Source organism: Gallinula chloropus (genome assembly GCF_964237585.1).
Source record: "Gallinula chloropus genome assembly, chromosome: 3".
Taxonomy (NCBI): domain Eukaryota; kingdom Metazoa; phylum Chordata; class Aves; order Gruiformes; family Rallidae; genus Gallinula; species Gallinula chloropus.
In genome coordinates, this window is record NC_140087.1 from 58,743,755 (window position 1) to 58,815,843 (window position 72,089).

The window sequence follows — 72,089 nt, forward strand, 5'->3', positions numbered from 1 at the left end:
AGTAATAACTCTTGTAATGAGTACCATTGTCTACAGAATTGATGTATCAAAGCTGTATTATAGATTACCTAGAATAATAAACTTGTACGTTACTGGGCTTCACTTTTCATCTGGATTCTTCTATTTGCAAAGGTAAAATGAGTAATACACACACACACAAGCCTATATGGATTCAAATATATATTGCACCCCTACTAATTTAGACAAAAATTAAGCAGTATGAGAGAATGTGAATAACCAGCCCTGTTTATTTTTCTGAATTTTCAAACTATGTATCAGTATACCTCAACTGGCTGACAAGAAACCCAAAACCAAACACAGCAAAGTTACCCACCATGCACCAGGCTGCAGAGCACATGCATTGGGAGAATAAAAAAGGCTAGATGCTGTGTGTTTAAGTATCTCCACTAGAAAAAGGGAAAAATATGACTTGGAAACAAGGTAACTGCATCTTGGGAAGTTGCTTTAATTCTATTTAAAAAAATAAATATATATATCTCACAAACACAAAACCACAAAAAGAATTCTAACAACAACACTAGGCAAATAAGATTATCCCATTTTCTTCTTAAAGCCATGAGGTTAAAAAAGAAAAAAAGAAAGGCTAGCGGTCATATACATTTCCCTATCTGCAGCAGAGACTTGAGGCAAAAGCAGTGATCACTTTTTTATTGACTTTGACTTCTAAGAGCAGGGAGAGAAGAGTAAAACTCAGAACGGAAAACTTCACAGAAGGCTGTCTGGTTCTGACAGCTATACCAAGAAGAGAGTTCCTACTCCTACTTCTGAGAAATCCTTGGCTTTGCAGATGTATGCAGCACAAGATTTACCGGGGCTTCAGATCCACATATCTTTCCATAGTAGCACTTCCTCTTGTCCATTTCTGAATTAAAACGTCACAAGTAAACATCTAAATTGCCAGGGGGGTAGCATAATGCTCTTCTGCTTGTCAGAGAATATATTCTTTAAGGTATACACAGAGGGGTTTTGTTGCAAGTTAGGTTTTTTTGTTTCCAGGGTGGTGGGTTGTGGGGGGTTTTTTTGTGTGGTTGGGGTTTTTTTCCCCAGTTGTGAAAAAGGGTGAAACGGGTGCTATCCCAAGCAGCTATCAGATGGCAAGGGCTTAAAATTTCACATACATGAAAAATGAATACAGCCATGGATTAGAGACAGTTGAAAGTAGTACAATTAGAACAAAGCTCTCTATACAGTTTATTCTGATGCAAGTTGGGGGGGAGGGGGAGGGAAGAGAGAGATAAAAAGGGAAAATAAAATAGCCAGAGTAGTATCTAATATAAATTCACCATCCCGATTTACAATTCCACTGTTAAGATAAGCTTTTAAGTTCCCATATCCTGCAAAGATAACAGTGTGGGCATAACCTCATATTTCTACAGAGTCCTAATGATAAGGGTTTCAGATTGCCTGAATTCAGATATGAGACACGTGGCTTTATTAAGATTTTAAAACAAATAGTCTAGATATTAAAAACACCACATTAAAATACAGGGCTAAACATATTCCAGAGCAATACACTTTAAACACATGCTTCTTGCTTTCATGCTGCACAACTGAGACTGCAGAGTGCTCCACGTTCTCACTGAAAAGCTGATTCTTTGCCATAAAGATGCTTTCCTGCTGGTAAGTGAGATGTTTCAGAAGACAGCAGCAGTCATCCAAGCACAACTTAAAAAAAAATAAAAACCTGTCTTTCTAGAATGGTATTATTTTTGTTATTCTTATTCCCACTGCAAGTTTTATGCACAACTGCAGGCTCCAGCATAAAAAAAAAATTGAAATTTGTAAAAATTGTAAGAAGAAAATAACTCTGCATTGAAGTAAATACCATATTTTAAAATGCTTGTTCTGTTCTTTTCCAGAAAAGTTTAATATGCTAAATATCAAGCTTCAAGAAAGAGAAGATCCCTTTGCACTTTTTTCCTGCCTATCAGCAAGAAGTGAAAAAAAAAAAAGTCTTTCTTTTGAAAGGATGCTGTAAGATAAATATTTCTGGGATGTTACAGCAGTGAGCTAACAGAGCCAACACATAGAAAACGTCTGCAAATAAGATGAGGACCACAGAAACAGGCCTGACCTACTGCTTTAGCTGCAAGCTAAACACTTAAAGTTGATCCTCTCCATGTGGTTATCCCTTTTCCCATTTGAAAAATGAAACACTCCTATATTTCTTCTCTCATTCAGAGTGAAACAGAGACCTTTTCTGTACACAATGCTAGTCCCAACCAGACCCTTCCACTAGAGATTATTATTATAGTTTGCTTCCTGCAGATGAAAAAGGCTAAGTAATTTCCTTGGTTCCACCAAACCTGACTGGAATATAGATGTTTCAGAAATCCTTCAGATTTCCTCATTTTATAATACATAAATAAAACTGGTTCATATATTATATTACATCATGACTTCATGCTCTTACACTTAACAGTAATCCTGGAAAGTGAAAGTCACAGCTGCACTGGACACTACACCTCCCACTCGATAAAGGTGTGCCGTGTCTCCTCAGCTTTCCCGCATACAGCTTCTCCCCATGCCCAAACAGAAACCCTACACCTTTTCATGTGTCAGAACCCTTTCCCACACCGAAACAGCTACCTCCTCATTACCGCCCCTCTGTCTCAAGCGTCACCTCAGCTCCAGACATCGGAGAGGGCCTCTCTCGGAGATGATCTAACCCAGCCTCGAGTACCTGGAAGCTCGGCTGCTGTTGCCAGCTGGACCAGTCCAATTACCTCTGTCTATAAACCTCGTCTTTCCTCTTCGTGTCCTTAAACAGTTTTTGCCAAACCACAACCAAAAAAAAAAAAAAAAAAAAGAAAAAAAGAATCCCATAACGCTATCATTTACTCTCTCTGGAAAGATAAAACAAATTTTTGAGTTTTGGGAATATATTTGTCCAATTTCAGCATGTTAAACATATATAAAATTACCAGCCCAGTTCACGGTTTTAGCAACTGTAAGTATCACTGCTTTTTCCAAACGCTAGAGAGTCTTCCTAGCAGGCTTTTAAATCTTAATCTGAAGAAGTGTTGGCTATACAGGTCGGCAAATCATTTCTCTAGGCGAGCTCCAAAGTACACCAGGACTGAGGTGCTTTGTAAACCCGTCTGCCAGCAGACTTTGTTCTGCTTTGAAAACAACAGCAACTCTTTAGAAAGCACTTTCTTCAAGCTGTTAATCCTTTAAAAAGAAACAATTCTTAAATTATCTGCCGTATAAAAGCAAACAACAGAGCCCAAGGGAGTCTTTCTGAATGGCTTACAAACTATTTGAATAGGTTCCCTCTAAAATGTACACAATATGCAAATAACTATTACGGAGTTGTAACACATGAAAAAACATCTTTTATCCTGTTTTCTTGAACATGTAAATGACGAACATTTACTCTGTATTCAGGAAATGTAGGCAACAGTGACATATAATCGACTAAGAAAGAGGATACTTAACAAACAAAGATCAAACTCATTGCCTTGAAAATTGCAGGTTTATTTGCTATGGAAAAAATCCCTACAAATTAATTCATTAGGAGTGTTAAAGAGGCAACTGATGGCATCTGCTGTCATCCTGAGAGTACATAACCCCCTAAACGCTAAACTAACAATATTGTTCATGCAGTTACACACTCAGAAACACACACACGTTATGATAAGATGCATCTAAAGTAATCTTGATTGGCCCTTAATTTCCTACATCAACGACGTCAACTGACGGGAGTTGGAGAACTGATAGATATCCACACATTCCACTCATTTTCACAGTAAATGTTGCCCCATATCTCAAAGATAAATCAGATGATTTAAGGCGTTTATAATATCTTCTGGAAGACCAGCTTCACAAAATCCAGAACTTCATTAAAATATGAAAACAGTCATTCAAGCAGGCCAGGAGCAAGTGTGTCATTCGATCCTAAAAAAGCGCAAATAAGCGTAGACTGGAAGGACAAGTCTCTCAAAGTGAGACCTGACTTCCGTGGTTGGTGGGGGTTTAGGTTTGGTTTTTGTTTTTTTTAATTGTTTGGGGCTTTTTTGTGGGGTTTTGGTTAAGTGTGTCTTTTTAAAAAAAAAAAAAAAGTATTTTTTTCACCACTCTGAAACGATCAGTAAATTCTGTTTTAGAAAAAGAGACTTATCTCACAAACATAATACCCTAAAAGACATGGGAGATGGATTGTCTGATTTAATTCCAAGACCAAAAACCTCCTGACCTTTACTTGGCTTTCTGCAAGTTCTTTGGGGGAGCAGATAAAGTTAAGAGCTCCCTTCCCTCCTCCCATCCTAGGCTGGGGGATGGGGATGTTACTACACCAGAGAAACAATATTGACTACATAGCACACTTTGTTCTCTTGAACGAAAAACAGCAATATTATATCTTTAGCTGCAGAGAACAGAAATTAAAGGATAACTCTACCCAAATTACCCAGTCTTCATGCCAAAGCTTTAAAATGTGTCTAAGATGAAAGATAATGAATACCACCCTTTCATGATATATGCACACAAGGAAGTGAATCCCAGTCTCGCAATGTAACTTTGAAGGATAAAAACAGTGCATTTACTAATCTTCTCAAAGTACTTCCTCCTGCAACATTAACTGAGCTTTTGTTTGTTTTGTTTTTGCTTTTTGTTTTAAATAGGCTTATGCAAGCTCCATTCAACTGTGGATGAAGACAGGAAATTAATTCCAATTCTTATTAGTCTGCTCAAGTTACAATGGAAGTCCAGGTAGGCCAAAAAGTCCATTGCCACAGATTTCTACTACATAACACACCACTTCTGTTCCCTAAAGCCTTCAGGCAGTTTGAGGAGGGAAGAAAAAGCAAGTGTTCATTAGGCTGCTCTGACCACCAGACCATGTTCTGAGGACGTGATTAGTATAAGGAGCCCTCTCAATTCACACTACCAACCTCTGTGCTGCTGATCTACCCAAAATTCTCTCATTCAAGCAAAATTTGCATCTACTTAATTTGTTTCGGTATACTGAGATGGTCACATCCTGACAGCACACAGCTGAAGAACTACTTCTGTGTCTTGGCAGATCAGTCTGGTACCTGAAATATTCTACTTTGATGGCAAAACCCAGAATAATTCCATATTTTCAGGGCATAATCTGCAGAGAAGTATGGATTTTAACTTCTTTCTGAATGGTCAAACTGGTTGACTTACCTTGTGTTTTGTGTTGCCATTTACATCAGCTCTAGCTGGTGGTGGTGCAGTGCTCTCAAAGCGCACCTTGTGCCAAACCTAAAAATAGCCTCATATTCTTCCGAATACACAAAAAAGGAAGTCTCTTAGACAGTTTAGAATTAGGCATATAGTACTACATCACAGACATGTCTATCTGGAACTAGAAGGGGTTTTTTTCTGAAGAGGACTCTTAAATCAGCCCTTTACTAGCAGGAACAGCTTTCATTTCTTCCACTGCTTTACTGTAACTCCCATGAATCAAAGGGCAGGACCTCTCCCATTATACCATAATTGCTATAAAGTGACCAGATTGAACGTACAATCAAGCATGTGCTTTGCATACAGTGCAATATTCTTGAGTTCTCACAGAAAAAGAAAATTAACTACTGCATCTGAACATTTTAACGCTGTATAGCAGCTGGTAACTTCTAATGAGGGTATGTCCACTTGTCTATCTGCCTAGTTACAGGCTCTGATGACCCGCTGCACGTTGTTTAGAAGGTATAGTACAAAGAGGACTAAGAAGGCCAGCACGTTTATTTTCTAAGGAAGGAGCACTGTAGACTTAAAGACATAATATTCAGGAAGTCACATCTCTACTCACATGGTTCCAGTGTGAACTCTTGCATCTTTAGGTGATTTGCTAATATTTTTACAAATAAGAACACTTATCAAACAGCCTTCCTCTGATTAAAAGCAATTACCTAGAGAGTTAACATTAAAAAATTGTATGTGTACTCGCATTGCTTTTTACGTATATTTTCTTATGCAGCACAATGGTGTTTTCCGTATGAAAGCCCCGAGTCTGAAACAATACCCAATTATCATAATCTACTAAAACCTGTATTTCAAAACATTTTAGAAGTGGTTTGGAATTACTTCTTTTCCCTGGCAGCCTCCTACCAGCCGAAGGAGCGAAGAGTTGCAAAACCACTGCTGCAAACAAGAAGTTACAGAGTGCAATGCTGCCATCTGCTGAGATTTTCTGGTCTTGATGGTCTAGGTTCTCTATCCAAAGAGTCAGTCAGAGCTTTTTTTCAACATTCAAAGCTATTTAATCTAATCAATTTGAGGATGAGTAACAACTATTTTTAGACCAAGCACTTGGGCATACAGACACAAGGTCAACTGTAGTCAAGTACAGTAGCTTTGTATATATATATTCACTCTAATGGGATGGACACCCCAGCACTTGGTAATAACCCACATTTCCACACGTTCAGTACAGCGTAGCACAGGAGCTTTGCAGAAGGTTCCCCTGGTACGCCCCAAAAATACAGTTTCATGCATAGAGACAACTCTGGAATGGGACATCCAAGCATGTAGTTTCCTCTAGCTATGCACAAAGGAAACCCAAGGGTTGTAGGCTTCTTAGAAAACTCAGGAGTCCATATTTTTAGTTGGCTTTTATCTCCCCACATCGAGTCATGGAACAATGAGCTGTCCTCTCTAAGCAATGGATACAGTGTGTTCTAATTGCCAAAATTCATATCCAGATTGCCACAAGACAACATTTTTCATCTGTGAGCCAAACCAAAACTGCTCGCCTAGCACAAGCCACCAAAGAGGAAAAAAGGAACTCGTGAAAGTACCACAACATCATTTTCACTATGACCTAGATGAGCTGTGGTAACTAAATTTAGGTAAGTATACAGAGCTCTCACTTAGTATGGTCTGCCTTGCACAAATGTTACCCAATGAAGCAGTCTGACATTTATGCCCCATCCTCTACTGCTTGATTTGCCTTTCTCAGGTAAGTGAGACTAAAGAGTTTATCCTAGTACAACATGAAGTGCACACCAGGTATTTCTGTTCCCACACCAGACATTTTTGCTCCCATTTCACCAGTATCAATCCAAAAAAAAAAAAAAAAAAAAAAACAAACAACCCAACTCAGCTTTGCCAAGTGAGCATGGTCCTCAGTTTTGATCAGTGTAAACAAGTCACGGATGTGAGCCACGGCATGAAGTTTAGTCATGCTTGGCTTTACCAGATACAGATGCTCAACAGTACAAGCCTGATTCATCTATGCCTTGCACTGAAGTAAACCAGAATTATAAGGCACCACTACTGTATTAGAATATGAATCGATAATCACTTTTAACAGACTGTAAGCATTCTGGACAGAAGAAATAGGTATCTTCTATATACAGGAGGACCAACGCATCAAATGATCAAAGTCACAGCTTGCCTCTTCGTTACCATCTCTCATTTCTTGAAAAAAATCCATTGGAAATATTCCGCTTCAATCATATCATCTAATTTGGTGCATCTCCACAGTAATTATGATGTATTCAGGCTGCATCACTTACACTGATAAAAAGAAATTACCAGAAGATTACAGAAGCATTTTACTGGGCTTAATTCCAAGCGTAAACTCCCAAGTGCTCCACTGATGTCTGTCAGTTTGATTATGGTATAAATCACATACATAGTTGATAGTATTTCTTGGTATTTCAAGGAAGTTTTAGTTCTAGCATTAGCACAAAGAAAAAGGGAAAAAAACAGCCTTTTCTCAGAGATTAAAACATTCATCCTTGGTTTCATTTTCTTATAGGAAGAAGCCAAATTTTAGAAAAAAAAATTCTCAAAAAAACCCCCTCAACATGTCCTAAACTGATATCAACACTTCAGTTGCTAATTTGTGAACGTTACATTGTGTAACACAGACACTAGATGAAAAGAGTTTATTAGGAAAACAAGACACAAACAGATTGCGTGGGAAACAGCAGCCACACCACCAGTAAACTACAGCAAAGACTCATTTACTCCAAGTAGCTCATAAATACCCACTCAGTAAAGAATGAGCAAGAAGCATTTTTGCCAGCTCACCACTCATGTTTACAATTCCAAGCCAAGGACACAGTAAAGACAGTAGATCTGATTACACAAGAGACAGGAATGGCTTTTTTTTTTTTTTTTTTTTTGTCCACAGTGCAATGGGCAACGTAAGCTTGAAGTTGCAGCCACCAATGGTACAGGACAAAAGTTTGTAGGTCTGAACCTCAATCAAGGTTTCTTGCAAGCCATCAGCATAGCTAGACTGATGCATGGTAACCTGAGCTGACCACTAACTAGGACTTCACACACCACTGGTGGTCCGTGAACACGAAGAAAACATCTATCCTATCACATCAAATGATCACAAGATCCACATGCAGGATGTACAGCACACAAGGAACTGAAAGACTTAAAAGCAGGGGCAAGTTATCCTATGATTTCAATGGATGCAGTTCCACTAACAGTGGTATTTTTCATTATTTTTAAGCTTCTCACAGAAGCCAAGCCAGATGGCTAAATGCTGCTGCTACTAATGCTGCTAATACCCCCGCAGGATTAGTTACTGAGTGGGACAGCTAAGACCAGCATTTTCATAGCTTCTAATCACTACCAGGTTTTTTGCCCATTTTGTCTGATGGGTTATAATTTTCTTTCAGGATATGGCTTGTTAGTCTCCAACATGTATTGTTCACATCTACTCTGAGATTATTACTTAGCCAATGCAAGTACAATTGAATTTAGATGCACTGTTCTTATTTCAACTGTATCCAGACCACAATTGTTATTGGAAACTTCTGGTCTAAGTTACTTTCCAAATTGACCCTTAAACCCACTTTCTTATATTGTCCAGCAGGCATTTAATGGAGGAATTTTCACCCCATTATCCCATGGATTATCTTCCAGAGAAAACAGGCAACTTAATAAGTAGAAATATTCCATGTAAAAGCCAAATACAGTCCAATTTGTATTTCAAACCAGCATTCACTGAGAACATCAAGGAATTGTAGTTTTCCAAATGTCACACTGCACAAGGAAGCAATCTTGAAGCAACAGCTCTCCATGGGTCACACTAGATCAATGCTGCTAGCCATCCTCAACTTCAGACTTCACAGGCATCGCACACCAGTAATACCCCTCCCTGTTGTAAAAAGCCTGGCACACATTAAGCCAGGCAATCAAAGCTCCAAGAGCAACTAAAACATACCCAAGCTAGAGAATCCACAGAGCTAACGGTTCATTCTGCTATGTGCCTTAATTTGTGCCTCACTTGTGGAAAGAGCCTGTTGATTTCTGAAGGACCTCCTTATTCATAATAAAGCAAATGGGAGCCAAAAAACCACCCAAAAACTCAGCAACAGTGCTACCCAAACACATCTGTTGGGACTACCTTGGCTCTGTTTTTTGACAGAAGGTAAAAATGTTATCACATCAAATGACATACAAGAACATTGCTTAGGTGGCTCTCTGCATATAGAGTAGGAGACACTGCTTTGTATCAGTAGCCAGAGCTATCTAAGTACTAAATAAAATGCAAAGTCAAAGACAAGAAAAACAATTTAGAACAAAGTTCTGTTCTTCCAGTGCATGATGCATCTACCCCAATGACCAAAAAAAGAAAGAAGGGTTAAAAGTCAAGTCACAGATGTTTATTAGATCATCTACCAAAGGAGCACTATGCTGATTATATCTTCCAATCCAGCGGCAGCAGAACAAAAAGTCCTCTCCAAAATCATGCTTGCCAAGCTCAGCAGTCTTCACAAGATTTACTGGTCAATGCACACAAATAAATACAAAGGAAATGATTATGCCCTTCTGATCTCAGGTGTCATCCAGGAGGTCTGTTTCCACAGTTTTAGCAGTGAATGTTCCAAATAGCTGCTGTTCTTCCCAGCAATTGTACTTTGTGGTTCTACCTCCATTTCCTTTACTATGTATGCGCAAGCAGGAGGCCTCTCTTTGGCCTGAATTATTTACCCTATAATTTGTGCTTCTGTTTTCAACTAGTATTTACTGCTGAATCATGCCAAAAATCACACATACTGAATATTGCAGCAGGTCATACTTTAAAGCCCTGTGAATTTCCTGGTTTCTTTGCAGCCAGACATAAGCTTCCCATTACTTTGGGCCAATCTTTATCCTCTTATGGAATATGAAGCAAATTCACTGACATCAGTGAAAGCGCACCCATTTGTATTATACATTAGCACTACATTGCAAAAACAGTCACCTCGATCTTGATTCCTTGACAGTTTGGCTTCTACTTTCAGAGGTATTTAGATGAGAGAGGCTACCCCTGCAAGATACTTTAAATACATTTAATTTGCAATAAGAGGCCTGTTTGCTAGATAGCCTTTACAATAGCCAGATGCTTAGGAACAGGCAGACAAACATCAACATGAGACAGGCATCCCTAAACAGCTCTTCAAATTTGCAAGAATCCTGTGGAAGAGCTACAGTTATTAAGACTGTAAGACAAGGGGACAGATACCCTAATTCTCCATTAACAAACTTGCCTGAAAACACAGAGACACACCATAGCACTCCAAGTATCCCCGATGAAACACAAGTCTCCAAATCCAGAAAAAAACCCTGGATTTTCAAAGATCCTATATATTGAGGTCTTAAACAACGACACAACCACACCAAATGTTTTCTTTATCATAAGCAGTAAGTATATTTTTGGCCAGCTTACACTGCAGGCACAGAACAGCTAAATGAGAACAACAGACACAATCAGATACACCCATCAGTCACAGCAGTATTTTAAACAGATGCAGGCTACTGCAGGCCCTGCAAATAGTTCAGTATTAGAGGTAAAATTCTCAAAGCTCTTAGTGTCTTCAATACATATGCAAGCACCTATAAATCTCAACCCATCTGAACGCAGACTGATTTCAATAGGACAGAGACACCAAGCTTAGTTAACTTTGCAAGTCTCAGGAAGGAACAAGCGCTCCTCAGATAAAGGGCTGGATCCAGCAAAGCACTTGGCCACAGAGTTGGCCTAAGCTGTGACCACCCTACAGCCATCCACATGCACGCAGCCCCTCCCAAGCCAACCCCAGGAAGCGCTGCAAGTCCTCCCACTCCAGCCAGAACAAATTCATAGTTGCACTGAGACAGGTGACTGGCCTGGACCTCACACTGCAATGTGAAACCCTCACCAGCACTTGACCAAAGCGGGAGACAAGATGAGCCCATGAGGAGGCAGTTGAGAGTATGGGGAAACGCGTGTGAAGAAGGATGTAAAAGGGTGCTGACTTCCCCAAAAGGGCACCAGTTTCAAGGCCTTTATCTATCTATTGAGACTCCCCCCCCCTCCATGAGGAGGAAGGTGGGCAGAAGCAAGGTCAGCAGAGAGGGAGAGAGAGACGCAGATCACACAAAAAGATGAACTCCCCAACCCTGCATCTGGTCACTTAACACAGGCACCCCTCCACTCACCTTGGCTTAAGGTACCCCCAAATCTAACATCAGTTCCCCACCAAACTCCAAAACCTTAAATGAGATGGGGGTATTTTCACTTCCAAGACTATTTCAGCTCCTTGCAACAATGAATGAGGATTTCAAAAAGCGGCAGAGCCATTTTCCAGCATGCAGCTCACTGACAAAGGTACACAGATTTGCATTATTAACATCTTTTTAATCTTCAATGGCTTTCATGCATACTGGCACAAGGCTGTCGTGACTTTCCTTTAAGATAGCTGTATATCCTTCTTTAAACTTCTCCTTTAAATACATGAAAGAGTGCTTAAAATTAAGATGGATTGCTAACCAACTCTCATCCCCATTTGAATGGGCAGGTCACATGGAAAATAAATCCAAATACAGAAGCTGACTGACTCTGAGACCTTGCAAATAATTTCGGATGTTCACAGTTCGGATTAATTCAACAGCCTCGCTTCACAAAACCAGAAAACCACCCAAGTCTCTAAGTTAACACCATATAGCCACATGACCTGCAGCACAATTTCCTCTTAAAAGCTTCATACAGCCTTTTCAGAAGACAAGCATTTAAAAGTTGTTTTTTCATCCTCCCCCACAATCTTCATAGTAAAATTTCTAGAAGTATTTCTTCGTGCTACTGTATTTCTACCACATGTACAAAAAGATCAAAAAGATCTCTCAACTAAAGCAGGCAGTACAGGCTCAATTGCCTCCTTCAGGGGAGCATCCCTCCCCCAAGATTTTAATTACAGACTGTCGCCTGCCATTTCAGCCACTTCCCTAACTTGTTCTTTCTCTGGGTCTGGTTTACTCTGTTTTGCTGTATTTTGAGACTTTTTGAAAGTTTCAAATATTTAAGCTTCACCAAAACCATTTGAAAAAAAACCCCAAAATTTGTTTATACCCTAAAAGCAGAGACTAACACAGCAAACTCAGCATATGCAAGAAAATTAAATGGGCACAAAATCCAGTACTGATTGTCCATTTCCTTCCTTTTCCAAACCAGAAAGCTGAGTTCTCTAGCCTTCCCAACACCAGCTTCAATTCCTAGAGAGACCAAGGGGTCTCTTACATTGCCACACTAAAGTAACCACTCAAAAACACACAGAGAAGAAAAACCTGCCTCTCAACATCACATTCTGCTCAAGCAAAATGTACCGGTCAATTTGCTTTCTACAGCCACTCCATCTTAGGTTGCCTTGACTGGCTAGCAGTTGTTTTTCACTGCCCTAGGCAGCACATTGATAGAGCTATAGCCAGACAACCCTGTTTCGGGTTGGGGGTTGTTTTTTCTTTTCTGGGGTTTTTTTTGTTTGTTTGTTTTCTTGCCATTAACTATATTCTTCTACCTGCTCCCCCTGTTCCCTCCTCCCTTTCTCTTTTGTAACATCCTTGTAACATCGACTTCCCTGATTTCAGAATAACATAGGAATTCTTGTACTGAATCTGCTTTCCTACCCATCTTGGGAGTTCTTCTCACTTCTTCTGTTAGCCTGCATAAGCCTCTTCTTCCTCTTTCAGCCCTTTTCTTCACCAAGGAAGCTTCCCTGTGATCATCTGACTTACCCCCTGACATGACATCACCTTTCCCCTCATAGAAGCAGCGTATTTCTACTTGGCTTACAGAAATCCTTCCCCACAGTTTGCAAGCACCTACGTTTTGTCCCTTCTCCCAGATGCTGCTTCTAAGCCCAGTACCTCCACAGCAGGGGCACCCTCAGCGGGGAGCAGCCACGTGGACTTCAGGCAGCTCTGCACAAAAGCCTGGTCTAACACCAGCTGGTCTCTACAAAACATGTTCAAGAGAACCCAAGCCAGGGCTGCTATGCTGGCACTTTGATGCAATACCGACTTAATCAGACCTAAAAACACGATACACCCTCTGTTACTCCAAACACAACTAATCAATAGATTTGTAATTTCAGAAACGTGCTCACGGTGTTATACTGGGGGGGGGGGGGGGGGGGAGGCCGCAAACGACATACATGGCCCAAACAAAAGAACAAATGCACCTATACCTCCAGTGGACTTTGTTTTCTAAGCAACTCGTGGAATTTAGGCCTATTGTTCTCTGCTGTGCACAAAAGAGCATTTTACAAGTGATTTCTATTTTTAGGATGTCTAGGAATGCTTTTCTTTTTCCACTTTGTGGGACCACAGTGCCATCTATTGGAAAAGTTATGAAGGGCAGACTCAATGGCTACTGTTTGTAACGACCAAAAACATTTATTACTTGGGTTTCAAAACAGTTAGGTGGGCCAAGTCTTTACCATGGGCTTTTATCGGCCTTTGTGAAGATATAAAAGTGCCAACTTTTATATGGAAAGTTCCTGACTGCAACATTCAAGGAAACTTAAGTTAGGCAAACACTTAAGAGCATCACAAACACCAAAACTGTAGGAACGCAGCAGAAACAAAACTTGCTGCTTTTTAAAGTAAACATCAGGAAGGTCTATGCTGCGTGAACCCATCCCACTTCAGTAGGACTCGGTGTTTGAGCAAGGGCATACAGGCAGAAACATAGAACCTGCTCCCTAACCTAATTACTATTAACTCTCCAGCTTCAGGCAACAGCCACATCTTTGTAAACTCCCCCTCCAGCAGCAAGCAGCAGGCACATAAAGGTTATCTGCATCTGTAAATAAGGCCTCAGTGGGAACACAGAGCTTCCAGAGTACAGACAGACCATACTGAACACTACATGAAGAACAACACAAATTTTAAGAAGAGGGACCTTTTTTAAAGGAGACCCTGGAAAGATTTCAGAGGAGTTAGGGAGATACAGGCGTGCAAGCATGGCATTCACACAAGGCAAGTTAATGAAGAGCATGGCATAGGCAGACACTTAACTAAACCAGGCAGTATGGAGAACTCTCCATAGCGAAGCCTTTCCTTCTGAGGGCACTTCCATGAGTCCCCATGGCCCATCCAGGCTCCTTGCCAGCTCACAACAGCCCCCAGGACTCCCTAGCCACCCCCAAGGACAATGATGCAGAAAGACCAGCAATGAAGGACAAGCAGCAGCTCGTAAGACAGAGGACAAGCTTTGGTGGTTGGTTTTCAGAAGGAAAACAAGGCACAGGTGAAGCTTCTTGGTATTTGGGGAGGATGGATTACCTCTCTTGAGATCACATTAGTACAGCTGGCACTTCCACCGCTCACATAGGTGTTTACTAAATACATCATCTGCAGACACTAAAGATTCCTTTTCATGTAGCTGTGAGCCACCTAAAAAGCATCAGTTTGAGCCCAGGGCGCTCCATGCTTCACCCCATCAGGGCCAGCTAGGCCACAGGCTCCTCACACTCCCTAGGGAAGTACTGTACTTTTAGAGAAGTATTTTTTATATAAAACCTGTGAAAATACTGTATTTTTCTATAAATCACACTGTGAAAAAGCATTGGACTTCTTGTTAACAGAGAGGCGGGTTCACAAGACTTGGCCCTGAACATCCAGGCAGTGTCTCCCAACCTTCTCTCCCAGGAAGTCGCTCTTTTCCCGTGGCCCCTCCCAAGTTGTGAGAAGCAGCTTGGAATTATTCTAATTATTTTCCTTCCTGCTACATGCTTGTAAAGCATTTCTCGGGTAATGGGCGGTTGCAAAGGCACTTGCAGGTGGCTTAGTAAGGGTTACCCTTCGGCTGCAGTGACTCCCCCAGCCAGGGTGTGCTTGTGCTCTATTAATGTCCTGAAAACCCATCACACAGGCGGCTAGTACCAGGAAGGTGTTTGTGGTTCCGCACTGACCTGAACGCACGAAACGCTCGTTGCTACGTGAGCGGCTACCCCCATAACAAATGACTGGGGTGCAAACTGACACTGTGGAGGTGCCCTACTCCCTTTGTGTAGGGCCACGGCCACTGCCGCTCACTTACCACGGCGAGGTGTACCACCCCGCCCCCCCCCCCCCCCCCCAAAATGGACCACAGCACGGGCGCCCGGCTGCCGCGGCAGGGTACACGCGTGAGGTGTCACCGTGCCGCCGCGTCTGCATAATTTTTCCGTGCAGTTTTTTTTCTTCCTTCCTCCGGAGCGCAGCTGAGACCCAAAAAAGCCCATTTTCCCTCCCAAAAAGCTGTGTGCTCCAGGTGAGGCTCGAACTCACAACCTCGGCATTGCTCGGCTTTGTACTGCTGTATAAGTACCGCGCGCTAACCGATTGCGCCACTGGAGCCCTGACACCAACTCCTCCCGAACGGTTTATCAGTCGCTCACCCGGCCCCGGCGGGGAAAGGGCAGCGACACGCCCGCCTTTGCCCCGCGTTAGCCAGTGGCTCTGGGCCGCTCCGGTTCTCTGTCAGGGCCGCATTCTCATCGTTAACAGCCGTTAACAGCGGCGCTGGGAGAGGAAACGGAGTTGGTGAACGCTGTACCCTTCGGGGAGGGCGGCGCTTCCCCGTACGGGAGGAAGGAGACCGGCTGCGGGGTCCGGGACAAAGCCCTGCCACTCGCCCCCTAGCCGCCCCCCACCCCGGGCGGGCAACCATAGGGATGACGGGTGTCTCGCCGGGCCGTGGCGGCAGGGAGAGCCCGGCCCTCTCCGCCGCGCAGGCGGGGCCTGCTGCGCCGGGCGTGAGAGGGAGCGCGGCCCGCGGAAAGGCTGGGCGCCGTTCCGCTTCACGCGCAGCCTCCGGCGGGGGCGGGCGAGGCAGCTGCAGGGGACGGGCGGGAGCGGCCCGGCCCTCCCTCTGTCCCAACCGGTGCAGCCAGCTGAAGCGGCCCTCGCAGTTCCGTGTTCCAGAGGATAGGCAGGCAGGCTGCGGCCCCGCGTCGTGCGGAACCGAACCACCTGACAGCCTTTGGCAGAGGGCATCGGCCCCTGGGTCAGCGAAGTTCGTCCTCACACGAGTTCACGTTGTCGGGGAACCCGCGCTCCTCTGCTGTGCTCAGCTGCCAGCCAGAGAGGAAAACAACTGAATACCGCCAATAAATTAAATTATTACGCAGTAGTATTGCTAACAGCACACCCGAGGGCTTTGCAGTCTACCTGCTACTCTCCCGCAGTTGTGGACAACATGGGGATACCCTGGCACCTTCCAGATAAGTAGTACAGGTCAAAAAGGAGTCATACAAAATCGGTTTTGAATTATATTTAGTCATACAAAATTGCTTTTGAATTCTATTCAGTAGAAGAAATGACAAATGTTGATGTTTATCCTATATGGATAATTCATTGAGGGCTTACTTTACCTTTGGACTGACTTCATCTCATTTACCCTGTAACAAGTACTTTACTTAGTACACATCTGCAATACAAAGACAACATCTCTAGAGGGTCTGAACTGCTTATTTAAATACCTGAAGGCTTTGTCTTGCTGAATTCCTGAAATTCAAGGATGCTGTGATACAAAAGTGCTGAGCAGATCTAAAAGGCTAACATTATTTACACTTAGAAACAATGTGGAGTGTCTGTATGATGTACATAATGCTTAGAAATGGTTACAAGAAGAAAACACACAGCCTCATGCACGTGTGTATTGTTAAGGTATACCGCTAACATGGATTTATTCTGTAGTCAGATCTGTCTTGTCTTTATGTAGCAGGAACATCAGCAGATACTTAAATCCAACACAGAGTTGAGACAGAGATGTACTTTTCCTTTTTTTCCATATGTGATTAAGCATTGTCACTGTATTTACTTTCCTAGATGGCTCTGTTGGGTTACTGACAGAAGGACTAGTAAGCATTTTCCTTTCTACAGCATCTTTACAGCGTGCAAAGCAACAAGCTCTCAGCATTTCACAATAGACTGGATTATCCTAGGGAGTGCTACCCAGTGCTTGGATTTCTGTGGCCTCTAAAAAAATGAGCTGTTGGTGGCCCAGCAGCGGGTGACAGGCACTCAGCCTGTTTTAAGTAAACAGCACCGATCTCCCCACTACTGTTGGCAGACTGAGCTGCAGTTATGTGTGGCTTAACATTATCTCCTCCCTCACCTCTGATCCGTAAATGAGCTGAAACCGCTTGAGAGTGTTTTGGATGGAGACTATGTGCTTCTCACTTGTCAAGGAAGTTGTTCTGCTGTTGGCACTCTTACTGTGGGCATTACTTAGAATATTACAGTGGTATACCCCTTTGACAGGTGAAGTAATGTGCAATTTCTGACCCTCGAATGCAGGTGGCTGGCATAGAGGAAAAGTAAACTAACAGTTCATTTCTTAGGGAAGATTTTCCATCATCACATGGGTTTAGTTGGCATACCAGAAAACAGCAGCTGCCTTTATTACCCTTTAGCAGTGTATCATCAGACTAGACAATAAAACATTCTATACCACTCAAAGATTGCTGTGAATATAATTTCACCCTAACAAGTGTTTTTTTGGGCAAATGCAAGAATGTCTGGATGATTCAAAGCTGAAGCTGTGAACAGACAGACAAGCTCTTTATTGCAGATAGAACCTAAGACTCGGTTGGAGGGAGGACTCTGTGAGTCTAATTTTTGTGTTTACATAGATGATAATCACTGCTTCTCGCATTTTAATCTACCTTCCTGTAAAAGTACCTGTGATAATGGTGAACTGCAGTAGGTTTCGTTGGATCTCAAACTCTTCTGTTCTGCTGTGTGATTCACTTGCTGTTTATGTTTGTCCCCACAGAGACTGAGGCCCTTGATGAATATAGTAGTGAAATTTGGCCTCATGAGTTAATTGGAGAGAACATAACTGTGCTCGGGGTTAAAGTAGTAGGTTTTTTAGTGTTTTCATTTTTTGTTTTCAGCAACTAAATTTATATTTTAAAAAAAACACAACAACTTCATTTGTATTTGTTCTCAAAGAGCAAACAGTGAAAACACAGAGTTGACCCTAAACAGGAAACCTGTTCAACACGGTGAAATGGATTATGTAGTCATACCTATGCATTCCTTTTTCCATTTCTTCACTATATTAAAAAACAAAGAAGATAAAAAGCAGAAGCTAAAGCTGTCCTAATGCTGCAGAATGTTACTTGCTTCCTGCTGCTTGCACGATCTCCAGATCATCACTTGAGTATAGCTCCATTATTTTAACACTGATGTAGATAAATCAGTCTCTGTTGCACAGGGACAGGAAAGGCAAAGTTGTAATGATGCTAAAAGGATTTTGTCCTCAAATTGCTGGTGAATGCAAACCTCACCTGGTGAAGAGGCTTCAGAATACCTCTTAGCACAAAGTATGAAGAAAACCCAAGGCTTAAGAGCCAATTTTCATAATGCTATTTGCTTTCAAGAGTAGAACAGGCAGAGCAGAGAAGAAAGCATCTAGGCTTGCTGGCTTTAAGGTCTGTTACCCTCTCCTCTCCCCAGGGCTCTAAAACCATTCTAGGTCTTTATGATCAGCTCTTTAGGTGAAAAAAAAAACCCGCAAAACCAACAAACAAAACCATAAGGAGTAACAGAACAATGACCAAATACCACTTTAATACAGACAAAAATCCTGGCCAATGAACCTGAATATCTCTTATAACCAGAAACACAATATTTAGATTCTGTGCTTTTTTGTTAACATATGCTGCGTGCTGGATACCAACTAGTGAATTCAAGTCTCTAATGGGTCTGGTGCCTGAGAAACGTAGAAAAAAGGACAAGGTGCTGTTTTAAACTCCATTTTTTCTACTACCACTTTTTACCGTGCCCTTAATGCAGGAGTGAATTATTTTTGTGTAGCAGTTTTGTGCTTCAGTGGTAGTCTTGTGCTTCTGTGGCAGCAAAAGCTGACAATTGGAGTCCTTACCTTTGTATAAAGGGAAGGATCTGAGCCGAAAGTGAAAGCAGAAACCCCAGCTGCTGGCACAGGCTTTGATGGATGCAAAGAGTCCTTGCAAAGTGGACTAGCATGAACCAATCCAGGCCCCAGTCAGGTTACATGGCATACATACTCACCCAAATCTCACAGAAACTGCAGTGCTGGTTCTTTTCTTTGCCTCTCCAGTACACTTCACAGAAGTAGGGTTTCATGGCCCAGTACTTCCAGGCCATGCAGACCATTTCTTAGCCCTCCTCCTCAAAAAAAATAAACCAAACCCAACCCACAAGCAATGTTCCCTTTTACCTGTTATATGCATGGAGAGGCCATTAACTGCATTTTTTGAAACCTATTGATTTCAGAAGGTTGCAGAAAATGCTACCCTGTGATAATAACCTCAGCTTCATACTAATGGTGAATTCTGTAAGTGAACTTAATTTGTTTCCTCCCCGAGTAGGTCTAGCTATCAGGTTTTCATACCTCACTCCAGCCACGAAATGGATTTATCAGCCTGCAGCTGAGATAGTTTTCTCTGCAGGTAATAGCACCTTGTATTCTGCCTAGTGGAAAAAAGCGGAGACTTGGGATTAGAGTTGGGGTTGTGGACAATAGCCCTGCAGTTAGAACTGGCACATTAATATTGTGGTGAACAAGGCTTGGCTCTATCAGCTCCAGGACCTGTGTTTTTCCCTACTGTGGCTTTGTACAATCTCTTGGTTTTCATACCCAGCGAATAGAGTCCTGCTCCACAGTACATGTTTGTAATGATGAGGTAGAGGTTTACAAAACCACAGTCATTAAAATAGAGTGTCTTGAGTTCTGGTCCCACCAGGCTGGGTCACAATCCACTAAGCAAAAGTACCTTTTAAGTCGATCTCTTTCCTTTGCACCTCAGTGGTGTGCCAGCGTCCTGCAGTATGACAAGCACTGAAATGGTCCTGCTGGTCCAAACCCAGGCCTAATGACTTTGCTATGTGCTGGTGTCTCAACACAGCCATTCAGATGGAGAAGAAACGTAAAGAGCATGCACTGAGAGCGAGGAAGACATCCAGCCTTCATCACTGAGGACCACCAAAAGACCCCCTGAGTGTCACTGAGCATGCTCTATATGGGAGGAATTAATATAAATTATTTCCTGGAAATAATTTGCATAACCCTGCCTTTTCTTAGAAATTATAATGAATATGTATAGTTAATCTGTATAAATATGAGAAATTTGGCTTTAATGGGCGCACGCATTCAGAGGAGCGATCCCCCATGTGCCTGGCACTGCAAAAAAGAATTCCTGCTTAATAGTCACCAAGGCTACTGAGTTTTGATTCCGGCTTTCCGAGGCATCACTCGTATCTCATGTATCACTCAATTTTTTTTGGACTTACTGTATTAGTTCAGATCAGTTCATACATTGTCATGGTGTAGCCCTGGTCAGGAACGAAGCACCATGCAGCCGCTTGCTCACTCGCCTGTCCCCAGCAAAGAAGAAGCGAAAGTGAGAAACCTTGTGGGTTGAGTTAAAACCAGTTTAAAAGGACACACAAGAAAGGAAGGTAATAACAACCACCAATATAACAGTAATATAATACATACACAAAACAAGAGACCTCCAGCTGCTGTGCAAGACCCCCCGGACTGCCCAGCCTCTCAGCCCACAGGGGCAAGCAAAGCAAAACATGGAATTCATTCACCACTTCCCATCGGCAGGCAGGTGTTCATCAATCACTCCAAAGTCAGTCCTACACAAGACCCTCCAGCTGCCACACCAGGCCTTCAGCTGCCACTCAGCCCCTCCATCCACCCCCAGTTATAAATGGAACATGATGTCATATGGTATGGAATGTCTCTTTGGCCAGTTTGGGTCAGCTGCCCTGGCGGTGCCCCCTTCCAGCTTTGTGGGTGTCTCCCATCTTCTTGTTAGCAGGGCAGGATGAGAAGCTGAAGGGTGCTTGAGTACTTGGTAACAACTAAAAACATCAGTGTGTTATCAACACTATTCTCATCCTAAATCCCAAACACAGCACTACATCAGCTACCAGAAACAAAATAGCACTACATCAGCTGCCAGAAAGAAAACTAACTATCCTTGATGAAAACAGGACTCTTACACAGATTCACCCACTAAGCACAGCAGAAATATTATCAGAAGACTAAGCTATGTCAAGAGGAACTGAGAAGTGGTAAAATTCTGTAGTGGCTTGGGTTTTTTTTGTTTACCACACATTTCTTGTATTTCAAGTCTGAAAATAAATGTTTATACATTTACATATTAAAAAATGCAGGTGGTGGCAAACAGCGTGAACATTGCTGTAGGAACTGTGTAGAAATTGAACAAAAACTAGCGAGGCAATAAAGATGATTACAGATCTGGAGTGTTTGGTAGTTTCTTTATGCCTGACAGTTTGATGACAATATGCTGCAGTTTCCCAAAGGGCATCACAGAACCATGTTCAGCTCTCCGACATAAGATTGACAAAGAGTGGATTAAATTAATGGGAGTATTTATGGACACCTGCTTTTGGTCTTAGAAATGCAAGAGACATCTTTATTTTTGTTATCTGGCAGAAGATGATCATAATATTTTCAAACACTCCCTCTCCCCCCCACCCATTCACCTTAACAAGGCTGAGGGGAAGTGGGAAGAGGAAATGGGGCTCTTATCAAGCCTGAAATACCTATATAAAGTTATGTATATATAAACCCACTTCTTATATATATAATATGTAACTAAACTTTGAGCGACTGCTCTCAACTTGTGTTTAGCTTTGAAACCTGTTCCTGTGTTAGACTTAAAGGGTGTGCTTGCCCAGGTCTTGTCTGTTTTCCAACTCATTTTGTCCATGTAACAAGGCAGTTTTTTGTACAGTAACATACTCCAGTTGCTGCAGTAAAGAGGATTAAGAAATCAACTGTGGGCAGAATAAGCCTCTGATTAAAATACATATATTAAAAACACTAGTCAATTATTAGCCAAGCTGCTGGAGCATTAGTACTCTTTACGAAGTGACCTTTGGCTGATGGACCTGTCCCCTTTGACACTCAAGCCCGAAGACACCTCTTCAGCCAGCCAATCCGCTGAGCTCTGGGTTTGCAGCTTGCTCACAGAAAGAGCCCTCTGCAAACTCCCAACATCTCCATCCAAACTTTTATAGCTGACAGACCATGGAGCTTCTTGTAAATGTAAGAAAATGGATAGAAGAAAACAAAGCTGCCTTTTTGCCACCTGTTTGCAATAAGCTTATGTAAGTAAATGAAGATTTTTAATTTTTTTACCCATTTCTTAGACATATAAATATTCTTAGCTATAAGAGGAAGCTGCTAAAATGCATCTGTGGTGAAGATTTGTAAGAAACCGTAGTTCCTCCCAGACTGCAGTCAGAGAGCTTTTTCGAAGAACAGAAAGTGACTGAAATCTGTTTTGCTCTGTAGAAGCTGAAATGATCAACTTGAATATAAGATATTTGCCTCAAGTCATAAAGTCTGGTGTAGGCAGTTAGACTGAATTAAGGGGCTTTGAGTTCAGGCCCTGTGACAATAAACTCATAGAAATCTGAGGAGATGGCATCACATCCACAAGTGATAAGATTTAGCTAACACGTCAGTGCTACCAAATCACAACCTGGCACAGCTTCTAGAGCTGCTGAGACTCATTTCAGCGTTGCAGAGGAGCCAAATCAGCAAGAGCAATCGAAGCCAAAGGAACAAACCACTGAAAGATAAAGAGAAAGGAAGGGCAGGGTCAGTGGAGGAGCAGGTTTCCAGGGTATTTCCAGAGCTGTCAAGGCTGGGTAAGGCCCTCTGCTCTGTTGGGCAGGAGGCTGAAGAGGTGAGGTTTGAGAACACAGGCTGGCTCACGAGAACTATTCTGAACGAGGCAGCTAGCGCGAGAAGAAAGCGCAGGCATTGTGCAGTTGTGCAGCACGCTTGTTCTCGGTGTCAGAACTCATCAGCAGATGCCAATGCAGACGGTCCAAGCGGCACCTTTTAGTCACAACGTTGGCAAGGATTTCTTTTGACAGGGAAGCTGAGGACAATATATTTTGTCCAAAACTCCCTATGCAGAATGCTTCATAGGAAAGGATTCTCTATCAAGAGAGGTACGAACCCAGATTTTATAAAGAAAATAAAAAGTCGTTTTCTTGCTTTTTTTTTTTTTAATCTTGCTTTATACTTTTAATCATTAAAAAAGCACCAAAGAACATGCCTCTGTCCTACCCTGCAGTGCTGCCTCTAATCAAAAGCTAAATTGACAGTACAGTAGCAGTGGTATTAATGTCCATGCATAGGTTCGAGGGTTACTTTTCAAAGTAATGGTTGCAAGACAAAAATAAGGTAAAGGGCACATCCTTACTAAGATGACTGTGTTGAAACTACAGTTGTATGTTTAGCTGAGATATTATGAAACTTGAACCACTATAGTAGTTTCACATTGGGAGAGAATGAAGAAAGTTTCTTCTTCTGAGTGCTTTTGTTTCTTTCATTTTAAAAACAGATTTAGGGAGCATAGCAAAGCATAATAATTTCCAAGGCTTGCCAATGTTGGTGGTAAAATTTTAGTATTTTACAGTACGTGGAATATTCATGGTTTTCTTTCTTCATCAGCAAGATGAACCTTTTGGTCATTACTCTACTGTTCTTGCACCCTCTACCAGCACTTCTACGTAATCCTGACGTTAATTCTGGAACATGACATCTATCAGAGCTCACAGTCACATAAATACCCAAATACTCAGTGTTGACAAGTCCTCCTGATAAACACTGCAGGAAGCCACAGTGAAACAGGGAACATTTTTCAGGACAAAAATTGTATACGTTAAAAAATAAAACAATCCATTTTTCCAATATAGCTTCAGCCTGTGAAAGAGGAGAGGAGAGGCAAGCCAACTATTGTATGGATTCTGAGCCTCTCACTACATGCTCCTGGTGCTATCTAAATGTTTTCAGGAATTTCCAAAAAGGTTTTATGTGATTTTACAAGAAGTCACTGATAGATTTCCAACATTTTTCCAAAGGCTTTGATCCTTTGTGTTGAGTAGAGATGTATGAGGCAAACTTCTCACTGATGCCTTCTATATCACTGGAAGGCAACCACCTCAAAACAGTCCAGTAATTATGATACCATGTTTCAGGAGAGAACTAATGGTTAAAATATAGGTCGTACAGCAAATCAGTAGGACTTCTGGTATCTCAATTTGTTATGCCTTTCAATCTTTTATCCAGTTGTGTTCCATACACTTGAGAGGATCAAAAGTTGTAAAAATGTTTTGTGGATTTCAAAAAACCTCCTGGATCACAGCCTGTTGAGGGTTTTAACATAGTCAATAAAAGGATACAATATGAAAGCTGCAATTTAATTAAATATGTTTTAATGAAACTATCTTGCAGGTTTAAATGGTTTTTTTACCCTCAACAATGAGAAATCAGAGCAAAATCAGAACCCTTGACATAGCTGATTTTTACAGGGTAACTGTGGCATTTTTAAAGCTCTTCTTTGAGTTCAGAATACGATACTTCCTATAAGGAGACCTGACAGTGGTCATGGATTATCTATCTGATCCTTCGTGGTCTCAAGACTTTAAAAGGTTGCCTGCTGCTACCATTTCCTTATGTGATTAAGAAGAGAAATATAAGCATACATCAGACTTACCTAAGCCACTGATTAGCACCTCATTCTAAAATTAGTGTGATCAAGTCATTTTCACACCCCTGAAACCTCTGTGGTACTGTAACTGCATTTGGACAGTCTTAAGTGATACTGCTTTCATTCCTTATGATTTTTCTTTTTATTTTAACTCTTAACCAGGCTCCTTGGCAATATGGACAAGAAAACAGTTCCTGTTTATTTGATAACTGTGATTTTTTGTTACTGTCATTATATAATTGTTAATGATAGGAATGATTATCCCATAGTTGCTTGTTTATTACGCAAACCCAAACTTAATCCGTAGGGTAACAGAATTTTTGGTACATTTGCCAATGTTAACCAACAATGATTTTTTAGAGCAATATTTTAACTTTTGGTTATTGGACTAATAATAAAACTGTGTGAGTTTCCATAAAAAAATAACTCGTCTTAAAAGATACCCATAAGGGTTGTCTTTCTCTTATTCTCCAGGGTTTATTTTAATTTATTTCATTATTAGCTGTGCTGTTACTGTTTTGATCTTCCTGCCCTCCTTTAGTAGAAGGGTTCATTAGTGCAAAAGTATTACAGTGCTTTCCTGAAAAAAGAATATTAAATCTGCATGGTACAAACCGTTCTGATTTAGGTTCCTTATTTTAGGATACAGGCATGAAGCCAAGCGGTATAATGTATACAGCTTCCTATGGTGAAAATAGTCAATTTAAGAGTTGTAATCTTATTTAATTCTTTAGACTTTCATTTGACTGAGGAATTTGCAACTGTTACTTGTTATTTCTGCTTTATTAATCCCTATTGTGTTGTTCATTACAATTTAAATACTTTTCACGGTAAACATGGTAACAGTTAGCATAAATGTATATGTTCAGCAGTTCATAATAGCTTCTCTCAATCAAGACTTAGAGGATGCTGACACAGAAGCACATTGTTCTTCCCCATGGTGCAGGGGAGCATGACTGCTGGTTCCGTGTTACTGGGCTCTCCTCTTAGTGCAAGTCTTGCCCAGAACCTCCTCCTTAAGAAGCAGAGGTGAACATCCCCCAGTTCACATGACAAAAAGAGCTTATGGACAAATACTGAGTCACAGCTAACAGGCCTGAGGTACCGGGGATTTTTTGGGAAAAGAAAACCTGCTAACTTACTACTTCATTGCCGTAAGTGGACTGATAGATAGATGGGTGTCGTGGTTTTACCCCAGCTGAGAGCAGAGATCCACGCAGCTGCCTGCTCCTTAAAGGAAAAGAGCAGGGGAAGAGGGAAGGGGGGGTGGGGGGGTGGGGGGGTGGGGGGGTGAGAGGCAAGGGAAGGGAAAAGGAAGGGGTAAATAAACCCCAAAACCAAGAAACTAAGAGGCCCGTGGGTTGGGATAAGGATAGTTTACTAAGATAACAGAAAGATAAAATATAACAATGCTAACAGGACTTTAGAGCAAAAATACATGAAGCTGTTGGTACACAATGCAGTTTCTCACCAAACCACACAACTCAGGCCGTGCCACCTAGAGCCATCCTGGAACCCGACCGTCCCACAAGAACTGCGCGTCCCGGAGCCGCCCTCGGCCTTCCTCCCGTCAGCCCCCGATATCCTGGGCAGGATGTAATTGGCATGGAATACTCTCTTTGGCCAGTTTGGGTCACCTGTCCTGGCTTTGCCCCTCCTTTCTCATGAACAGAGAAATACGAAGAGCTGAGAAAGTCCTTGACTGTCTGACAGCAACTAACAACATCAGGGTGTTATCAGCACTGCTTTCATTTTAACCCTCAAACACAGCATTCCATCCGCTGATACAAATGAAGTTAACTCCATCCTGACCAAAACCAGGACAATAGGATATTTATTACTTGTCCCAGAGGATAGGAGTGATCACTCGGGCTCAGTGAAGAGAAAGGGCCTGAATCTCCTTTTCTAAATCAACCACAACCACAATGACACCCATATATAAGAATGGCCGGAAGGAGGATCTGGGGAAGTACAGGCCTGTCAGTCTGACCTCAGTCCCAGGGAAGATCATGGAGAGGGTCATCTTGGGAGCTATCATGCAGCACATGTGTGATGGCCAGGGGATCAGGCCTAGTCAACATGGGTTTACAAAAGGTAGATCCTGTCAAACTAACCTGATCACCTTCTATGACAAGGTGACCCACTTAATGGACAAAGGGAAGGCTGTGGATGTGGTCTACCTGGACTTCAGTAAAGCCTTTGACACGGTTTCTCACAGCATTCTGACTGAGAAACTGGCTGCCACTGGCCTTGACAGGTGGACCCTCAGCTGGGTTAAAAACTGGCTGGATGGACGGGCCCAAAGGGTGGTAGTGAATGGAACAAAATCCAGCTGGAGGCCAGTCATGAGTGGCATCCCCCAGGGCTCAGTCCTGGGTCCAGTCTTATTCAACATCTTTATCAATGACCTTGATGAAGGGATTGAATGCTCCCTCAGTAAGTTTGCAGATGACACTAAACTAGGAGGAAGTGTTGATCTGCCTGAGGGTAGGGAGGCTCTTCAGAGGGATCTGAACAGACTGGAACAATGGGCTGAGACCAGTGGGATGAAGTTTAACATGGCCAAGTGTAGAGTGCTGCACATGGGACATAACAACCCCATGCAGCGCTACAGGCTTGGGGGAGACTGGCTGGAGAGCTGTCAGGCAGAGAAGGACCTGGGGGTGTTGGTTGACTGCAGGCTGAATATGAGCCAGCAGTGTGCCCGGGCAGCCAAGACCACCAATGGCATCTTGGCTTTTATCAAAACCAGTGTGGCCAGTAGGTCTAAGGAGGTAGGTAATTGTGCCCCTGCACTCGGCATTGGTGAGACCACACCTTGAGTACTGTGTCCAGTTCTGGGCTCCTCACCATAAAAAGGACATTGAGGTCCTTGAGCAAGTGCAGAGAAGGGCAACCAGAGTGGTGAAGGGGCTGGAGGGAAAATCCTATGAGGAGCGGCTGAGTGAGCTGGGGCTGTTTAGCCTGGAGAAGAGGAGGCTGAGGGGAGACCTTATCACCACCTACAACTACCTGAAGGGAGGTTGTAGAGCGGTGGGCAATGGTCTCTTCAGCCAGGTGACAGGAGATAGGACAAGGGGAAATAGCATGAAGCTGTGCCAGGGCAGGTTTAGATTGGATATTAGAAAAAAAATTTTTACTGAAAGAGTTGTCAGGGCCTGGAACAGGCTGCCCAGCGATGTGGTTGAGTCACCTTCCCTGGATGTGTTCAAAAAAAGGGTAGATGAGATACTTAAGGATATAGTTTAGCATAGGATGGGAATGGTTGGACTTGATGATCTTCAAAGGTCTCTTCCAACCTTGTGATTCTGTGATTCTGTGTAATGTTGTTTTACTTTAGCAAAACCAGTATATATAGAAGAGAAATTAGTTTATAGTTCTTACCATCAGTATCTCTCTAGTAATTCTCCCCTAGGGAAAAAAGCACACTTCAAATTTAATTAACCATATATAGTGTTCTGCCTACCAGGTTGCTGGCCTCAGGTCACCTGGCAGGACAGTAGCAAGAGGCTGCATCCAAGGTCTTTTGAGTTCTCATTCTGGATATTTTTTGTCACTTAGCACTGTTTCATTTACAAACTGTCCTCAAAGAATTTTAAAAACCCCACAACTTAATGTGAAATAAGGAACATCATGAGTGGAAGTAGCTGTAAAATACCATTTTCTTTTCTAGGCATCGTTATCAATTAAACGTGATGTTTGTTGGAGGGCCAAATGAAAGGAAGGATTATCACATTGAAGAAGGAGAAGAGGTAACCTATAGGCTGTTTATATTTTGCTGTTTTAATTGATCTGTAATTTCTAAAATGCAGCTACTTTTGAAACTACAGCTACATATTAGCAATGCTAGGCTCAGTTGTGTTGTATTTATTAGATCTATTCAGACGCTTAAACAGAACCATTCACCAGAACCATACACCATCTGTGCATTTCCTTTGAAACAAGCACATGAGATTAGATCTATTTTGCTGTAATTCATTTCTCACAGGAAACTAGAGAAAGTATTCTAACACACTGAAATGTCTCATTTCAACATTTTGGAATGAAACTTTGGAAAGGTAACGATATTTTTAAAGTGCTGTTTTGTTGTGGAAGATCTAGCTTAAATTCAGAAAGAAAAAACATTTTGATTGGCTTGAAATGATACTTTTTCTGAGCTTTGTGAAAAATACTAGCTTTTTCAGCTTTCATTCAGGTTTTGAAGGTTAAAGAATAGAGTCTCTAAATAGTTTTCAAATCAGTCCCCTTTTCTATACATTGCTTTGAGTTGTGCACGGCCATTGTGCCAAATGCAGAACGTAAGGAGAAAAATTAGGGATCTCTCAAAATTGTAACAATTTATGTCTACTTTGTTTACTGATGTTTTCATGGAATTGTCTGCCTGGCCTGAGGACTCCTCTGAGTCAGAGGTATCAGAACTGGCTCTGAAGGAACTCTTAGAGAATGGAGAAGGTAGAGGCCTGGCAGTAAGGATTTCAGGATGGGCAACAATTTGCTTTGCTTTTCAGCAGAGTAATTTCATTTCATGTAACTCAGAATTTGGCCACCAAATTTTAATTATCTTTGGAAACCCAAGCCTAGACATCTACACAGTTCAAGGCAGAAGCGAGTCAAGTTCCATAAATCTTCTTAAAAAAAAGAAACAAAAGTTTGTGTTTACTTATCACTGATTCATTTCTCACAAAACCAACCCAACCATTTCACAACAGCCTTCAGGAACTGTGTTAGAATTGTTCTGTGCAGGTATTTGTAGTCATTATAACCATACTGCTCCAAAAGCACTGTTCCTGACTCTGGCCTGCTTTGGATTGCAGCCACAGTTCCACAGCCCACCAGTTGCTGCAGGCACAGGAACATCTGTCCCATACTAGGTTATCCAACATACTCAGGTATCTCTCTTCTCATCGGCTGTGCAGGGGGAACTCTGGCAACACCCAGGACCATGCCGGCAGGTTGCTTGGGCTGTGATGGAGAGAAGCCAGGTCTAAGGGCAGTGCATGTTCAGTGATTGTTGCTAACCAGAAAAATTTAACATCCATAGATGTATATTTAACATCATATATTTGCAAGAATATTTCAGAGATGGGGAAAACAAAACATGGAAAAGCAGTAGTTGCATCTGTACCGTGGCTGCTCAGAAAGCACTGAACAGAATATCGATACGCTGCTGTTTTGGCATATTAAGTATTGCATGTTAGGTTGTCAAAGGGTGAGTGAATTTTGTCAATGACATTAAGTTTTGACAAAGCATAAATTGAAAGTTCACAAAGGTAAACATGGAAGTTAATGACTCCAAATATCTTTTTCCTGTAACATAACCTTTTCAGTTTTATAAAATTGATTTGTTTTCTTGCTCAAAAGAGTGCATTTGAACTCTAAACTAGGAGCAGAAGATACAAAAAAAACCAGCTGAAGTTTGACTGGTACAACAGCCTGCACTATAATACTAAATACACTGGTTTGGTGGGTGGCGTTTTTTTATGGTCTTGTCTCTGTCTACATCTCCCAGTTCATACTGGATTATCCTTGTTTTCTTATTCATCACCATCCTGTTTAATTTTTTGGAATTTGTATCTTCCTTTCTTCCCTTAAAATAAAAGATGAATATAATTTACTTCGGATTTCTTTTCTTTGCAAGATACTCATGTGTTTGGAAGGACTTTGGTTTACCTTTAATAAACCTATTACATAACTTTCCAACAGTATAAAAAGCTGTGTCTATAAAGGCATAATTTATACCAGTATGCAACATTATAGTAAATTTTTTCTAATTCAATTGGATACAAGATTTTTTTAGGTACCAATACATGCTCATTTATATAGCAAATTTCCCACAATTTCTTGGCAACCACAATTACTCAGTCACCCAAACCAGAGACATAAAATTCCTATCAGATAGGATAATTGTCAACATACACATAAGAAGCATTATCAATTACGTATCAGTTTAACATATGGGCCACTTTTCTCTGCTTTTGTGAAAATGCAAAGTAGTCGTACCTTGCATTTTACCATAGCTTTTTATCAGACTTGTTGGCACCTTTCTATGATCTAATTCCACCTTTAGATCCATATTTTTCATTAGAGAAGAATTGTGAGGCAACGAGTATCCTAGAAAAAGGGCATATTCCTAAATTAGACTTGGGTTAAAAAAACCCAAAACATCAAAACCATGTCCAGCTCATTATTTTGGCAGGTAAAAGGTCATTTTTAGATCCAGGTGACAATTTAAAAGACAAACTATGTAGGCATACTGTTAACAGGCCAAATCATGCATGTGAAAACCCACAAATCCTTTACATGAGTTTAGCTGATGCTATTCTACTAGTATTATTCTGATTGCAAGGAAGTGTTGGTTTAGAAAAGTAAGTTAAATTTAGGCTTGTTTATATCTGTTCTCTCATTATTTTATACTCGTTATCACACAGCTTATCCCATGTCACAGCTTGTGCTTGTCAGCCTGCAGTTCACAGCAGCAAGAGGTTCACATGCAGAGACGAGGGCTCGAGAGCATCCTCCCCCTGCCAAGCTGTTCTCTGCTGGCACTGTTAACGTGCAGGTGGATCAGGAAGATCAGTAGTGACTGGCTAATTATGAAAAAAAAATAGAGGCTTGAATTGGACTCTCTTCAAAGCTTTTTAGGATTGTTCCCTGAACATTTCTTTAAGCTAAAACAGCAGCTAGTCTTGCACATCTTTTTCCTCCTCTCAGCAATCAAGTTTCCTAAATACATAACTCAACAGTTTCTTCTTTAGTTTTCTCTGTACTGCTTCACTTCCTTCTTAGTTTTCTGCATACAATTTATTTTCTATCCTTCTGCACAGAAGTACTGCCTCATACCTGAGGCATTGCTTCTAGTTGGACAGGTTTTAACTAGGAGCCAAATCAAGCTGCACCTTACAAGAGCTAAACCATCAAACCATTCACATGCTTTGGCTTGGCTTTCCCACTATATTAATTCTGTTTTCTAATATGTAAACATTAAGTTCCCCCTTCTTCCCTTCTCCATCAAAACAGAGATAGAGTCAAACATCTATTCAAATGTTGCCTTCCTCTAAATTAGACTCATTCTCAAAATGAAATGGAAATGCATCTTCTGTTGAAACATGGCAACAGCCTGCTGTGAGAACGCACCTACATAGCTTTATAAACAAAACTGCCTTAATATGCACAAGAAAGTGTTTGTGCTGTATAGCTAGCTTTGCTTACTTTCATAAGAACCATTATTCCAGCATGCCTCCCTTACATGGGCTCTAGCGACTACCATTCTTGTGTAGTCACCTTGATGACACCGCGGAAAGTTGCTGTGGAGGCCCTGAGATGATGTTCAACACCTCATGACTACAGGGTAGCAGGTGAATTCCAGGTACCAGGCTGGGATGTGCCGTTGTCTCTTACTCATTTGTGAGTTTCAGCATTGCAAAGCCTGAGGTGTGGGGGGTGGAGAAAAAACCCCCTCTTATCTTAATTCACCATATAACTTTCAAGAAATAAGGTAAGTGAGAACTGCAGGGAACTGTATGTTTTCACTTCCCTTACTTCTTATTCTGGAAGAAGTTAATGACAGATAAAACCCATGATCATAACAAAGCTTAGCTATAGTAAGACCAATGTCTGATTTTTACTGCATCGCGTGGGCTGCTTTGGGGAAAGATATGCTAACAGCTAAATCCAGGGTCACAAAAGTAGATTGGCTTCTGTCTCTTTATCCACTTCAGTCCTCCACTTAAACACGATGAAGCTCAACTAGCTGACTTTGATTTCTTAATGATTTATATCCTGATGTTGAGTCTATAGAAAACAGTGCAGTTCCATGCAGAGAAATTGAAACAAGCCTTTCATCTACCACCTGCAACACATTTGCATTGGCAAAATATTCTGCTTGGTGTTAAAAGCCCTGCTTCTCATTGTGCCGTGTTTATTTTACGCACAGTTTCTGCACTCAACATCTAGGCTGTTTCCTAGGGATACAGCCACCTAAGTACTGATGGAGCCCCACAGATCAGAGCCCTTACACAGCAGTCCTGAAGAGGACTCTCAGAACAGAAATTCCTTCTCCTTTGATCATTTTGGCCAATCTCTTCAGCTTCTTCTAGCACATTCACATGATGTGGTTGAGATACAGTAATGTCTTGCTCTTGAATGTGATACAGATTTGAGGTCACATCTGCCACAGATCATCTGAGTTTTCTAACCTGAGTTTCAGTTTCTCTTTTTCTCATCCTCTCTCACACTGCAAGACTTGGCTCCAGCTCCTGACAAATCAACTGCTTCAATGAAGCCCAGCCTCTTCTTGTAGCGTGTGCTGCTCTCTAGGCAGCATGCTTGAGAAACTCTTCCCCAGCAGGTCCATTCTCCCTTTGCATTGTATGGGGATACTGGATGCCAGGGAAGGAGAGGAAAGAGGGGCTAGCTCAACATTCCGGTAGGTGGTATTGCAGCGCTTCTCTCCAAAATAAAACTGAGAGCATGAGTTGCAGCAAAGCAAGAGAAACCTTTTCTCTTCTTTACATTAAAAAATACCCCACATTTATCTTTTGAAAGCTCTTTGAATATGTTGATAAGAAACAACGCTCCTATCAGAAAGTAATGAGTGATGATGCTTTTGCATCAGAAAGAGATTACGTCTGCATAAAATTTTTGGGATGAGTTTTGGCTAGTATTCAGGTTTCACAGATCACATGTAAATGAGCAGAGGGAAAAAACCCAAACAAAACCAAATCCCCACAGCATGTATTTCCCTACCTTCCTCATCTGTTTGCCTCCCAGACTTATGATGGCTGAAAAACCTTGTGATGGGAGAAGGAGAAAATTGCTTTTCTGTGCTCAAATAAATCAGTCACCATTGAAACCTGAAGAACACTTAGGCTCTACTCCTACATCAGAATTTTATTTGCTCTGCAAATTAATTTAGTATTTAGCAATCTGACAAGCAATACAAGCCAGGATATGATAAATCAGAGCCTAATCCCAGCAGTGTTTGAGCAATCCCAAGATCCACTTTCAGAAGCAGCCAGTACTCACATTACACTGCAAATTGCAGGTATCTTCAGAGATTTGTAAATAAGCTCTCAGCTACAAAAGCCCTCACAAAGCTCTGGGCTCCTACATCTAGGCAGCATTTGATATCACAGGTGGATCTAAATTAAACTACACACATTGCTGTACATAAAATAAAATAGACTTGTTTTATAATTGACCTATGCAAACCAATTAAAAATACTGTGTTCTTCCCCTACTACATGCTTCCTTCTTTAGTCTGTTAGGACATACCTACCAGGAATGAAGGAGCAATATAATTCTCACTATGTTAACATGATAGGGATGATAGTGCTCATTTTAAGGTAGTATCCACTCTTTCTGTTACCCTATTGAAACTGTTCCTGCGAAGACACGTACCTTCCACTGATGGGAACCATGAACTCCCACCCCTCTGCATCTCCACCTATTTTCTTTATTTTATGCCTGCATAATTTATTTTATGAGTTTGCATAATTGAGTGAAATGCCCCTTTAGAGACTTGGCAATGATTCAGCACTGGCCATAATGCCTTTCACTGCAGCTTAACACAATACTGTCAGGTATGAAGCAAGATCAAGAAGGGTGACACAGACTAACGAATAATAAACACGTAATCTCTCAACCTAAAGGGATTTTTCAGTTTAGTTTTGATAGGTATAACTGCAATGTTAATGATGATGTTGAGCAGTGCTATGACAAAATGTTATGCTTGGGGTAAAGAATAACTTCTAGGCAGGCCATAAGTTCTAGAGGTAAGGTGAGAATAATAGGAGGTATTTTTAGTCTAATTGTAGTGAGAAGATACCACACTTAACAGGAAAACTAAATGAAAGGCAAAGGTCTGGAAAATGAAGAAAAGGAGGCATAAAAAAATTAAACCCACCAAATAAGCACAGTTAGTAACAAAGCCCTTAAAAAAGACTAGTGAACAACCTTTGTTTCTTCCTTGAGTCGCATTCTGCACCCAAAATGACAAAGCTTTGTCCAATTTTGATCCATTAGTAGCAATGTACAAATCTAGGCTTTTCTACAAGGATTTATATGTTTTACATGTAACAAGAGACCTTGTCATTAGCGCTAATAGAGTGAAAACCTTTCCATTTCCTCAGTTTTCAGTACTGCTATGAGTACTGGAGAATCAATACCAGATTATCCTACTAAAACCAGATCAACTAGGAAAGCTATACATACATGTATATTTGTCTGTACACATATATATACACACATACACATGTGTGCACATCCATACATACACCAGTACTTCCTGCAGCCTAGTTTTTTCCAGGAGATACTTATGAAGAGGTTAGATGATGTACTTCAAAGCAGCCCTGAGGAAAAGGACTTGGGAGTACTCATGGATGAGAAGCTGGACATGAGCCACCAGTGTGCATCTGCAACCCAGAAGGTCAATGACATCCTGGGCTGCATCACAAAAAGTGTGGCCAGCAGACTGAGAGGTGATTCTGCCCCCTCTGCTCTGGTGAGACCTCACCTGGAGTGTTGTGTCCAGCTCTGGAGCCCTCAACACAAGAAGGATGTGGACCTGTTGGGCTGTGGCACCTCTTCTGTGAAGATAGGCTGAGAGAGTTGGGCTTGTTCAGCTTGGAGAAGAGAAGGCTCCAGGGAGACCTTATAGCAGCCTTCCAATACCTGAAAGGTGCCTATAAGAAAGCTGGGGAAGAACTGTTATTGAGGGCATGTAGCTGTAGGACAAAGGGTAATGGTTTTAAACTTGAAAAGGGAAGACTTAGGTTGGATATTACGAGAAAATGCAATGAGGATGGCAGATCACTGGCACAGATTGCCCAGAGAGGTAGTGGAGGCCCCATCCCTGGAGATATTCAGGGTCAAGCTTGATGGGGCTCTGAGCAACCTGATCTACTGAAGATCTTGCTTACTGCAGGTGGGTTGGACTAGATGACCTCTAAAGGTCTCTTCCAACCTTATACATTCTGTGATTCTATGATTTGCCCAGAATTCAAAGCTCAGTCAGGATTTAGATAAAATAGCATTCCAGCAAAAATACCATACAATACTGTATTGCCAGACTGCCCTGTGAAGTGGGCATGGACTGTAACTCACTGAGATACTAAGCAGTTGACAGGGTTTTTTGATAAAAGTTCAAGATACAAGCCCAGCAGTAGATCCAGTAATTACTGCCACTTGCATTAATCACATCAGATGATTTATGGATGGCTGAAGCACTCAGACATTTAAAAAAAAGTTTTGAAGAATACAATCACAGACTTAAAGAGCTGTTTAGGTCAGAAAAGACCCTTTTAGCTCTCTCAGGGAAGATGATACTGCAAATCTCAACATTTCAAAAAGGCTTTTTCAATTTCATCATTACCAGTGCCGTGTCACCAACGGCCAGTGTGATAATCCATCAAGATCTTAAGGTCTTAGACGAGTCTCTTTTGAAATGAGGGAGAAATCATTTCCTCACACAAATCACCCTATGTTGCACAATGAGCAGTTAGCCTTGCCCGATGTGCTCACTAATGAGGGCTGCTGTAGCATTTTATGTGGTCATTGAGTTACACCAAAGAAAATGACAGGAAAAGAACATGGAGAGATGGAGTGCAAGGAGGATAAGTAGCCTGATGCTGTGGCCATCTAGACAAGAGTTGTAATTTATCCATGGTGATGTCCCTGACACAAGGTGAACTTTTCACCCGTGTGAGAGCTCTCGGCATGAGGCCTTTTCCAGTGTATCTTCAGTTCTCTCTACTACTTCGTTCCTTTGGCAGCATATTTATTGTTACCTTCATAAAGGTGGTTCATGAATTGTCAGATGCATGCATTACTATTTCCAAACCAGCTTGGAAAATAATCTTGATTCAAAAAATCAATTAAGCTTTTCTAATGTTGGAAAAGGTTTAGCTTGGGTTTTTAATGCACTTTGGCATTCTTTTCTTTCCATTTTGCTAAAATTGTAGTGAATTACTATAAAGTGATTTTCATTATAGTTCTAGCTTTTAATCAGGTTTCAGACAATTTCAGCTACAGTTACGTGAATTAATCTGTTTCATTTCGACATATGCCAGACAAAACATGGAAAACACATAGTAGCTTGGCAGAGAATGACAGAAAATTGGAGTTGACTTTTTAAAGTATTATTACTCTGCATTATATAAAACAAGGAAACAACATGCTGATTATTTCGTGTCAAAGAGAGACCTGCTTGCAAATCACAGCACAGTTCTGCCATAAAACACGAGGCTTGGTCTGAGATCCTCAGAGCCACCCCCCCCTTAAAGCTACTCTGAAAACAGAGCTGGGGAAAAGTCACTGAAGGCAGAATTATGGGTTCAGTGGTTCTATCCTTGTACATGCAACCAATGTAATCCTTTTACATACACGGTAGAAGGAGGAGCAGATGTTGTGGGCTCTGAGGGTATCCGCAGAAATAAAGCGGAACAGCTTCTCAATGGGCAGTTATTCCCACATGACAAATCTCCATTTAAAAAAATAAAGAAAATAACACCACCCCAAAAAACCCCTGTGCATTCTTCTTCAGAGTTTATTTGGAAAGGTGACATTTAATTTGACTGAATGCAATAGTGAAGATCCTGCCACATCCAAAATGAAGCTTTGTATTCAGTGTAATTCATGGATGTCTGAACCATAACGTCCCAGCACTACAAAGAGTAATTCCCAGGAGTAAAGACAGCACTGTGGAATTCCACTGGCTCCACAGAATAGCTCTATAAGCAGTTACAGACGACTTAGATCCATTTGATACAGCCTACGCAAGATAATGGAAATAATACTATTTAGTGACATTTTCAAAAGCAACAAATTTTGTATATCTGTTATTGCGAGAAAAAAATCTATATGTAATTACAAATTGAATGTATTTGTACATGTATCATCTATATGCAGAATATGAAGTACAGATTTTTTTTTTTTGAGTCGTTGCCTTAATGTTACTTTACTATTTCTTCAGCTTTTTTACCAGGTTAAAGGAGATATGTGTTTGAAGATAATTGAAAATGGGAAAAAAAAAGACATTGTCATCCGAGAAGGGGAGGTAAACCAGGGTTGTTTTTCTGTTATTGTTGTACACAGCTATGTTAAATAAATTGGTTTTAAATACTTGATAAAATATTTATCCCTGCCATGCAAGAGATGGCATCAGGATTAAAAAAATAATAAATCTTGAATGCAGTATAACAAATTCCATGTAATTAACAGCAAACTACAATACAGCATGTTCAATATTTCACGACTTTAAAAACAGATAAAAACTTGGGCATTTAGAATACCCATGCAGATAGTCAGGAACATACTGAGAGGAGTTCTTATTCCCCTGCACAGCAAGGAAGCTGCCGTGGGAACTCAGGTCGATCAGTCTTTTATTTACAAGTTGTCAGGTACATCCTGCCCACCCACCCAAACACAGCATTAAGCTAACTGCCTAGAGCTCAGAAAGTATAGAGGATTCTGCTATTTCCAGCTTTCTTTAGTCCTCACAGCTGGGCTTCACAACCATCACAACAGGAGAACAGTTTCAAAAGAGCGATTTATGGATAAAACATATCCAGCTGCACTTGGTTGTTTTTCCTTAGAGTAGTGGACTTTCTAAAGCACAGATGGCAGTGCTCTTGATGAGAGTGTGACTAGATATTTTACTTGGTGTTACTGCAAGTTATTAGGTGTGCTACAACTGCCACTCATTATCGTCACACACTTGAACTGGTCTCAGTCTATGAAAGGATTATTAGATCTAGGGGATGGCCAGCCTCTAAAATGGAGGATATACATTAGATCCAATAGCTCGATGTCACAGAAAGTATTATAACATTTTCCATGAAGAAACAGATGTACGTTTTCAAACCTACAGACGGTGAGATTCTGGTAATAACGCTTCCCACTGGAGAAGTACATCCAGCTGAGATCTTGTCATGTACCAGAAGCATTAATGAAAAGGCACACACAATACCCTTAGTGGAAAGAGTGACACTAGTCCTGGGGAAGCACTATCATTAGCTCTGCTTCCCAGACAGAAATTTTAATGACTTGCCCAAACTGAGCTGATATATCTGTAGCACTGAAGAATAGCACAGGTTTACCACCTTCCTACATAGAGAGCTGCTAGAAAAAGGTTTATTCTCAAACTTCCGTAACAGACTTCTCCCAACCAAATGTTGCTTATTCACTTGTCACTTGCATGAATTGGTAGCCCCTTCTGTTTGTTAATTATTTCTGGAAAGAAAAACTCTCCTCGTCATGCAGTCACAGGTGCTCACTGTGTTGAAGGGATACATGCGGTTGATTTATTTAGACATTTCCTTGTCCTGACAACAAACTTGCTTTTTATTTGCATTTCTGCTACTCAACTTAGAAATTGCAGTAAATTGTAAATTCCAGATGACTAATGTCTTAGATTTTAATTTCAGTTGTGTCTAGCAATGATGATAGCAAGGGGAGAGCACCTGACATGAAGGCAGTGCTGATTACAGAGACAATGTTTTATCATTCACTAAGAAAGCAAGAAATGAGATCTGCTGGGCTATTGCTCCCAAAGTGGGTGCAGCCATAAAGGAGCGACTCAGGATAAACAAATTGTAGGGGGCAAGGAGCAGAGGATTTTGCAAGTTGGGGGGCAGGGGAAGGGCACCACAAAGAACAAACTCTTCCAGACAATGATGCTTTCCCATTTCTTTGAACAGATGTTCCTCCTACCTGCTAGGATACCTCATTCTCCTCAGAGATACACAAACACTGTGGGTCTTGTGATTGAGAGAGAAAGATTAAAGACAGAAATTGATGGGCTCAGGTGAAGTATAAACTGTTGGCTAATCGATTACCATTTGTAATATAAACTCATTTCTCATGTTAATAAAATACTGTATTTCACTTCCCTGATAATTTGTAAGATTCACCCTGGCAATTCTTTACTAATTTTATCCACATGCCTATTTATCTATACACACATAAACAGAGATCTCATTTAGCATTTGATTAAGTTAAACAAGGAACATGTTGAAAAGTCTTAAATGCACACTGCAGTTGTAGCCATCTACTTATGTATTGCCTACTGCCATGGCCTTAACTTTTAAAATCTGAGAGCTCTGTAAAAATACACATTTTTAAAAGAGTTTTTTTAATCAATTCTGGCAAGCAGAGCATTAGTTCCTCTGTTAAGCACTGAAAGCAAAAAGATGGAGAAGAACTTGCTTGGCAGATGTGTGGGAAGCTGGAAACAAAAGTCAGTTTTCATAGCGGTAACCCATCTACACTGTATACGTGTTTGCCTGGCTTTTATTGTTTCATGAGAACAGCATCTTCAAACAAATGAGAGGTTTACTTTGTATTCTAGTGGCAGCAGGACTAAGCCTTATCCTGCAGTTATATGAAATTCCTAAGTCTAAGGCAGCAAGTCACAGCAGTAACATTAGCCACATTAGAAAAGCTGTTCTGATATTAAACAGGTATGACTGACCAAAGAGAGCTTACAGCTAATTCATGTGATTTATAAAGATTTAAAACTGCGGTAATATCCGTAAGGGAGTGTTTCTGTCCTTTTGCCTACTGCTTTGATTGTTGCATGGGTTGTGTCACAGCAGGAAGACTGCAAATATGTGAAGCTAGAAAGATACCCTTTTTCATTCAAACTGAAAAGGCTAAAGAAAGAATTAAGGCACCATTCAAGGAAACCAACTGATTGGATTCCAAGCTAAAGACAAATCCAATTAATCTAAAACATTGTTCATCTATGCACTGGCCCCTTCTTCAGCTTTCATTGCAGGTCTGTGGATTGTGAGTACTTACATTATTAAAAAGATATTTGGAGCTAGAAACAGCTTACAATAAAGGACCATAAGTAGCTACAGATATATTTAAATAACCTACCTTGCACATGAAATCTGTGAATGGTATGAGTTACTGAGAGATGCTGGATGCTTTTTTAGGGATCCCAGGTAAATCTAAAGATTTGTACTCCAGTATATTCATGCTCCTGTGGAGAAATTAAACTAAATGGTACCATATGGCCTGCAGGTAGAAAAAATACTTGGATTAACAAAGCACACTCTTAATTGAAAATAGCTAATCAGGTGCCTGAAGATAAATCACTTGGAGGTTTTTAGTACTCTTGTTTTCACACTGATGTGATGAGTAAAGACACCTGAAGCTTTGGAAGTGAACGATCAGCTAATTCTTTTGAACCTACGCTGTCTCTCTGTGTTCTCCTGGGACAGATGGGGATTTATAACCAGAACCTCTGATTTTCTCCAACTTTTCTTCCACTCCCAGCAACCCGCAGCAAAGACTGTACAAGAGGAAGTATGCTGACTCAAGGTCTAATATTATGTTAATGTTCCATTATTTATCCTGCCTACAAGCCTCAGTCGTAAATTGGAGCCCTCAGCATGCCAATTATTGTACAAGTGAAGAATAAGTAGCCTGCCCCAGTGCTTCAGCCTAAGTAATGATTACATGCTTTGTACTATAAGAATAATACACTAGCTAATATTAATCCTATGGCAAACAAGTACAGAAACAACTAAGTTTGATGTTAGCTGTGTGGTTGTATTCTTTAACGCTTAGTAAAGTGCAGAATCCTTCTCAGGTGCAAAACCTTTTCCCAGCAAAGACATTTGTAACATCTCTCTTCATAGATACTCCCTGGTCAGAATTTGTGCTCGCAGCACCGCTTTTTCCATACTAGAGGCATTAATAACATAACTCTATTCCGAATACCCTGTTTTTGCAAAACTTGAAGAGCCAGAGAGCTCTTAGAAAAGCTTCTATGTATGGAGATACACAAGGCAGACATTAGTACATCAATATGCAGAGTGTTATTATATAAGCCTTGTTTCCCTCTTTGCACACACATTCCAGGACTTTAACCTATTTACAATCAGTCACAACATGAGTGACTGTACTAGAACATCACTTCCTTGCCAGCCCATGCAGCCTTTTTTAAATCTGTAGGTAAAATACCTTATTTGCCATTCCATAGATTACAGAAAACTTTACCTGTTGATCTCAACACAATTTATTTGTTAAGACATAGTATAATGCAAGTGAAGCACCAAGTTCCTCTTCAGAGGAGTGAACTAAATGACCCTTCCCAAATTTATGCAGCTGAAAACCACCTTGTTTTTTGCAAATAAGTTCATAAGCCAGCTTGTTTTCTTCTCAGTACATGCATAGGCAATAATTAAGCTGACTCTCTTAAATATGAGCATTTATCTCATAGCTGCACTGGAAATGGTATTTGGGGACAGTTATTTTTGAAGTAACTACATCCAAAGTGAGAGCTCTTGATCCCAAGGGACTATGGCACCAGTCATTTCCAGGATTAAGTCTGGAAAGTCTGCAAAAGGAATTTGGTGACTTATCTGTGGTTGATCAGCAGAACTATAAGGCCCTCGATGGAAGTTTGAGCACCCCACCCACCAAGTCAGCTAACCAGGGAAATAGAAAGCTTCCCTAAGTAATCAGTCTTCAGAATAAAGTACACCAGCCTTGAAAATAACATATTCAAGCAGCTACACTCTTGAAAAGACTGAAACTGCCTGATCAGTTAGTTATTAAAAGGATTGACTAATGTTTTTACTTTGTCAGATACTATGTTGGAGAATCAACTGATGTCCTCTTTGAAAAGTGGTTTCACTGTGAAGATCTTGGCACTCAACTTATACCAATAATTCAAGAGTAAGCCTTTTTTCCCCCTGTATACATTTTAAAAGAATGGTTAAAATGATCAAATAGTTCTTCATCATTCTGTGACTTACGTAGATAATTTTCTATTTATGCTGCATTTTCAATAGACACATTAAAAGTTAGTTGCTGCTCCACAAGTCTTTAACCATATCTTGTATACTCAAAGCTCATTAAATCACACTTTAAAAAAAATAAAATAAATGGAGTGTTCCTCAGATGTACTTTTTGTACAAGTAGAAGCACATTGATGCTAAGAGCAAAAAGAATTGATGCTAGGTTAGGTAGGAGAACAATGAACTGGCTGAGGGGTTCTTTCACTCTTGCTTTAATCTAAGTACTTTTAATCAATGTTATTAATGATCAGGACTTGTGGCAAATTTGGTAGCAAGTGGCTTTCTAGGAAGCATGTGAATGTCAGCAATTAACTAATCAATTTGTTAAACAGTTCCTAAAGGTGAACCAGGAAATTGTTAAGATACATTGGTTTTGGGCAACTTTCAGACAAGCCCTCTGTCAATAAAAATAGGTACAGCCCTGTTGAATACATGTGATGATAGCAGAGGGTCTGGCACATCCATTCTCAGCAGAAAGCTTAGTGGCCAGTACTGCTGCCTAGTTAGTCTTTGTTAACCTAGAGAACGTGAACATAACTTTTTACTATGAAATGTTTATTGTTCCAGGTTTTTCAATTCAAGACAATATCAAACTGGAAAACCAAATCCAGGTAATGCAAATTGATTTCAGAATTAGAATAATTATTGTATCTGATTGAACAGTAATGATTCTGTCCACATAAAATTACTATGTTTCTGTTTTTCGTTTTGATTATGTAAATTAAAATTACTTTGGGAAAAAATTCCTTTCATTAGCCCAACCACAAAAAAAATCCATATATGTGATTACCAACAGCAACTGGGTTCTTCCTATGATGCCAGCCTAACTAACTCTACAGTATGAATATCAATATCTTTATCCTTGCATGACATTCAGGTCTTAGAGTAACAAAATTAATTTCTGGCTATGAAAAACAAGATTATTGAGAGTTGAATATATGCCTACTTTTATTCCTTTACCTATATATGTTGTGATCTGTTCTGTAGAAATAGAGACTTAGAGATACTGTTAATTCATGTAGGGTCTGATTCATTTAACATTTTATTTCATGCCCTATTTTCACTTTACCTCTGTGTGTGGACAGTGATTGCGGCTTCCACACTGGAGCAGATACTGTAGTTGTAACTCCACTCTTGAGTCTGCTGGATGGACATTAAGACTAAGAGAGTGACTATTAAAACTGATCCTTAGGAATCCTATCTCTCAGACATGATGGTTGCTTTCTCTATGGCAACTGAGGTCTCTGTTGCTTTCCTTGCAACAGCACCTTCAGAGGGAAAATTATTTTGCTGAAATTTTAGTCCTCTTGTCCCACGGCTCTACACAAACACCCAGCATGTGCATGAGCCATCGCTACTGATTAACATAAACTATGTGCCAAATACCACCCACCACCTTGACTATGTACAAAGGACTACGCTGTCCATTTCTGCACTTGCTAGACCAGTTTCTATGGCCTGTTTGCAAGTGGTTTTGGTAGGTGCAACCTGATCGGTTCTGCTGCAGGAACTACCTGGAGGATCTCCATGACAGGGCCAGGTTCATAAAAACAGAAAAGTAAAAATGAGTCTAGCAACAGCAAGATCTGCCTGTGGGATCTCTGGGACAGCTTGAGATTTGCAGATGGAAAGATCCTGCACCAGTTAGCCAAACACTGTTGTGGTCAGTAGTTCAGTCGATTCCATTGATTACTTCAGTCTTTTGTCTCATCTATGCAGATGACTGACTGGGGGACATTCTACACCAACCAGGAAATTTATGGCTGAGGTGCACTGCATGTGTGCAGCCACGTGTGCAGCCATGATACCCAGCTACACTTCTCTTACAGCTACATAGCAAACTTACATATCATGCTTCAGTCAAACCCATAACAAATCCCATAGCTCTTGCCACAAGTTAAAGATAAACTTTAGATGCCCTCTAGAAGTTTTTGGAACCAAATGTCCTTAATCTCCATGTTCATTCCTGAATGTCTTAAGTGAGATGAGATGATTTTTATGAATTACTCTAATAGAGATGAAAGCTCTACTGAAACGTTACTTCCACATCTATCCCATTTCTCAGCTTGATAGTCTCCATTAAAATGTCACTGCCTGCCATCTCAATCACTAATAGAAAAGTTCTTACTCAGATCCTAAATTTGGTGAAAGGGGGTTTTGCACGAACATCACCTTTCTTAAAAATAGTTGACTAAATCATTGTCACCGGAACAAAGATTTCACAGGAGAATCCTATGTCTGGGATAGCACCCTTACACAGGCCCCTGCAATGAAGAAATGGTAGGCCAGTCAGAAACCCAGCCTGGAAAATCTTTGCTTCTGAACCAACTTTTTGCGTTTGTTCTTTGACTGATGAGGAAACATATTTCCCTGAAAAAGAAGTATGTTTCTTACAAACAAAATCTGTCTTCTCCAAGATCTTACTTTTCTTTATGTGCATGATCAAAATGTGTTTTAAGTTGATCTTAAATTGAGTTTGTCACATGTATGAAGTCGGGGGGGTGGGGGGGTGGTTGGGCTTTTTTTGTTTGTTTTGGCTTGAGTTTTTTATTTTTGCAGGTGGTGGGGGTAGGCAGAGCAGGTACTTTCTGTCACTGTGTGTTCATACAGTCTCTAGCAGAGGAACTATCATTTCAGATTAAGCCTCTAGATGCTGCTGTAATAAAAAAAATACCATCTCACACATGCTATCCTTGTTCAATACAGTGATTTCCAGTAAGCATCCCTTCACCAGTCTGAACTAAGAGCTTCCGTGTCAGTAACAACTTAATTATATCAGTGCAGGAAAAAAAGAACATTAAAGATCTATATTGTTAATATTTTTGCAGAAGACTACAGAACAAGTCTGACAATCAGAAGCTATGATACATCTTGATGCTTTTTTTAAACACAAAACTCTGAGAAATTGTTATTGATAAATCCAGTACAGAAGCTTTTTCCTTGTAATTTATGCAAAAGCTAGAAAAAGGCCAGAAGACATGTGAGACTTCCATTAAAGCTGAAAAAAAATTTTAAAGACAAAAAAAAAAAAAAGGCAAGTAAGTGTAGTTATTTTGCACAGAGCTCGATGCAACTTTTCCCCCTGAATGGCTTCTCCTCTTGGATTACCTGCTAAGTCAAGACAACAAGCATTTGAAATGGTCTTGGCTTAAGTCTTTCTATAAGCAAAAAGCAGTCAACTAAGTTACATACAGCAGGCTTTCACCCCAGGGAACAGCTTCGGCTTTCCAATTTTCAGTTCTTACGGACAATAAGAAGCTCCAAGTTTCAGTGATGTCCAATACACAAGGAAAATGCCCCAGATCTTTAGTTACAGAATTTTTAGCTAGTAACTTCTGTGACTGCCAGTAAGACTTGTGTTTAAAATAATTAAATAAGTGAAAATCAAAGTTTGGACTAAGATATAAGTAAGCTAGTAACATGTTCCTTGTGGAGGCGTATCCAACAAGTAGAAAAATGCTGCCTTGGATTTATTTCCTCAACATCTCTCTTTTTACCTTAAAGAGTGCCGTTCAACAACTAGCATGACACTTGCAACGTGTAACAGGGTACCACCAGTTTGTTGGGAAGATTCACTGAAGAAACATTTTTAACAAGATTTGAGCTGGCATATGCAGAGGGCTGGGTTTCAGCCCTTTCTTCCCATTTCTCTTTGGAAATCCAGAATGCCTTCTGTTTAAAAGTGATGGCTAATGCACTCTGAGGTTCACATCCACATAAGTCTGAACTTGTGCTTCCCCATTTTTAGAGAGAAATGGAATAAAATTGAAGGAAAACATCCTGAAAGAAACCCTTGATTGCAGCCCACTCAGAGTAAAGCTATAAATGGAATCAATCAAGCTCCAATTGCTTTAAAAACCCACCATACACACAAAAACCTCCAAAACCCCCAAAACCTAAGTCCAGACCTTTTCTTGGTTTATTTATAGTTTCTGGCTCAGTCAACGTTTGGGCAGGTCCATCTGAAAGCAAGGTACTCAGAATATGTGAAAAGGCAACAGTAGCTATTAGAGACACATATTTAAAAGAGGGACTCAAATTCCACCAGGTGAAATACAATCAGAAACATGAATTGCACGCAATCCTTAATTGTGGCATCTTCCCTGGAACTGTTTTGTACTGAATCACTAGCCTCTTTTGTTACCACACGCAGAACTAAAGCCTGAGAAAACTCCCCCTGCCTTTTGTCAACAAGGAGAAATACATTAGGATATAGTCTAATCGTGGAACACTCAAGATAGGCTGGTTTGGTTTACTTTATACCATTTTTGACATGAGGAATCACAGTTATCAAAACAACTCTTGCTACTTTCAGTTGAGTCAGACTAGAAGCAAGGTTATCTCAAGGTTTCTATTTCATCCCAATGTTATAGTGAAGAGGACAAGAGACAATTCAGACAGACAAACCCTAGTTCAGCGATGGCTCAACATTGCTCACAAAAGTATCCAGAAGTTCAAAAGTTTATTCTGCAATACTCACTGAAATAGCCCAGGCTTCTTTTATGTGTAATTTCATGGGGGAAAAGTGCAAGAAAAGCTTTTCCTAAGATAGGCTTGTTTAAAGGGGTCTTTAAGAAGATTAATGGTTTAGGTAGAATGTCAGGTTTTGTTTATCTAAATTAATCTATTTCTAATAACCAGTGAAATTTTAACTCAAATAAAAGCTTAGTCAGTGAACATACAGATACATAAAAAAACCCTCAAAACAGTCCTGTAGTGATTTTGGTAGAGAAGCTTTCACTGATTCTAGGTATATCTAGGGTAATTTACAGTCTGGACTTAAAATCTGGAGAATATTGTTAGAATACAGCATGGTTCTGTGCTTGTGACTCAAAGCAGACAAAGCCTAAGGATCTGAATGAGGATGAAAAACTGGGTGCTTTCTTCAGTCAGCTGGATTAGAAATACCATGCAGCTTAGGGCATGGTCTATAAACAACTATTTTCCATTTCCAGTAATGGTATCAAACAGTTTATAAGCTCAGGGCTATAGAAATCAACTTTTGTACCATCATTCTCTGTAGGTAACCCAGTGCAACCTCTGCAGGCAGTATGCACAGTCCAGTCTTGGTTCACTGGTGAGCAAAACAAGCAGATGAAGAGCGTTAATAATGGAAGACAAGGAAAAGCTAAAGAACAAAGATGACTGGCTAGTGGGCAAAATTATTTCAATTAAAACTACCTAAGAAAAATAAAAAAACAACTAGAGGAAGAAATCCTGGTTTTGTTTACTCCAGGGCCATTCTTTTGAGCTCGTAACAACGGTATAAATATTAGTGCCTTTGTATTGTAGGTTCATTGAAACAATGCTAAAGGTACTATAACTGTGGGGTTTTTAAAACAAGGATGATTAATTTTATTTGCTATGAAGTTGTTCAGAAAGCTGAATATTTGACTGTCTTCTCTCATCTTTCAAAGACTTCCAACGCATCTTGATCAAGTGCTCCTTTTCTTCTATAATACGTTATTTCTTTCTGCTTTGGGTACTTTTATTAAAAGAAATGGAATATGAATATTTAGATATTAAGGAGTGTTTCTCCTGTTTTGCAAACAGCCATCAGGAAGTCTTCAGGACCAAACAGCATTCAAACAGATACAGACTGTCAATCATGTTAAGAAGTCTAGACTCTCCGTAATAGTACAATTCTCTCAGACTCTACAGCTTTTACCAGCAACTTGAATGTACTCCTTTTTTGTGTCATCCTCGCTGTCTCTATTCTGGCTAAGATGCCCACATGAATACACTTGTCATATCTAAATCCTTTAAGCAACTTCCAAGTCATGTGCATATCTACCCTGAAGCAAAGGATACAGGAGGAAGATGGGAATATAATTATCTAACGTACACCTCCAATGCTGTATAACCATGCAACCTCTCACTAGCTTCATCCATTTCCCCTCCCTTCAAATTTAACATCTTTACTCACCACACTGATCCCCACACTAAGTGTATAACCAGTACTGGAAATGAAGAACTTGGGCAAACCAGCCTAAGTCAGCAACATTTAATACACAAATAAAGAAGAAACACAATGTCCAAAGTATGGCTGTTACTAAATTTCTTGATTGAAGTCCAAGAAGTTCACTTGGCTCCCAGAGCCCAGAACTGCTAATGGCAATAGTCACTAAACAAAAAAAGTCTCTGGGTAGAAGCCTGCTTCTCCCACAATATGCTCAGCTGACCCTCCTCAAAGGGAGGCAGGACATAAACTGAGTCTCCAGGAGCTCTCCTAGTGCTTCACCACGGGTGCCAAGCCACTACTGACCTTTAGTACATAATGTATATAATAAACCTATTAGGAAGATGGGAAGAAATGCCCAATAGAGTTGATTTTCTTTCTGTTCTGGCTTCAGTAAAAAAAAAATTAAAAAAAAAATAATCAAAAAACCAGTCTGATATTTTAAAGCGCTCTAAAGCTCAGAGCAGTTTCACAGCAGGTATGTCTTCTCTAATAAGGTAACATCATTCTTCCTTACACTCTTAAATGCTCCCCAGGTAGCAACATCTAAAACTGAAAACTCACTGATGGAATCGGTCCAACATTTTCACTAGTGTTTCTAAGGCTGTTTAGCAGTAATAGCTCACATGTGTTGTGCAAATCCTTGTCTCACAAATGCAACGAGGTCTCAACACTTGTTACTATTCCTCTGCTATGGGAACGGAAGTTACAGAGAGACAATTAACCAAACGCCCACAGTCATATGAAAGGCAGACTGGGAAACAAAAGATAAGATTCCTGATTTTAGGATTGGAACAGTGGTCAGTATTTCCCAATATAATTTATTATCCTTAATTACAATGACCTAGCTACATCATCAAGAGCCTTTAAATGAAATTATGGCCTAAATATTGTGATTTTGTTGTTCTAATTTATTCCCTTCCTTCTGGCTGGCGATGTCTCCTTTTGAAGAGGCTATTTTTTTTATTACAAAAATATTTTCCAAAGCTTTCCTCATCAAACTTCTTTGTTTCAATTAGGAAAAAAAAAAGCATTGTTTAGTTTCCAGCATAAATTTAATGACACAAAGAAAAATGTGCCTAGAAATAATTACAGGGACAAGTCATAAATTAGCAGTCATGCCAATTCTCAGGGCATGCTACAAAAACAAATACAGTTACGCAGGGAAATGTGTGATTACACCAAGAGAATGCTGTATTTTCAGCTAAATGTTTCTGCATCCATACTCACTGACAGTGAAATGAACCAAATACCTCCAAAGCAATTAGTCACCACCAGTGCTTTCACTCTGGATTTTTATATGGAATGAGCTAACTACTTGTTTTTTTTCAAACCCAGATGCCTGAAATTACGTCCCTCGGTCCACAGGGGTTTTTTTGCAGAGGTATTAAACTCCTACTATTTTCACTGACCCTTCTGTTAGCATTGAGAATAAAGCAGACTTTTCATAGGAATTAGGTAGGCACATACAGGGAAAAACATCCTAAGGTATATATTATTGCTGGCATTGGCAATTAAACATGAAATGTTGCAAAACCATACATTAGAACTCTTCATTATAATATGGAAGGGATGACTAGAAAGTGGAGAGAAATGAATGAATACATAATTCTAAAATAACTTGTGAGATTCTTATCCCCAGTCTGGAGAATTTTACACTCAAAAGATAAGAAAACCAAGAGGATCTAACACTTTGGATAAAGATGTCTTCTGCTTTTACAGAGGGAGATTCTATTTGTAAGGGATTTTTTCACATCCTTGTGCAAAGACAGGCCGTTTCTGAGGCAGCACAGTGACTTAGGACGGAGGGACATTTAGAATTAGTCATACATAAGGTGATAATAATAGTGATATTAGTAATAATATTAGTGACAATATTAGCAATATGTAAGGTGATCTAAAGATTGTTCCATCTGGAACATGCTGCTTAGAAATGAAGGATGGCATGCCACTGAAAAATATAGATTTTCCTAAAGCCAACATGGAATCAGTTTGATAATTAACACTATTTTAAATATTCTATTACATGTACTCCTGTTTTCTCCCTTCACAAATAATTGTGAAGAAACAACGTTTACAGGAGAGCTACGGGAAGAGCTTGGGGATGGTGGGGCTTAAGAAACACTCTAGGAGAATGAGACTGATTTCTTGACTAGAAAGCTTAGGCTCATCACTGAGGTAAGGAAGGGGAGCTGCCATGTAACACATGAGTTTGGGGTAAGCAAATTACCCCCACATATACCTGGTAGGCCAGTGGCAGTCCTCTTCTACCTGTCCTCTGTATTGCTATCAGAGGTACAGTACTCCCAGCAGGTTCAGACTCTTCCTTAGATAGTCTCTGCTGAGGCTGTAGCTATCTGTATGCTCACTGACTGTTTTCTTGCACGCTGTTCTCTCTGGTTTTGCACAGCTTCGTATCTCAGTCTCCATACGGTCGCTGCTGTTTAACTGAAAGCAGCTTCCTCTAAAACCTGTAATTTCCTTCCTTAAGTATTGACAAACTCATCCAGTAAACATAATGTGTTTTTCAGCTTAACAAGTTATCATCACATGCTAATTTAAAGCTGAAAAAAGCCATAAAGAGCACAATGCTCTGATACGAATATTTAATAGTAAGTGATCTACAAAAATGGACTTCACTATTGAACTATTTAAATGGAACTCATGAGCATGTAGAATAACATTAAATTTGGTGTTCCACTTAGTGATATAATACTTGGAGATACATGCACTGACTAGCTTAGAATTGCCATCTCCTTGCATTTTGCTGGCATATTTTTACCTTTATCACCCTTAAGCATCTTTTCTCATTGTCTCACAGTAGTACTAGAGCATAAGAACTGCAGAAACACACCATCTCACACTTCCTGAGGTACTGTCAAAAGCTAATGTATAGGCTAAACAGAAATGTATGTGGGAATATCTAAATATACACCATTAGCCTGATAAGAAACACTCAGTTCCTCTGGAAGCACCAGTCTTCAACTCCAGTTAAGTGTGGGAATGCAAAATATTGGTTCCTCCTCATCGTAGCTTGTTAGCTCAAGTTCACAAGCTTTTGGCATTGTGCAAGGGATAAGTATCAGGGTTAAATGAAGACTCAGTCAAGTATACTGTTAATAATGTCAGGCATATGCCATGTACTTCATCATCACAGTGCTCTCTTATTTGTTCTGCATTAACTGGTAATCAAAACATCATAGTGGGTTGCACTAATGGTTCATTTTGTGCAGACTCAATTTTCAAAGGTTATGCTATCATTGGGCAAGTGTCATTAGCATCCAAATTGGTAATCAGCTAAAACCCCATCACAGACGAGGGCTGCTGACAGGACAAGTGTCAAAAGGCAACCCTTGTCCTGAAGAACATAAGGCCTAAGTAATAAGAGTCCACCTTTACTTGGAAATAAATGAAGCTGTTAGAAAGTGCCTAATATCACAAGCAAGAAAGGACAGTGCTCCACAGGAAGCCTAGGATGTATTTCACTTTGCATGGGCCCTAAGTCTGCGGAGATCACTGTTTACTGGTGTACTCTCTGTGTTGTCCCCATTAATCAGAACAGATCGAGTGAGAGATGACTAGAAAGAGGAAAACTAGCAAAGTTATGTTTGCAGGGAACAAGAAACAAAAGCTAAGCTACAAACTTGGAAGTTTATAGGTTCTTTTTTTCATTGTTAGATTGTGTGTTGCTTCTTGATCAGAACACGGACAAGTATTTTGACTTTTTTGTACCCTGAATTCCTTGCAACTCACAGGGAGCATTCATAATTCTGCTTGCCTAAAACATCACAGCACCCACTCTAAAGACTCAGCTTTCTGCTATCTGTTCTTCAGTGTACAGCATTCTCTTACCCTAACAGGTGCTAAATGAAAGCATTTGGGGGTCTTTGTTTTGTTGGGTTTTGGTTTGGGTAAGTTTGTTTTGTTTTTAAACTAGCTCAACTAAGATACACATTATAGTAGAAAGCCCTACCAATGGATAACTTCCTTATACTCCAAAATTTCTAAATTCAAGAGTTACTTGTTCTGTTCTGAAAATAGGAAAAACACTATCATCTTCATTTTACTTTAGAAGGTAAAGACTGTTACTTACTAATGAAACAAGATATTTAAAAGTCTATTGGAATACAAGTTGCACTGAGTACCTTCAGATAAAGTGTCTGTCTTCATCTCCACCATGTGTGAATCTGTATCATATTTTAAACCTTTATTTTGTAGCTCACCCAGACAAAAAACAGCTTTCCAATGCAGCCACAGTTGAGCATATCTGTAATTTAAGGACAAAATATGTAACTATTCCTAATTATGTCCAAAGCAAGTTTAACAAACCTGTGAAAATTAAGAAAAAAAATATCATGTTGCCTGGTGAAAAATCAATCAGCAATGACGTTAACATTGCTTTTTAGTGTTAACAAACAATAAAATGTAGACTGCTCAGACCAGATCTTACTGTTTCCAGGTACAGATTAGAATAAATCTAATGTAAAAATCTTCTTTTACCTTCTGGTGCTGCTTAGTTTCTCTAGAGAAGTTTGCTTTTCAATAAAAGCATATTAAGTATTTCAGTTAAATAATGTAATAGTTGGATGCTTTTTTTTAAAAAAAGCTTGAAGGCAAGAAGCTTTCAAACAAAAAAAAAAAATCCTTCTTTTGCTGCAGATTTTTTCAGATTGCTTTCAGTATTTCCTCAGACAAATCATTTGCAGAAACACATTGACTTCTTCCATCTAATTTAATATAGTAGAGAATAAATGTGGATTGCAAAACCTGTTTTTCTACAATAAAAGGATTAGAATCCCATCCAGATTTTCTGGAGATGAATGTAGACACTTGGTGCTTATTATGATCTGTTAAGCAGCAGTAGCTTACTCAGTACTCTGCTGTCCCTTGGACGCACTGACCTTCTCGTGTGTTGTTCGACAACTGCATACAAAACGGCCTTCCACGAAAACCAAAATGATACATTCAGAACCTTGCAGAACAGCAAAATAGAGCTTTAGAAGAGAAACAGAACAACACTGCAGAACAAATACAGTAGTATATTTGAAAAAGGCCCACTCTACTACTAGTACACAGACTGAGACTTGGGTGTGGGGTTATTACCTCAATGCTTTTGGGAGACAGCCATCTAGTGAGTTTTTCCTTCATCTGGTTGGCATTATTTCTTGAAATTGCTTTACGGGTGTTCCCCTGTGGGATCTCAGAACAAACTGCTTAGGATCACCAAGTTGATTATACTGTCTCTGCTCTTCACTGTGAGCTGGTAAATAACTAAAGCTAATTTCATGTATCAGCAGCACACAGCACAAATCTGGAATCTCACCAGCCACACCGAAGATACATTCAGTCCTCCCACTATTTAAAATCAAATCAGTTATGAAGGAGAACTACTGAAAATGAAATGCAACTACAACTCCAGGAACATCACCAAAAAAAAAGTCATTTTATTAAATTTAGGGTTGTAATAAGTGTTTTGCTCTGCAGTGGTTGGTAAAAACACCTAGGAGAAAAGAAACATAGAAGCCAATACTAACTACATGAAAGATTTAGGATAAGCTGGTTCTGTGGGCCAAATTCCACTTCTGTGGGGATATGTAAGTGATGGCGCAAAATCTGGTGTGAAAGACAATAAAGAATATGCTAGCACCAACTAGGTAGTCCATTACATACTTTTTAACAAGTGAGGAGCAGTTCTGACAACAGCTTCAAAGAAGCAGCTCCAAAAAGATACAGAAATAGCACGTGCATCTTACAACCGGAAGTAAGAAGTCCTGGTAACGACCACAGCACTGTTCACTGCAGCAGACTGACTTTTGACTAGATATCTATAAGCTGAACCCTTCAAGCTGTAAACAATAAATCATTTGCAAAGATCAGGGGAAGCAAGTGTCACTGATAGCCCTCTGCCTTTGCTTACAGATGAGCTCCTGAAAGAAACACCTTTCCCACTAAATTCCGCTTCTGTTATGGAGACGTTTTCCTTCCAAGGCTGGTTAGATGATCATCGCGGCGAAATAAAACAGAAGAAATCCTTGAGCATGTTTGGAGATAACTTTGAAACAGAGGTAGGGAGGTCTAATTTCTCTGAAAGGAGTATTTTTAAAGGTACACATAAAAGGTGTCCACTGTTCAAACTGAGTGACTTGGAGCCTGAAGACAATACCCAGAGGAAGTTATGCACCCCTACAGAACAACTCAGTCTTTGCCTGCCCTTCAGAAGTGCCTGCCTTTGTCCATTGATTTGTCTAGCTTAGGGCACAGGCTCTGTAGAGCAGATTCTTCTGTTCACAGAAACAATGTGAACCTTACTGCCATTTATTTCCTTTGAGATTAAAATAGCTCCCCCGCTCCAACCTCTTACCCCTCAGATTTCCCAAATCAGAAACACCAGCACAATGCAAATAGTACTCACAAGTGTGTTCGGCTTCCCTATAAGTCCATCTACATAAAGAGGAAACAAGGAGACTAAGACAGCACTGGAGAGCCTGGTCTGTGCTAAAGCATCACACTTCTCAGCTCAGTCACACCAGCCTGGTTTGGGTGCAAATGAAGCTGCCACCATTTGCTAGCTGTGCTGTATGCACAGTAGTTTACAAAACACATCCTTCCCCTGGAGTCACATGCCAGAGAATCTCATACATCTGACAGCAAAGTGACAGAGAGCATGGGACTGCCAGGGAGAACACAGAGAGGGCAGATAATGAGAAAAATAAGGTCTGGTCTGCCGCTTTTTGAATGTTAATGGAAGAATCTTTTCTACTTGCACAGGCTCTTGACAGGGCCCAGAGTTCATGAGGAGGAAGTGCCTGTTCCAAGAACAGAAGCAGGAAGGATATAGATGCAAAGCTGAGAGTGGGAGGAGGCAGAAGGAATAGATAAGTGAGGATGCAGAGGAGCATAAGGAGTGGCAGGTGTGATCAGTTCCCTTTTTATCAGTAGGAATCAATATGAGAATACCAAACATAATGTGAATTTTAATGTCTGTAAAAATAACATCATCTTCTACGAACATTTTTCTGTGAAAATAAAATGTTCTAAATGCTGTAGGAAAATGGCTACGTACGCTGTGGTCACTGGGATGAATCCATTACTTCTCTCCTATTTTTGTTTGGTTGTTGTCTTTTTTTAAAAAAAGGTTATAGCTTACGGACCAGGGACAACTGAGAAAAGTAAAAGGAATTCAGATATCTGGATTTGGCAGCTGGTAAGTGACAATTCACACTTGTTAACCGATGAGTTCATGTTTCAGCTTAGAGCAGACTGAACAGTATAGTAAAGCCTACTAGCACCAGAAATTAAAATGATTGCTTACATTCTCATAGAAAAGGTAATCAGCCTTCAGCTTTAAACTATGATGAAGAACAACTGTAAGCTAATGCCACCCTAAAAATCATCTTATCTTGTGTGTTGAGGATAGAGGTACTGGCATCCTTCATCAGGTCTTGGTGAGGATTTTAATATACTCTACATGGGGTATAGCCAGTAAATACATCAAAATGCCTCTGAGTGATAAAAAAAAAAATCACCTCTTACTTCTGCCTTGAAGCCTTTGACTTCATGCTGAAGTAAAACTGGAATCGGATAGACTAAGCTAATGAAAATTTAACTGAGAAATCATTTGTACTAAAGCACAGTGGTAGGTGACCCAGATGCCCTTCATTCAACTGGCTTCTAGAAAACACTTGCAGCCCAAGGAAAAACACAGAGAAAAGCTAGTTTTCTTTTACACTAGTCACCTAGTTTTGGAAGTAGATATTTCTATCAGCTCCTGTTCTGTTGAAATTCACAGGAATTATCAAATACTAATTAAAGGCATGATAATCTTGAAAGACTTCTTTTTCTTTTTGCACTGCAGCTTACAACATCTTATGCAATCAAGCCCTTGTTGCTGGCAAGAACTTGGCCCCTCTGCTTGAGGAGATAATGATGAGTCCATCCCAGTGTGGATGAACTCATATTAGCAGTTTGTCAGCTCCCTGCTGCTGTGAGCTGCTTTTCAAGACTTAAAGATATTAGGAATCAGAAAAGTTCCTCTTGAACTTGAGGTACTCCAGGAGGTTATCTCTGATTTCCAGAACTGTACCAACTTGCAGGTTGCTAGGTTAGATTGGTAGCAGTGTACCCCCAAGAGTCAGGCAACAGGTTGCTGCTTTATGATAGGGAACAATCAACCATGAAGCATGTTTTTATTGATGCTGATAGTGTCAGACAGTGAAGAACAGCTGAATGCTTAGCTAGTCCTCATGAAACAGAGCTGATTTGAAGTGCTCTGTCAGTGGGAAAGATTGCCATACTTACCTGCAGCATTTTCTTTCTGCTAGTGACAGTACATGGAAAATTAAAAGCTGCTTATCTGTTCTTTCCCTTCAGGAGGGCACATCTACTGTCACCATGGATGGTAAAGCCCTGACTCTGTCTGCTGGTGACAGCCTGCTTGTCCGTGCCCAGTCTATGTGAGTAGAGATGAACAGTGGTTCAGTGCATGATTTCCCAGCTTCCAACATAAATTCTTGGACCTCATCAGACTGGGGCATCAGCTGGTGCAGAAACACAGTGTCTGTGAATGCAGGATTTGCAATAGCCTCCATTATTCCTCAGGGCAGGAGTGTCTTCAGGAGAAAACAAAGCCAGACATTCATTGTAGTTCACCTCTTACAATTAAAGGTGGAGAAAGTTAAAAAAAAAAAGGCTACCAAGAAAATACAGCACACTGAACACTGTGCATAAAGGTAGATTGCACAAATACACCAGTGAACAGTCACAGCAGGTCCTCTAAGCTTCAGAGCAGGCTTAATCAACATCAGTGCATTAAGATTTGGGGCTCAGACTAAGAACACAGCACTCTTCCTGAAGCAGAATGCATACAGCCATTTCATAATCATAACACACGATACACATAGAGGAAAAAAATAGTGAAAATAGTTTCCAGATAAAACACAAAGGGAAAGTACTTGCCAAGTCTTGTCAAGAGTGCTGCAAACTGATAAAGTGCCCACCATGAAGACAACAAAGGATGACGTACACTCACTGACAATGCAATGCAGCAGATTATAAAAGGTGATAAAAACATCCTCCTTTCCTATGGGAAAAAAAATAATCTAATAAGCAGTAGTGCTGACATTTGCACCTTTTGTACCGTGTTGAAAACATCTGCTGAAAGGGCTGAAACCTTCCAGCTGTGCACAGAACTGTTCTCTGCACCCATGGCTCCAATGCACAGCTACCTCCTCCCTTCATCATTACTTCCAACACTTCCATGAAATCACTCGTCTTAAATTAATTCCCAGTCCTGCAGTCCAATCAATGAGCATGTTTTCTCACAGTCATGGTGTGGTGCACATGCAGGGATCTGCCAGCACAGTTAATATTGGATTAAGAGGTTTATCAGATCTGTGCAGCTGGCACCTTTTACTGTGTGCGCCGCTGTTGCACACGGATTGATCTCTGTCCATCACCACAACTGGCAGAGAAACAGCGAACACAAAAGTGACGGCCACAAGAAAAATACCATTGAATCTGTAATTATTTTAACAAAATAAATATCATCTGTACTGAGGTGATTTTGTTCCAAGCCTCGTGTCACCGAGATCAGAATAAGTGCCTCCCTGCTTGCTTCATCAGTAAGTAGATAGACATTCTTCCCCACAACTCCGTGTTTGGTTTATAATAGTGACGGTGAAGAGTAATTCCTGACATACCACAAGATTATACCAATATGAAAAGAGAACAAGTGTAATTGGAACAGAACCTGTTCATGTCCCCCAAAACTACAGAAGCATCAGTGCTTTAGTTGTTGGTTTGAGTGTGTGGTTTCCCCCAACACACATTGGATTATCTCTTTTTCCAGGTACTGCTGGAAGAGAACAGAAGGATGTGTTGCGCTCTGCATTGCTCAGGATCCAAAACGCAAGCAGCCCTATACCTAGGTCCTGTGCCAGCTGACTTTGATGATAAGCTACTCATCTTATCTTAATGATCTTTTAGTTAATATGCCTGGAAATCTGAACAATCTAACAACAACTACACATTCAGGTGCTGTGCCTAATTAATTCCCCCCACCTCCCCAAGTATGTAAAGTTTGAGCAAAATCTAAATTTTTTTTTTTTTTTTAATAAATGGAACAAAATGGAACAATAGTTCTTATCTGAAAGGAGATGAAAACAGATCCAAGCAGCAGGATTACTTCTGTGCTAATATATATGATATTATCTAGAGTAAGTTAAAGGCTTTTCAAATAAAAGTCCCCTCTGCATATAGAAAAGGAGATAGGACAGATACTGTTATGGCTACTTAGGTAACAGTCTACATTTCTGTTTTCTCACTTGTAATAAATTGGGTACAATGTTAGTTACCCAGCCCGCAGTAGGGGAGGTTTAATTGGCAGCAGCTCACAGATCCAAGATCTTCAGTTGAAAGGCCTTTTAAAAAACAAAACAAACTACCTGCTGCACTTTGCTTTGTGAAAGACAGGATGGTGCATTGGTAAAGGGGGGAATGGTCTCTGCAACAACATCAAGCCTTACTTAGGCCATGACTGTATTTGCTTCAGGTAACTTACTATCAGCTGCCAAATCTCACAGTGCAGTATCACTCACAGTTATCAGTAACATGTCACACACACCATGCTGGATGCTGTCTACACACTGCGCTATCAGGATGACAGCATAGCAACGAGACTGACACAGAAGTGTCTGGATCACGTATGCTCATGTGCAGCAGATATCTCAAGTCAAAGTAGCCTATGAAGTGTGTTAGGGGAACAAGGAAGCAGAAAAGTTATTGCAATCACTTTCTACTAAATGGTGCTTCTTTTTGAACAATGAGGTTTCTTGCAGAAACAAAAAATGTCAATTTCTTTTTTCTTGCTTTCTTTCTTTTGGCTTTAGTTTGTTTTTTTGGTTGGGTGTCAGGATTGGTTTTTATTTTTGTTCCTGCCAGTTTTTAAACATGTTTTGTCCTTCACATTCTTACCATCAGAATACAGGTTGCTTAAATGATTGCAAGTATTATAAATTATGTGTTTGAGAAAGTAAAAAGTTACCATTGATTTTTTTTGTAATTCTAATTAAGTTCAGAAAATATTTCTTTAGTGTATCACCTGCAAAGCTCATTAAACCAAGATGTCACATGTTTTAAAGTGTTTTTTTTTTCTTCTGACGAGAGATTCAGATGTTTTCAACTTAAATGCAAATGCACCAGCTTTTCTACTAAAGCATACAGCAGAACTTCACTACATCTTCCTAATAATGTACTTGGAGAAATTGACAGTCCTTGGGGCTATTATGACTGTGGGTCATCACACATGAAGAGGAGCTACAACACTTACCTTGATCAACAGAGTCATTTATCTGATTATCACTGGTATTGGTGCGTTGGTGGAATGACCTGCTCCTTGAGTAAACACCTAGGGTTGAAGGATCTAGGATACTTCAAGTGTCATATTTTTAGTCCAAATGTTTGGGACTAACCACTGCAGTGCTAATTAGGGATTTGTTTCCTATCACAGAAATGGTTCTATATTATATGTTGAATAGTAAGTGGATGAACAAGCAATTAAACAAGGAACAATGACCAGCAAAATCAGTTCTTCATCATCCAGTGTGAGTGAATTCTGCTCAACACCTGAATTCTAGGAAAGCGCTGGACTAGGTGCTTGAAATCAGAGGAATAACCAGCCCAGGATCATTATGTCACAGCTCAGTCACCTGCAGTTCTGCCACTGCCCAGGCTCAGAAACCAAGACTGAGCCATCAGTTAACTTCTGAGGAGCAGCTGTCCTCTAGTAATTAGGTAAAAGGAGTCCATGGGAATGCCTAAGAACCAGGCCAAAACCAGCTTGAGAAGACTTATAAAAGGCCTACATACCGAGAGAAAAGAATTTCATGTTCAGGTGTCTCTTGAGAAGTGTTTCAGTTGGTCTGTGCCTCCCCCAATTCAGTAATTATTTGGTAGATGAAACACAAGCGAGAGCACAGAGAGTACCTGCCATTTACTCCTGCTGTGATTTAGAAACCTGCAACTTCTTTTTTCCAAGTCTTCAAACAGTTCCAGGGGGCTCATGATCAGTCAGAGAATCTTTTTCAGGTGCTTTATGCTTCCTCTGTATGATACATATTGTAAACTGTCCCAGAAATGGTATTTTTACAATTAGATGCAGCCACGCTCCTCAGCCTATGAGGAAGACGGTCAGATGGGAGTTCATTTCCTGGAGTCCTTTCAGCTGCTGGGCACTGTTTCTGTGCCCATGTGTTCAGGTCTGTAGATATTTTGGTACCAGAGTTGTTGGGATCACAGTCCGGGGACTTGGAAGCAAATCTTGCCTCATAAGGAAGGATTCAGGTTCAGGTCAGTGGCAAAGGCATAGTTAGGCACCTTGCCTGCAGAGTGTCCTAGTGCACTCCAGTTGCCAATGAGCTTGTTCATGTATGTCCAGGACAACACATGGACACAAACCTGTGTTCTGCATATACCAGGATTTCTTTACAGCTCTTCCTATATGAGGTACACCTGCACCCTGATTCTGGCACCCATTTTCCATACGAGTCGTATCACGTCACCTCATACTTCACTAACACATTTTGGCAGGATTGTGCTAACCTCATTAGCACGATATTGCTTAGACATCTGTTGCTCACTGTTTTTCTGAGACTTAATACGGACATATATTCTAAGCAGTATTACCATAAAGTTGACAGACCAGAAGTCATACCTGCACAATGCTTCATAAAGTAATTATTACCTTAAAACATGAAGGATTGTCCGTAATCACAAGCTGGAGTTGACTTGAAAGCTTAGAAATATACACAAAGGGGTTTGAGTCCACCTACAACCATGCACTGAGGGTTGTTCTAAGCCTGAGTCTCACAGCTTTCCCTGTCACTTCACACTGGACAACATGATGCCAGCTGTTGAGCAAAGTATCAAGAGAGGCTGTTGTTGTTCAGTGCCTTGAAAATGTTTAATCCTAATAAGCAAAACAATAAAATTTTTGAAGAGAAAGATAAAACTCTTGGTTGGCTATTGATATATTTTGATTTCTATTACTGTAGTATTTAAATGTTATGATAAGGAATATAAGCAGCATTATATTAAACAAGTAACTTGCATCTTACAGTCTTTCAGTACATGCGAATTAACAATATAGATCAAAAAGTAATTAGCACCTGCTCTTGCCACTAGGCTAGACAGGTCTGACCTGATCAGGTACTGATGTTATTTTGAGGTATGCCAACTTACATGAATTATGGAAATACATGAATATGGAAAATGATAGTGTCTCACTATATTCCTCCTTCTTAAGTGCTGAAATGTGAGACATTAACAAAAGATGCTGGTTGGCAAAGTTAGATTATATATCAGCACCAAACATGCTTCATAACAACTAGTATTGCTTGAAGTAATCATAATGCTTACAAAAATTAAATCCCCCTACAGAAAATAAAGCTTAAGTCTTCACCAGCTGTTTCTAGAATACTGAAACAAGACATATAAAAGCAACTTTAAGCATGTTTGTGGTTCTCAGAGGGCTACAAGAAGAAAACAACAGCCCTCAGATCATGTAGTAAACATAACACAAATCAATAGTAGAGTTCAAGATTGTAATTATCATTTTTTTTAAATAACACAGAACAGTTAAGGCAAGATAATCATCTGATGCTAACCACATTTCATCTTGCAATGCATAAATCAACAGCTTGTAAAAGTCAAGAGAGGAACTCTTCTTCCTCCATGCTTGCTTTATTTTTAGATCTTTCTTGTCCTTTGAAGTAACAAACTCCACCAGAGGCAGAAAACTAGACTAGGTGGATCAGTGAACCGGTAAACTCAGGTGTGTTGCAGTAAACTCTTTCTTCAAGCCCACACAGCATTTACCTACACTCGTAAACCAATCTTATCTTGTTCCATGAAGATAATAAATGTTTTCATTCCATTCTTAAAAACATCTATGGTACTTTGATTTCAGCTCTCCAGCCACATTTATTTTCTAGAACAGATGCACAGAAAGCAACCCTCCCACCATCGCTGCATGTAAGTAAAGGAAGAAAAAATTACTTAAGCTATTTAACAAATTCCTACAAAATGAGCTTGTCTTCATAACGCAGACCTTTCAGGGCTTTACTTATGATTTATTTTATTTTCAGTTAATAATCAAGAGTATGCTTGAATAAACACTTCAGGCTAATGAAGGTCATCACCTCCTTGTCTGTTTCTGATTGAATATACAAGTACTTACTTGTGGAGCTACTCTTCATCATTAAAATACACTGAATAATAGCTGGTTGGACCCAGAGTAAAACTGTTAATTTTAAAGTAATAATGAAGATGACAAAGTTAATACCTGCCCTGTGGCTCAGAATACATACATGACTAAAGGTCCTAGCACGATCTGGTACAGAAAGATCTTATGCAGGATTCTGTCAGCAATAATTTCAGTGATTGTCCAGAAAGTGTGGAAGAGCATACAAACTCTCCCATTTAATGTTGCTGGAAATTTGACTAAAGCTTAAAAACTACAGTAATGTGTGCATGCATATAAAATCAGACAGTTTGTATTCTGCACCTTTCCACTGAATTTCAAGCCCTGGAATCATTAGGCAAATCAATCCCAACACACACATTGGGTTCCCTTCTGCAGACAGTTTTCCTGTTTGGGGTCTGCAAGTTGTAGAGCAACGACACTTTAGAAAGAATTGTTGTATCTCCAGTAAGTCATTAGCGGTTGCATCAGAACCACATACTGGAAGATTTGAACACTACACTATTTTTAGAGTTGCTAAGTAGGTGCACATACACAGCTGTCACACAGCTAAACAAAGAAAATTATGTTTCTGGTTTAGAAGAGAAATTATGCTGACGTTGGGACAAAATTATTTGAGTTCTAAACTCACCACATTATGTAATCTTATAAGCCACTGAGAAGGACGTCCTGACTGTGGCAAAGTAAACTAAGCATAAGCACATCTGGGTACGTTATTATGTCAGAGGTAAGTAGGACTTTGGCAGTGCTATACAACTGTAACAAAAACATTAAAGATGTTTTAATGGCTTTTCCCCCTTGAAGAAAACTAGCTTGCTTAGAAGGCGATGAAGCTTGTACTTCACTCATAGCAGACGTACCATATAGAGGAGTCTATATAAGTTGCCCATAAGTTCAAACCATATGCTTTATGGTTTGAAAATAAATTTGAGAGTCCCAATTGAGTAAATCAACTAAGCACATGCCAACATGGAGAACTGAAGCTTGAAAACTTCAGCATGCAATTGTCAAACTGTGCTAGGGTCTGATCCTGAAATAGAGTCATCACACCTTACCTAGATTTTTGATATGTCTCTTCCTCCAAAACCCCTGGGCAGTGCCTGGACTCCCTGCAGAAGGCAGTCTTGGGCACACACAACACACATGTGAACCTCAAGGACATGGCTGGAGGGTCACTTCGGTGCTACCCTCTGCCATGCGTTGTCCTCAGGGTGCTGCGGGGCCACGTCCACTAAGGAGTCACAGGGCCTCAGACTTTTTCCAAGAACTGAACAAAGCTCATTTTCTTCTTGCAAATCACAGCCAGAGATCTGTACCCTCGTTTTACCCATCAGCCCCAGGAAAAACACAGTCACCCAAGAAGCAGAAACCCCAGGAACAGATCCCATCTCTGCACAGGAGAAAAGTATAACTCAAATCTCTGCTGTTCTGCTGGAATGTCCCAGTCACAGGCTCTGCTGTTAGGGGCATTTCCACCCCTCTTGGTACATGGCTGCAGTATTGCGGCAAGATCAACTGAGCCATGCAGAAAGCACCACAGTGCTGCTAGTGAGCTGCTAGAGGATACTTCCAACTCCTCAAATGGAGTTGCAGAAAACACTGCTTTATAAAATAACGGCAAGTACTGGCAGAAAACAGGTATCATCACCAAGCCATTGTTTCGGTGGCAATTATTTGCCTGAACACATTTGAGCTCTGAGCTGTCTGTAGCATCTTGGCAGATAGCACAAAACAAAGGTGAATGACATATTTCAATTTGGGGGGGGAATCATTTTTTTTGACAATCAGCAGATTGTCGAAGCACAAATAGATCAGGGGTTTTTTTTATGACAATCTGAGAAAAATATTAACAGTTACTGCTTGCTTCCTGATACTGGTAACTAACAACCCACATGGTTCAAACTCGATATGCTTTATTACTGAGTGGCAAATAAACATTCAATGCCTAAGTCCCCTCATCAGACATTAACTTGTTATTCTCTCCAGGAGGAGAATGCCAAACACTGAATGAAGCTGAGCAAAAGCTTTTGAGAAGGAAAAGATTTTTTTTGTTATTATTTTTTTAATCCCCCAAAAGCCTAATAGATTAGCTTTACTTGTAAACCAAACCAGGAAACTGTATTCCAGCATGGGAATCAGGAATCAGATTGTCTTATCCGATCAAATTTAGAGTTTAAAGTGAAATTTAACCAAATCTGGCTTCTATTTCCAACGTGGATGACAATATTCAGCTATTTCTTCCATCTTTTGGATATAAGCTAGGCAATTTACACCCAATTCTTAATTGAAAGCAATTTGCCACTACTTACATCTTTGCCATTTCAGATGCAGCTGCCCTGATTTATGCCAGCATGTTAACAGAATCAGGCTGCTATACTACAATAATGCAAATGTTGCTTTCCTGTCCTCTTGATCCCTCAAAATAGCATTGCAGAGTTGCATAGAGTTTATTTATATCGGACACACACACAGACACACCTATATATGCCTTCTCAGTATTTTTATGCAGTAATTAGTTGTATCTTGCCCATACTGACGAAATTTGTGCCAAGCATACCGTGCACGCTTGGCGTTTTGTAACATGACTAGCCCGTTATTGGCAGCCAGAGAAAGAGAGATTGATACTAAAGGTCATTTTTATTTATGTCAGACACAGGATGTTTCAGAAGCTTTTATGAAGCAGCTACATCTGTGCTCTCTGTGGGTTGGATCCACTCCATACATACTGCTGGAGAACAGAAAAAGCAGATCGAGGGAAGAACTATCCTGGGCTTCATTGGAAGCTTCACCTAACCCAGCCTTTTCACAGCATCATAGGCAGTGGGGCTGCGCAGCTCACAAGCATTCCTCACTGAGGACCAAAGGGTTGGGGCTTTATTATCAGTTTTAATCTAATAGAATGGTTTCATGGCATTTATTACCTCTATAGCAAAATTAACTCTACTTGCAAAGCTTCCTCCCCCTCAGAGGGAAATAAGATGTAGGCTTGGAAACCCAAATCCGCAATGATATTTAAATGTCTGAGGAACTGTGCCAGAGTGTCTGGCAGGGGAAGCTAAACAGACTCAATTTTAAAAGGGAATATAGTGAATGGAGAGACAGGCTGAAAGCTCAGGAGAATAAAGTACTCCTTTTATCTACTATGGGGGGAGCTGTTAAGTGGCGAAGCAAACCTTTTCTATTCTTGCTCATCTGTGCTTTAACCCGCCATTAGTGCCATCTCTACTCCTATTTGAGACTGGCCTTTGCTACAGCTGGCACCGAGTTAGTCACAGATGCTATTTCCATGACACCAACATCAGTGCAGTGGGAGCTGGATAGAGATAAATACAGTTTGTATGATTGCATGAACAGTCATCTTCAAATTTCTTACCCTGTGGGACTAATAAAAATACTCTTTGCTTAAAAACAAGACACACAGTAGAAAACATTTTGAAAATATGCATCACTGATTATTTTATACAGCCTGTGTGTTTTGTCATTCAACTGTTATTTTCTATCATTTTTTCTTAACATGTTGCATTGAACCCATCTTATTAATTTTGTCATGTGTCTATATCAGGACAAATGCTGTTCTCATCTGTATTTGTGTAAATATACAGTTAATGGAATTACCCTGACCTCACAGAACTGCAAAAGAGGACAATTTGTCTAGCTACATTGGTGTTATAGCTGAAGCCTGAGCTGATGATGGGACTGCATCAGCACGTGAAGGGTACTTAACACAAGGTACACTCCAATATGACATTTCTAATCTGCAGGTTGTAACTTCACTCTAACAGCATACCTTAGTCAAGATAAAAGAACAACACACTTGGTGCTTTAACACCCTTATTACAGCTGAGTTATCATCTCCAGAAATGCTAGGAAATCACACATTATTAGCTACACCCTCTTGAAAACAACTTTCAGATGACCAAGTTGACATCTAGATACTTGGAGAAGACAGCATTGGAGATGAATGCAAACATCTAAAAAAAATTCAGGTAACTAATTTCTTTCTCATTATATCAAAATTCAACTAAAAATCAAGTGTGGTCCAAAGCAATCTCTAAAATTAGCTTATTAATAATCTAACAAAAAAAGACTTCATTTGAAACTGAAAGACCATTCATATTTTCAGGTTTTTGATCTGACCTTGCCTGAGCAAAGATGACACCTGCTCAGAGCAGACTTTACAGCAGAGCAATTGTAGGCATTCAAATGCCAGCAATGTCTCCCACATTTGCATTCCTAGAAGCCACCATGCAGAAGTCTTCTTAAAAAGGAAAGAGGTTCATCGAAAATGTTTTAGGGAACGAGGAGCTAAAAGGGATTTCTTCAAGCCCTTGTATCATTTTCTCAGGTAAGTGTGTGCTATTAGAATCTGACGTTTATTTATCCAATTTGAAGAGGCATGGTTAGGAAATACACGCTAGAGCAAGCAAGTAGTAGCTCTTGTGCATGGGTTTTAAAGGCACGCAAAACTACTTGCACTCTAGTGGCTGATGTGTTTAGGAAAATAATAGACATAATTTAAGTTATCTGCCAGAAGGTCTTCACTGAAGAGATTCACGCTGTGAGGATTTCCATGGCAACTACTTAAAGTGACGTAAACGTTCATTTTTGAAATTGAGAGCCCAGGGACATGATTAGCTACAGTAATAATACCATGTAAACCACCTAAAGAGAGATTTTTTGTTCAGGACCAAGTAAGCGAACTTTCTTTTTCCTCTATGCAAGCCAACTTCAGAATCATTTGCTAAGTTAATAAACAACACGATGTGGTGGGACTTTTTACAAGAAAAAAATTTATTTACATATTCACATAGAGCTGAAATAATGAGTTCCTTGAACCAGTACATCAGGTAGCTTATAGAAAGCCATCATGAAGAATGCTGTACCAATGTCAACCCAAAGAAGCACAAAAGCAAACTTTGTAGAACATTTCCAAGTCTATTGAAATTAACCTGCAAAGAGATTCTAAAGTGATGACGAATGCTAAAGAGGCATTAGAAAACTAATAATAAAAAAAATGTACTCACCAGTATACTGAAGCTGCTACAAGTTGAAGCTTCAGCATAACACTAAAAATGGGCTCTTTTACTGTTTTGCCAAACCATTTAACAACCATTGCTGTAGGACATATAGTAAAAAAACCCAATCTGATACCTGCCTTAGCAAACAGAAAACTAGGGCAGCCAGATCCTTTATACCTCTTCCCCTTGCCTCCAGGTGTAGTCTTGATTTTACCAGGCATGAGTTAGGGGTGGGAATTAAATGCACTCTACCAATCCCAACCTGCAGACTCTTTAGAGATCAGAACAAGCCAGTGTAGATTAAATCCAAGGTTAATTTATAATTCGGTGGCACTGATAAGGAACAAGTCCTAAGAACACTTGGCCCCAAGTAATTCTTCTCAGCCCTGGTCTTCACGGTGTTTGTTTGGTCCAGCTGAAGGCATTCATCTCACAGAGCCAATGGCTGGTACCTTTTCTCTTTTGCTAAGGTCATCCTTTATAAGCTCTCCTGCCATCTAGTGCAGCTGACACTGATCATTAATGCTAGCTTGAAAAATACAGTTTACTTTTATGTGATCATCTGAAAGAGAGAATTTTATATCATCTCAAGTCAAGCTCCACAGAATACCTAGTTTTTTATATTCTCTTTAATTCTCACATTTATTTCAGACTTCCATTAAAACTGCATGGCATTAATTTATTCAGGAAAGCTTAATAGTCTCTTGTTGGAAGTTTTCTCCATTAAGTTGATATTACTGTGGTTTCACGGAAGGCCTGAACAGATGTCCTTTTTTCTATAAGGGTTATTATTCAGAGCTATGCTCACAGAGACAGTTTTGTACAATAAAAGTGCCTGGAAATAAATGTTCTCTGTGATATACCATCTTATCTCCTTATCCTCTGCCTGGTCAAACCATGACAAAACCATACTGTTCATTTTAAAGGACATTTAAGGACTCATTCATGAAAGACATAATAGTGGTGGAGAAACTCATCAAGGAAGAGCAATGAGTCAGACTGTCGTCAGCCACATCAGCTGGAGGAAGCCACATACATCCAGGCCGCACATGAACTCCTTGAACAATTCCACTCCTCTTATTTTTAGCACTGAAACACACTAAATTTTACTCTCATGGGGAAAAGGAAGATGGCAAGGTTTAAAGGGACTTGTCCCAGGATTGAAGTTATAGGCAGCAGAGCCCTTCAAATGGGACAAAGGAAAGGATGAGCTAGAAAAGAAGAAAGGCAGAGTTAATAAACAAATTCCTATACCTGCTCATCAGCTAAGTGTCCTGAAAGCAGGAACTGGGCACAGAAACTCCATTGCTGGAGCTGAGTGGGGGATGTTTGTTCTCGCTCTCAGCTAATGTCACTGCCTCTCAGCCTGGGCGCTGGAGAATGGCATACCTTCCTCACCTTTAGTTGTTCCCGTTCAGGTCATTAGGTGCTCCCTTTTCTTCACCAGGGATGAAAGTGCTGAGCTCCTGAACATGCTGTGTTGTAGGGCTGTTACTGCATTCACTACCATGTACAGCCACGAAGCATGTGGATAAGACAGAACGTGTCCCATGAGGCTTGGTTAGACATTGCTATTGCTGCATGCTCCAAGGAGCTTTTCTTTAGGGTTCCCTGGCCTCTGGGAGAAAGCTTACCCTCTCTGTTTAGGCTTGTGCTGTTGCTGGAGACCAGGAAGGAAAAGCCACACAGAAGCCAAGTCCTGCTATATTTGAGTGTCCAATAAAGCAAATACTCGATGACGAAAGGCTCTCATGATCAGCAAGACACTGTAAAAACTTGGGTTGAGACCATGTGTTTTACTGAGGCTTGTAGGCTAAATAGCAAGCTAGAGAAAGGGAGCTACACAAGTGAAGGGCAGCTGACAAAAGCCTCATTAGCCCTCTGTTTCCTTCACCCACAGCATATGTTTTTTTCTCCTGGCATTTCCAAAGGTCTGTATACTGGGCACTTACCCTAGATACCCAGCAGCGAGGAACAAAGACTGCATAGTCTTCTGAGTTAAAGTGTTACCGTGTTAAAATTTGTCTTTAATCACTGTGTTGTGAAAACTCAGGTGCCCGACTGAGAAAAAGACACTTAGAGCAGAACGGAGATGACTAAGAAAAAGATTCCCGCCACTTCAATTGCTTTTGTATCAAGATATTACCCTTGATGTGTAAACATCAAATTAGCAATATTCTCAGGGTGAGCAGTAATATAGCAATCAAATAATTCCCTCCAGCTATATAGCAACATCTATGCCCTCTCCTGTGCTACTGTCTTTTCCTCGGTACTTGGCACACTGTGCACCGAGTATATTTAAAAATATCCCTATGCTGTAGACACTATTAAATTCCAATTATTCTGCACCTTTGTACTAACTTCATAACTTCAAAGCTTATCAGCAACCGTGTTTCCATTTTATGTAGGGAACTGTATGCCAGCTTGGAAGGCCAATGGTATCCTGGGCTCCATCAGAAGAGGGGTGGCCAGCAGGGACAGGGAGGTGATTGTCCCTCTCTACTCTGCCTTCATGAGGCCCCATCTGGAGTGCTGTGTCCAGATCTAGGGCCCAAAATACAAGAAAGATGTAGCACTGTTGAAGAGGGTTCAGAGGAGGGCCACAAAGATGATTAGAGGGCTGGAGCACCTCCCCTACAAAGAGAGGCTGGGGGAGCTGGGCTTGTTCAACCTGCAGAAGTGAAGGCTGCGGGGGGACCTCATTGCAGCCTTCCAGTACCTGAAGGGAACATACAAACAGGAGGGGAATCAACTTTTTAAAAGGGTAGACAATGGCAAGACAAGGGGGAATGGACTAAGGCTAAAGGAAAGAAGGTTTAAATTAGATATTAGGGGGAAGTATTTTACAGAGAGAGCGGTGAGGTGCTGGAACAGGCTGCCCAGAGAGGTGGTGGATGCTCTGTCCCTGGAAGTGTTCAAGGCCAGGTTGGATGGGGCCCTGGGCAACCTTGTGTAGATCCAGGCCTGGAGGTTGGTGTCCCTGCCTGTGGCAGGGGGGTTGGAGCTCTATGATCCTTGGGGTCCCAGAATCATTCTATGATTCTGTGATTCTATGATTCTATGTCTGGCAGCACTAATATGGGAGTCAAGGAGCCACAAAAGTTACTACGAGACGTACATTTGTACATCGACTGTTTCCTCACACATTCGACTGGAATCTGCTACAGGGAATTTTAAATCCAGCATTATCCAAACCAGTTTCAAACTTACCCTAATATTTATTAAAATGAAAAAAATAGCTTCTAGGTAATTATCTTTTTTCACTTGTATTTCTACTTTAATCAGATCAGTTTCTGCGATATTACTGTCCTGTCAGTACCTCACACTTTAATAATCTGAGTAGACACTTTATCAGCAGTTTAGATATTGTCTGTGGGATCTTTTTTCCCATTGCAAAAAGAAAAGTATTCACATTTTGGAACGGAGACCATGGCAAAAGTTCATTCAGTCTGTTGGCTTGGATTACCCTGTGATCATCATGATTACCATGTGATACATCTCTGATGCTGAACAAGCAAGTGCTGGAAACAAGACTGAGAGATGTTCCCAGTCCCATCCCACGGCTCTGTTCTGCCATGTTCCAGCTAGCACCCTTCAAAATTAGGGAGTCCTGTGAGGGAAGAGCACTCCTGCAGTAGGAATGAGCTTACAGGTTTGTCTCCCTCCAACCTTTTCAATCCTCTGGCATTAGCCCAATATGGTTTATATTCTCTATGACTCCTGGCATACCTTCCTATCACATCTCAGACTTACAGCACAAGCTCAGGTGCACCACATCCTCTCAGCTCTTTTAGGAGCTTATCATTTAGATCATCTGCTTTTCAAATCAAATCAAGCTTGCACTATTATTATCCACAGTTCATTTCCTACTTCCTGAGAACCACACGTATATACATTTATCATCTTTCTCTGATGTATAAATTCACCTGACTAGGCTAACATGCATCGCCATGTTTAAATTAATATTTACAATGAAACTGTTGTTTCAATGAATGCCAGGAATGTGTTCTCTGTCCTCCAAGTTCAGCCAACAAAAACTCAATGGATGTCAACAGAATCAGTTGGGATTTTCATCTGTATAAATAGGAGCAGGATCTGACAGCCATACAAATTACATCTGTTCCATTGCAGCCATCTGTAATTCAATCTCCAAAATATTAATCAAGTTTATCTGACATGATTTTTCCTCCATCATCAGCTCATGCTGCTTATTGCTTCTTGGTCTGTTACTATTATATACTAAAAGATTTTTGTCCCCTTAATAAT

At 40.4% G+C, this 72,089-nt stretch overlaps 1 protein-coding gene across 1 annotated transcript; it reads left to right on the plus strand.

The window, feature by feature from the left end:
- Window positions 1-22,294: 22,294 nt before the first annotated feature.
- HAAO (3-hydroxyanthranilate 3,4-dioxygenase) lies at window positions 22,295-59,679 on the plus strand. The gene is made up of 10 exons (XM_084261261.1): window positions 22,295-22,380; window positions 28,453-28,531; window positions 37,750-37,833; window positions 39,476-39,582; window positions 42,378-42,467; window positions 43,157-43,200; window positions 54,468-54,613; window positions 55,684-55,752; window positions 56,919-57,001; window positions 58,396-59,679. Exons 1-10 carry the CDS (start codon window positions 22,301-22,303, stop codon window positions 58,472-58,474), a joined length of 861 nt encoding a protein of 286 aa, XP_084117387.1. The 5' UTR covers window positions 22,295-22,300; the 3' UTR covers window positions 58,475-59,679.
- Window positions 59,680-72,089: the final 12,410 nt, after the last annotated feature.

What these genes read in the sequence shown, in the direction of transcription:
- HAAO (XM_084261261.1), top strand. Translation starts at nt 22,301, where the DNA reads ATGGAGCTTCTTGTAAATGTAAGAAAATGGATAGAAGAAAACAAAGCT. An exon ending in CCTGTTTGCAATAAGCTTAT is followed by an intron (nt 22,381 to 28,452) that starts GTAAGTAAATGA and finishes TTTCTTTTCTAG; the next exon opens with GCATCGTTATCAATTAAACG. An exon ending in ACATTGAAGAAGGAGAAGAG is followed by an intron (nt 28,532 to 37,749) that starts GTAACCTATAGG and finishes CTATTTCTTCAG; the next exon opens with CTTTTTTACCAGGTTAAAGG.